General features: G+C 39.0%; 3 protein-coding genes and 1 long non-coding RNA gene across 17 annotated transcripts; 2 read left to right on the top strand and 2 right to left on the bottom strand.

The window, feature by feature from the left end:
* The first annotated feature begins 6,448 nt into the window (after positions 1–6,448).
* Positions 6,449–8,179, top strand: Uros1 (Uroporphyrinogen III synthase 1). Its single transcript, XM_017081238.4, has one exon. It carries the CDS (start codon positions 6,649–6,651, stop codon positions 7,480–7,482), a length of 834 nt encoding a protein of 277 aa, XP_016936727.1. The 5' UTR covers positions 6,449–6,648; the 3' UTR covers positions 7,483–8,179.
* A 337-nt stretch (positions 8,180–8,516) lies between these two features.
* Moe (moesin) lies at positions 8,517–37,082 on the top strand. 14 transcript variants are annotated; one of them, XM_036820843.3, is made up of 10 exons: positions 16,231–16,296; positions 16,416–16,492; positions 28,534–28,643; positions 32,955–33,134; positions 33,269–33,400; positions 33,629–33,655; positions 33,897–34,663; positions 34,959–35,355; positions 35,452–35,664; positions 36,042–37,082. In XM_036820843.3, exons 3-10 carry the CDS (start codon positions 28,629–28,631, stop codon positions 36,204–36,206), a joined length of 1,896 nt encoding a protein of 631 aa, XP_036676738.2. In that variant the 5' UTR covers positions 16,231–16,296; positions 16,416–16,492; positions 28,534–28,628; the 3' UTR covers positions 36,207–37,082. The 14 variants fall into 14 exon arrangements, with proteins under 14 accessions (XP_016937189.2, XP_036676740.2, XP_036676739.2 ...); XM_017081699.4 differs by having other exon boundaries at positions 16,261–16,323; XM_017081700.4 differs by lacking the exons at positions 16,231–16,296; positions 16,416–16,492 and adding an exon at positions 8,517–8,671.
* On the bottom strand, positions 18,427–19,662 carry LOC118878342 (uncharacterized). The gene is made up of 3 exons (XR_005014860.3): positions 19,086–19,662; positions 18,685–18,750; positions 18,427–18,611 (listed from the first exon to the last, which is right to left on the bottom strand). It is a non-coding gene; the product is annotated as an uncharacterized lncRNA (long non-coding RNA).
* Positions 37,083–37,391: 309 nt separating the features above from the next.
* On the bottom strand, positions 37,392–49,438 carry LOC108014975 (fl(2)d-associated complex component). Its single transcript, XM_036820841.3, has 5 exons — positions 49,292–49,438; positions 45,151–45,457; positions 44,340–44,566; positions 40,471–41,219; positions 37,392–40,208 (listed from the first exon to the last, which is right to left on the bottom strand). Exons 2-5 carry the CDS (start codon positions 45,343–45,345, stop codon positions 38,341–38,343), a joined length of 3,039 nt encoding a protein of 1,012 aa, XP_036676736.2. The 5' UTR covers positions 45,346–45,457; positions 49,292–49,438; the 3' UTR covers positions 37,392–38,340.
* Positions 49,439–52,105: the final 2,667 nt, after the last annotated feature.

The following is a 52,105-nucleotide window of genomic DNA, read 5'->3' as shown; positions in this document are numbered from 1 at the left end:
AGTGTAAAAATAGAACGCTACCCTTTCTTGACACATTATACATAAGGAAAATTTCGATCAAGTATATTAATACGTTGCAGTCGCTGGTCCACACAAGGCCTTTTTGGCCAGTTTCGCCAGAGCTGGCTGACCTGCACACTAAAACATATATTTTATATACAGAGAAATTGTTTTGTATGTTCTGCCTTACTCACTCCCACATATTGTAAATTCATTCTACCAGCCTCTCTTGGAATTAGGTCATTGGACATAATCAAGGCCGGAAATTAAGTTACCCGCGATTAATTTAAATATCCAGATGGCAGATTCCCCAAAGGGCGCCACCAAAAGCATCACCCTATCGTTCTAGCCTATCGATAGAACCTCTCCCATTATCGATTTAAACTGCAACAATAGAAAGTTCCATCCTTAACACGTTGGCAACTCACCTAGAGGTGCAGAAACATCGATGTTCGTGTCCATCGATGTTTTCGATGTTTTCAAAAAAACATCGAGTGAAACATCGATGTTTAAAAAAAAAAAAAAATGCAAAAAGAACAGAAACAGCACAAACAGTAACATGAGATTTATTTGAAATCATTTAAAGTGTCTATTTCTATTCAGGAACAAAAGTTGATCAACAACTTCAGGTTTAAGCCTTGTCCTGCGGTCAGATATGGTTTGTCCAGCTTTGCTGAATACTCGTTCAGACTCACAGGACGAGGCTTGTATACAGAAAAATCAACCCAACACCATCAACTAGAAATCCTAAATATTATCAACAATTTTGTTAGTTTTTAGAAAAAACAATAAGAAATTCATTTGTTTACAATTTTTTCTCACTGAGCGCAGAGTTGCTTGTGAAAACATCGATGGTGGTCACGAACCATCGATGGTTCCGATGTTTTGAAAACATCGATGTTATCGATGTTTCACTCGATGTTTCTGCACCTCTAAACTCACCTCTAGAAGAATCTGCCTGTGGGATATACCAATTCACAGTCTTGTTTTAGCTGTCAAGGGATACTATCCGCTCCTAGGTCAACCCAAATAAATACAAATTATATTTTTATTTATTCTCTCTTCCAAATTAATAAGCTAACATCTGATAGGAACAATACATTCCTATAATTTCATCTAAATTCATTTTCACCTTGTAAATATATAAGCGCCAATTATTTTAACTAGTTTTATGTCTGGTTACTTGACATGACCCTCTAAAAAGGACCAACTTTGTTAACATCTTTCTTTGGTCGGATAGCACTTTGGTATGTTTGCAGTATTTTGTCCATCAGAAAATGAGTGCGTAATATTAAATGCGAAACCTCATACTGCTTCTACGGCTATTGTTGTAGCTGCCAGCAGATATTTCGTTTTCGCAAATGTAATTTATACTTTTTTGTTATCTCATTGAAATGCTCAATTATTGAACTGTAACACTCGGAATCGGGCCTTAGAGCATGATCAAGGCCAAAAGGGATGTAAATAGAATGTAATGCCGATTTTAAGGGCGATTGGGATTTAATATTACATGGTTGTCCTCGCAGTACTTCTTGGAATCGGGCCTTAGGACATTATCAAAGCCAAAAGGGGTGAAAAAAGAATGTAATGTCGATTTTAAGGGCGATTGGGATTTATGATAACTAAATTATCATCGCAGTACTTCTTGGAATCGGACCTTAGGACATTATCAACGTCAAAAGGGGTGAAAAAAGAATGTAATGTCGATTTTAAGGGCGATTGGGATTTAATGTTGGCATTTAATATTACCAAGTTGTCCTCGCAGTACTTCTTGGGATTGTAAGGGAGTGTAAATAGGACGTAATACCTTTTTTAAGTCCGCACATTTTGACGACCCTTGTAAAAATTATACAGCTCTGCAGTTATAGATGGAATTTTGCGTAAGGCCCTAGAGGTTTTTAATATGGCTTGCGGGTGACAAAAAGGGAACTGACTAGTCCCAATTTGTCCCAGCGGCTTTTATTAACCTTTGATTTCTGTTGTTGCTTCCCAACAAACTAAAGCGTTGGTTAGTGCGGTTAATGTCATTAACCGGGCACGCACTGGTTTCTATCTGCCAGCCTCTGGAAAAGCCATTGGCTGCGTGTCCTTAAAGATATCCCCAGAGATCCGCACTTCTTTTTTTGTGGGGCCTAGTTGCATAAAAAATGAAGGTATTTTGGATCAAAAAATAATCATAGAATTTATAAATCTTCGGGTAAGCGTTTGTTAATGCGGTAAAGGTCATTTACCGGGCACGCACTGGTTTCTATCTGCCAGCCTCTGGAAAAGCCATTGGCTGCGTGTCCTTGAAGATCTCCCCAGAGATCCGCACTTCTCTTTTTGTGTGGTCTAGTTGCATACAAAATGAAGATATATTGGATCAAGAAATAATCAAAGAATTTATATATCTTCGGATAGCGGACAAGCTTCTGCCTCCATCGTCTCAAGCTTCTTTATTCGACTCTTAGCGTCAGGTTTTTCGGCATCTAAAGATTCTCTAAGAATTCAACTAGTCGTCATCAAACCATAACGTGCTCGTATTGCAGCCAATGCAGGTCCTTCTTTCTCGGGCAAATAATTTTTCAACGAAAAATTCGAAAATCCGAGATACATTTGATTTAATTTATGAAAATATGCACAGCTTGAAAAGCTTTTAAGGGCAGTATTCGTGCTAAAATCATGAAAATAGTTCTTTTGAATTCATTTTTAAAACGGCGCTCTCATGTCAATGGGTCTTCTACCTTATCGGTCTTTTAATTTACTAACAATTATTTATTACATTCAAAATATGAATATGAAATATGTTGGTTCTAGTTCTTTCGCCAACTCACTGTTTCCAATTTGAATTTCATATATTTTTGTCTTCAGGCGCATTCCTCAACCAAAGACGAAAGATATTCTACAGAAAATGCGTTAGTTGAGTGATAGCCAGTCTCTGGAAAAGCCATTGGCTTGGAGTACCCGCATTTCCCTTCCAAAAATAACGAAAATATTTTGAAACATGAAATAATAACAGAATTTATACATGTTCGGATAGCGGACTTGACTTGCTCATATATAAATATATTTTTTCTTTGCTCCAGAAGCTTTTCCTGGATGACGATTTTGCCGGGACCAAAAATAAATCACGGCTTTTTGTGTTGATGAAGTGCAGGTTCTTCTTTCTCGGACAAATAATTTTTCATCGAAAAATTCGTCTTTTAGAAGTCCGAGATACATTTGATTTAATTTATGAAAATATACACAGCTTGAAAAGCTTTTAATAGCAGTGTTCGTGCTAAAATTATGAAAATAATCCTTTTAAATTCATTTTTAAAACGGCGCTCTCATGTCAACGGGTTTCTACCTTATCAGTCTTTTAATTTACTAACAATTATTTATCATATTCAAAATTTGAATAAGAACTAAATTATGTGGTTTAGTTTTTTTGTTGGTTTTGGTTCTTTCGCCAACTCGCTGTTTCCAATTTGAATTTCATATATTTTTGTCTTCGGGCTTTATTTCTTCCCAACAAGGTACAATAATCATTGCCACCAAATTGAGACTAAGAGCATTCCTCAACCAAAGACGAAAGATCTTCTACAGAAAATGCGTTAGTTGAGTGATAGCCAGACTCTTGAAAAGCCATTGGCTTAGAGTACCCGCATTTCCCTTCCAAAAATAACGAAAATATTTTGAGACATGAATAGCGGACTTCACTTGCTCATATATATATATTTTTTTTTCTTTGCTCCAGAAGCTTTTCCTGGATGACGACTTTGCCGGGACCAAAAATAAATCACGGCTTTTTGTGTTAATGAAGTGGAAGTGTCGTACACTGCGATTTTATCTCGCTAATAAATTGTATTTCAAGCATTTCTCTTAAATTTTAAAATTTATGAAGCCTATCCGTCAGTACCGAAGGACGTTTACGAGAAACATGCATAATTTGGAGTCATCTGGTTTACAGAACCATTTCCTCTCCATTATTTCCAGTCCGATGTAGTGTTACAGTATTTTTATTCGGTGTTTTTACACGCTTTTTGGTCTTCTTAAGTAATTTGTAAGTAATTTGAGGAAATTATTGTGGCGTCACTTTTGGCCAAAAACTTCACCTAATGGAACCCTCACCCTGAACCCATTTGCTAATAGCAAATATTTTATAATATAAATATAACCTAATTGAAAATTAACTTATATCTGGCTCTGATAACACTGCGATGTTTGGAAGCATTTTGAACACAAGGCTCACTGACCATACATTTATTTATTTTATTTAATTCACTTATGTCACCGGTTTTATGTTTCGGTTTTTGGCCCTCTGAAAAGTGCTGACCGCGGCATGGTGCTGTTCCTGTTGGCTTGTTTCTAATTCACAGTCTTGCCTTAGCTGTCAAGGGATACTATCCGCTCCTAGGTCAACACAAATAAATACAAATAATATTATTATTTATTGTGCGGATATAAAAAATATAACTTATGAAAGCTAACATCTGATAGGAACAATACATCCCTATAATTTCATCTAAATTCATTTTTACCTTATAAATATGCAAGCGCCAATTATTTTAACTAGTTTTATGTCTGGGTACTTGACTTGACCCTCTTAAAAGGACCAACTTTGTTAACATCTTTCTTTGGTCGGATAGCACTTTGGAATGTTTGCAGTATTTTGTCCATCAAAAAATGAGTGCGTAATATAATAATAAGTGAGAAACCTCATACTGCTTCTACGGCTATTGTTGTAGCAAATGTAATTTATACTTTTTTGTTATCTCATTGAAATGCTCCATTTATAAACAAGATTTTCCGTGCAGTACTTCTCAGCCTCTCTTGGAATCGGGCCTTAGGGCATGATCAAGGCCAAAAGGGATGTAAATAGAATGTAATGCCGATTTTAAGGGCGATTGGGATTTAATATGACCAGGTTGTCTTCGCAGTACTTCTTGGAATCGGGCATTATCAAAGCCAAAAGGGGTGAATTTTAAGGGGGATTGGGATTTAATGTTGGCATTTAATATTACCAAGTCTTCGCAGTACTTCTTGGGAGTGTAAGGGAGTGTAAATAGGACCTAATACCTATTTTAAGTCCGCACATTTTGACGATCCTTGTAAAAATTATACGACTGCAGTTATGGATGGAATTTTGCGTAAGGCCCTAGATGTTTTTAATATGGCTTGCGGGTGACAAAAAGGGAACTGACTAGTCCCAATTTGTCCCAGCGGCTTTTATTAACCTTTGATTTCTGTTGTTGCTTCCCAACAAACTAAAGCGTTGGTTAGTGCGGTTAATGTCATTAACCGGGCACGCACTGGTTTCTATCTGCCAGCCTCTGGAAAAGCCATTGGCTGCGTGTCCTTAAAGATCTCCCCAGAGATCCGCACTTCTCTTTTTGTGGGGCCTAGTTGCATAAAAAATGAAGATGTTTTGGATCAAAAAATAATCATAGAATTTATAAATCTTCATCTTCGGATAGCGGACAAGCTTCTGGCTCCATCCTCTCAAGTTTCACCCATTGCCTCATAGCGTCAGGTTTTTCGGTATCTATCGATTGTCTAAGAATTTAACCAGTCGTCACCAACCCATCAAGTGTTTCTATTGCAGCAAATTCAGGTTCTTCTTTCTCGGGCAAATATTTATTATCAAAAAATTCGTCTTTTAGAAGTCCATGAAATATTTGGTTTATGGCATGAAAAATGCACAGCTTTTAATATCAGTGTGTGACCATGAAAATAATGCTTTTGACTTTATATTGAGTCTTTTTATTTACTAACAATGATTTATTATATTCAAAATATAAATAATTAAATTATACGCTTTTTTTTTTTTGTTGGTTCTGGTTCTCTTGCCAACTTACTATTTCCGATTCGAATTTTATATATTTTTCTCATTCGGGATTTACGTCTTTCATAGTCGCATTCTTCAATTTAAGACGAAAAATCTTCTACAGAAAATGCGTAAGTAAGTGCGTGTGAGGGCCTTTGCCGGGCACGTAATGGATTCTATCTGCCAGCCTCTTGAAAAGCCATTGGCTTCGTGTCCCTGAAGGTCTCCGCGGGGTATCCACACTTCTCTTTTAACGTGGCCTAGTTGCAAAATATATGAAGACGTCGAAATGTCGGCAAACATCGTTTTTCTTTATTCTCATTCATACCGCGGAACCAGTAGATGATGGCACATAAGTTTGTATGGGACTTTTTACTCAGTTATCATGGGGATGTAGAAATGGATTGTGGAAATTTAACGAAGTTCAATTTAAAAAAAGAGGTGCCAACTCCATACGGTCTGCAAGTCCGATTGGCATCCCTTTATACTGCGGCAGACAGTTATCGGAGTTGTGTGAGACCATTTCTCCGATCGAAAGCCGATTAATCGACAGGTTCGTATCTCCGCTAACTTAGTACACCCTACAACCACTCGCATGTGACCGTTCACTCCGCTGTCGGAAATCTGGCAGCACTGACAGAGGAGGTCCGGCAGCTCTGGCGAAACAGCTGCTCGAAAGCAAGTAAATATCAGCTGATATCACTATTTATTTTCGGAAACAGAAACGAAACGAAGCGGTGGCGGCGCCTGTGGTGGGCGGGGCAAGGCAAGTAAGCGAGTTGAAAATAACCAAGTGGTGGCAGAGAATCCCGAACCGATCGCAGCCGGCAGAAGCAGCAGAAGCGACCTGCGAATGCACGATGACGAGTCGCCAGCGGACGGTGATAATCTTCAAATCGGAGTCGGAGAGCAGCGACCTGTACGCGGAGACGCTGGAGCGGCACGACTTCAATCCGGTGTTCGTGCCCACGCTGAGCTTCGGCTTCAAGAACCTGGAGCAGCTGCGCGCCAAGCTGCAGACGCCGGACAAGTATGCCGGCATCATCTTCACCTCGCCGCGCTGCGTGGAGGCGGTGGCCGAGGCGCTGAGCCTGGGCGAGCTGCCCGGCGGTTGGAAAATGTTGCATAACTACGCCGTCGGCGAGGTGACCCACAACCTGGCCCTGAGCACCCTGGACCAGCTGTTCACCCACGGCAAGCAGACGGGCAATGCCCGCGCCCTCGGCGAGTACATCGTGGACACCTTCGATGGCTCCCGGGCGCTGCCGCTGCTCCTGCCGTGCGGCAATCTGGCCACCGACACGCTGCTCTCTAAGCTGGCCGAGAACGGCTTCTCCGTGGACGCCTGCGAGGTCTACGAGACGCGCTGCCATCCCGACTTGGGTGCCAACGTGGAGCGGGCACTGGAGGTCTACGGGGAGTCCATGGAGTTCCTGGCCTTCTTCTCGCCGTCGGGCGTCAATTGCGCCCAGCAGTACTTTGGCAGCAAGCAGATGTCGATGGACAAGTGGAAGCTGGTGGCCATCGGGCCGAGCACCCGGCGAGCCCTCGAATCGCAGGGCCTGAAGGTCTACTGCACTGCGGAGCGGCCCACCGTGGAGCATCTGGTCAAGGTGCTGCTCAACCCGCAGGACAGCCGGGAGAGACTGCTGAAGGAGCGCGAGCGGATCGCCGCCCTCGAGAATAACAATTAAGATGTCTAATCCTAAGGTTCGTTGGCCCGCAGATTGGTTAAAGCACGAGGGTTAAATCCTCTATCATTTCTACCCATCATTTGTTAACCCACATACTGGATTTGTTGCTTCATCGTTGATGGTCGAAGATATTGGAACCCTAAGCTGCTCAGATCTTAGTTTTTATGTGTATAACTCCACAATGGAGATCTCAAGGCCCCAGAATTATAGTTCTCTTGGCATAGTTACGATTGTGTCCCAAGATTTCTACACCTTAAAGATAAATTCATTGCTAAATTCTAATCAAACCGTTAGCTTCACCGTCTTATAATTCATTTTCCCTATCTTAATACTTATAAGATGATCCTAGTGGAACCCACGATTAAAAATTACAGGATAAGTAATACCCACGTCCCCCGAATGAAACGAAAAAAGACTACAACTCTTGGTTTTTTTCGGTTGACCTCCGAGCGAGTACAAAATTAGCGGGCATCAAATGCCGACGTCTTTATTTTCTGTTTACCATTGGATTAAGCTGAATAAATTGTTTCTTTTCTAAATTTAGTTGGTCGTCTTTGTGGGTCATATAGGAGGTGGCGGAAAACTTAAGTAGATTTAAGCGATTATCGAGTTTGTTTTCTCTCGCTTTGAGTACATTTTTTGTTGGTTTTGAACTGCCTCTATTTATGTATATGGCTCAAATATATTATGAAATGTATATCATCATGCTTTTAATTATTTCTATTCTGCCCACTTTGCTAATTATGTTTTCTAAAACATAACAGAGGTTTTCTATGTTGTAAACTGAGTATCAAAAATTGTTTCATCTTTTATTGGTTCTGCATCTTAGAACGAAACCTGTAGTTTCCGAAACCCCATAATATACGTTAGCTATTCAAGAATTTGGCGCCAGTTTTTAAATGATATCTATAAATTCATATATCGATATAATAAGATATCGATACTCGACCCAAGAATGTATCGATATTCAGAGACTTGCAAAAGTCACGGGACAAATATTTATTTTTACGAAAAATATCGATAATTGATACTCTGATACCTTTTTACATCCCTAACTTGAACCTTTTGTTTATCGTTTTGGCTCTTTTTTTTGCGTTTATTTGATTTTTCCTTTCGTTTGCGAAGCAACAAGAAAACAAAGAAGCAGAAAATCAGGAGAAAACACGCGGCAATTGGAAAACAGCGAAATGTAAGTGGAAAGCGAAATAAAAGTACGAGATTCCAAGGCACAAGAAAAAAGCGCAACAAGCGCACACATACACACGACGCAGGTACGCGGCTCTTTCACACACACACACACGCATACTTTCACACACCGGCAAAAGTTGAGCGTTGGACAAAAAAACGGCTTTTATTGTCCGCATATTTTTTTATTCGTGTTTCGTTTAGCCTAACGACGAGCACTCAATTTCTTTCCGTGGGTGTGCAAAATAAATAAAATAACTCATTTCCTTTGCCGGCAAGCAAAAACAAGAAGTGCGCTGCATGTGTGTGTGTAAGTTTTGCGTATTTAACGGTCTTTTATTTTACTTCTTGTACTCTAAATAATAAGAAAGAAATGTGAAACAAACGAAGAAAGAGTGTGAAGCGAAGGCGGAAATACCGGTATGTGTGCGAAAGAGAGGGAGGCAGAGATAGTGTGAGTCATTAACCGGCATTAAAAAAGCTTAAAAAACACTGTAAATTAAATGGCAATACAATAAAGTCAGTCACAAACATTACAAATAAGTAAGGAGAGACCATCTTCCCCCTCGCTCGTATGCACGGCAAAAGCTTCTTAAAAAGTCAGTTAAAAGTAATTCGGCGTTAGAGCGAGATAGCGCCAGAATTTTGAAGTGAATTTTTTAATTTTGGTGGGCAGCTGCTCAAAAATCAGTGTGTGTGTGTGTGTGTGTCTTCAAAGCGTGTGAAAATTGCAGCCGCCACTCCAACCACCGTTTTTCCCAAAGTTTTTCACCTTCTTTGTCTCGGCTTCCCCATCCCTTTCGCACACTTAGCCCATTAGCATGAAGTCGCATTTTCCAGTTAGAATATCCAGATTAACCGGCGATCGGAGATGGCAAAGACAAAAATAGCTAGACACTAGCCAGAATATTTGACAAAAATAAGTTAAAAGTTATCTATTTTAGAAATGATTTTTGTTAACTTGAAGGAAATTTAAAGATAATAATTAAAAGTATAGATTAATTCCGAATTTGTTGAAATGAAAAGTTTGCAATCAACGCCTATCATCTTAGGATATTTAATCCCGTACGCTGTTTAGGAACAAGCTACATTTTAAACTAAATTGTTGTATACTGAAATACTATCGCTATAAAGTAGTTTGGCTCCAATTCTTTACTTACAAAACCGAAAATTGTACATATTTTTCGAAACTAGTTTGGATAATTATAATAATTTTCATTAAAAATTAACCGAAGCATTCCATCATAAAGTGTTAGAAAAGTAGCTATGTTAGGAAAACTACTTAAATATTACTTCCTTGAATATTGTCCAAAAATTAATCCATCACTACTCTGATATCATGGCTAACTTAGGATCCCAACCTCATCACTAACGAAGCTGTTTGGTGGCCCGTTTTTAATACGGGTTCGAAGAGCTGTTAGAATTTCCCGCTCTTCCACTTCCCTCGTATATTATTATTTATTATTATTGAACCGGAGCATTTTCAGGCGGTTTTTCAGCCTGTTGCTGTGTGCTTTCTTTCTTTTGTGATTTGTCATGCATTGCCAGGGTCCCACTGTGAGTCAGACGATCTGCACAGAGAAAAAGGTTGCAGAATCTGCAAGATCTTTAAGCTGCACATTATAATACACTGCAAACTTGAAAAAATATGTTACGTTTTCAAACAAAACACGAAAATATGTTAAATGAAAAGTGTGATCTTTTCAAAACTGTTCCCAAATGATCATTTTTTTCGAGTTCCCCTCTTTATCGGCATCTTCCTCTTTTCTCACATTCCCCGGCCAATTTGTAACGGCTTTGTGTGGCACTGAGAAAGCGACGAAGTTGTCAGCTTCTTCATTTCTCAAATGAATGCTGTTCAATAAGCCGAAACAAGTTGCTGGGGATCGATCGAGTCCAACGAACAGGCATAGAAATTTGCATGCCAAACTTGATAGGACTACCGAGTACCCTGTAAACTCTGCTCTAACAGTTTCAGTTCCACTTTGGTGTCCTTTATATTGTTTATATTTGGAATTTTGAACCAATGTAAAGCGCTTTTAAAATTCAGATTAAAAGGTAAGGCTGAAGTCCTTAGTTGGTAGCGCTCTATTCATAAGTTAGCTCATAGTTTTAAGCTTTAAGTCAGCCTCATATAAAGAAGTAAAATTATCCAAGAAACATTTTCAAGAGCTCCTCGATCATATTTATTTTTGACATATAGGGGTTTTTCTATATACCCCTGATACCCATTTATCGCATCTGGCATAACTAGGCTAACGACTGTCTCACTCGCACCCACACACTGCCGTTGGCAGCGGATGCTGTCCGCCTTTTTTTTTATTTACACTTCTCTCTTTCTGGCACTCGGATTTGTTGCTTGGCCGGCCATTCATTATTTGATTTATAGTTTGGAAAATGGTCAACTCTTTCTCCATTAGCTCAATTAGCACATTTGGATTTGACTGGAAACGTATTTTTTTACGTTTGAATATTTTGCGATGCCTCACAAAATCATATAAATAAAACTAATACAAAAAAATGTGAAATACGAAAATAAAACCGGTTTTTAGCACCAGTGTTGCCATTTTGGTTAGCATCTTCTCCTCCTTTGCCAACCTCCTTTCTTGATCGCTCTGGCAGGTAAAAAAGCACCCAAGCTTTGAATCTAAAGATGATAGCGTGAGGATCTTTAAGATCAACAAATTAATCACAGAATGAATCATGCAGTTAGAAGAGGAATGACAGACTGTTTTAATTGCCTAATGATTTACTTAAACTGATTACTTCAACTGAGCTGTTTAAAATGTTTATATTGGCCATCAGTTTAACAGGGACAATAAATATTGACTTGAAATAACTGATATTTTGTAATAAACTGTTCTTAAATTCTACTCAAAAATTTTATTGGCTTAGAACCGATTCGGGATCGTTTTTTAACCGATTCCGTTATCATTGGCAGCCAACATTTACGTTTTACTGATTCATAACCGATTCAGCTACGAAACTAAGCAGTTCTCAAATTTGCAATTCGAGATCTTCTTGATATAGTCGACTGACTTTTCCATCCCTAAACGCACCCACAATTGTCTGCCTGGGGACGTTTTTTGGGGATTGGGAATGGCTTTTGGCCGTGTTTCGGGCCATGGATTTTGACATTGAATACACAAAATTTGCAACGAACACAAAGGCGAAATGCGCGCGAGACACCGAAAGCGCCTGACGTCATGGTTGCGTCCCAAGCGTTCGTTATATTTGTATTTATTTATTCACAAAAACGGAACAGAATGCTATCGAGGTACAGCGATCGCCAAGTGTTGTAGATAAGGTCGGAAATGTCAGACGAAGGATGATATAGTGGTGGACAACGGAAGATCTACCAAATAAAATCACAGTTAATATGTTAAAATACATAAAAAAGATCCTGATCGGTTACTAGTGATTAAAATAAGTAAGCTAAATAACTAACTTAAATTAACAGGATTTTTATGTGGGAATACAAGATACTTTTAATATTGACAGTGGCATCGCCTCGAAATGTAATATAATAGTTTTGAGGACGTAACATTTGGATTGTATTATTTTTCTTTGCGAGGCATTACTGTATCTAAAGACATTAGCTTATTTTTGCAATTTTCTTGTAATTTTTTTTAGCTGTCTGCGAACTTGAAATTTTGCGATAAAAGGAAAGGAACTCCCCGTCTCTTTTTTTCACTCTCTTTCTATCCCTTTCTTTAATGCTCTCTCTGGAAATTCTCTCTTGTGTTTGCTCAGGCGTCGGCGTTTCATTTTTCGTACTTTATTTACTTTCCTCTCTGATTTTTGTTTTTTGGGTGCAACAAGTGTGCGGAGCTTTGTTGTTGTACCGTTTTTTATGTTAATTAACCAAAACGAGTTGTTGTTTGTGTGTTTGTTATGGTTGACTAGTTAAGCGCGTAGAGAGCAAGAGCGGTGGAGAAAGAGAAAAGGAGAGAGAGGGCAGATCATTACGTAATGGGGAAAACGTTGCTTTCAAATTTTCCAGTGTTGCCACCTGATCAGATTAACACTTGTTACGCTCCGCGATCTTGAATGGCGACCCTCTTTAACCCTCCCCTGGCCAACGAGTTTTCGCTGCTTATTGTGAATTGTGCATTTTAATAATCATTTTTATAAAATTGCCACTTGACTTCAATGTGACATTAATAAAGAGTGTGGCCATTTAAAGGACCTTTAAATTTACAACCGAAGAAAACGTTTTATAACCGATTCACAACCGCTTCATAACCGATGTGACATACCTATCTTAATTTATATTTTAGCCTTTCTTATTTTTGATCGACCTTTTAGCAGTCGTAACTTTTTGGCCAATGATAATTGGCAACACTGGTTGTTAAGCCGCGTGACTTGTTTTTTTTTTTTGACCGCACATAAAATTAAAATTTTTGTTGTTTGTTTACCGATCATCTTTGCATTCTCTCTCGCTCTCTTTTATTTCTCACCGATTGCATTTCGTTTTGCCTCGTTTTATTTGGCTTTGGCCTTACTCATTTTGTTTCGGACTTTTGCTACGTGCACTTCGCAGCAACGCTAAAAAAGAGAGAAAAGAGTGGGAGGGAGAGAAAGAGTGACCGAAAGAGTGTTGAAACAACACAGAGAGAGTCCCAGTCCCAAGAGAACAGACTTCTCTGAAAACCATTATTTTTTTTTAATAAATCATTATTTTCCAAGTGAGTAACTTTAACCCGCCCTTCACCCAATTTTCCAAAAGCAGCGACGCGAGAGAAATTCATCAATGCAATGAGTCAGAAGGGAGTGCTGAGAGATAAATCTAGAGATAAAGATAAAGGGGGAGAATTGAGAAGCAGAGCAGATATTTAGTGGGTCACTTCAAGTAGGAGTTCCAGAACTCGATCTCGGGATCCTTAAGAGGTTTAGGCTTAATTTTTGGGATAGCGGCTTAAGTCGGATAATTTTAAAGATGTCTTTAAAAAAAACTCTGAACCTATGAGAATTTATAAATTTTTATAGCTTTGCAGTCCCATCAAACGAGTACTCGTTTTCCAATTCCAATCTATAAAATCATTCGTTTGCCAGTTTTTTTTTGTAGAAGTTTGCTTTAGCTGCCTTTTTGGCAATAGAGAGTATCTGTTAGTTGAGAAACTCCAGTTTGAGTTCTGGCTAATTGTGCTTTTACTGCCGGCGACCTCCAGACCCCGCCCCATTCTCCTCCACCCCCTCCCCTCGCACTCCATTTAACCATTTTCGTATCTTATCTTTCTCTTTTTCACTTGCACAACACTTTGCGTGGGCTTTTACTTTTCTTCTTCTCGTCGCTGCTGCTTTTTTGTGTGTTGTTTAAGTGCTTTTGAAAGTGAAAGAGCGCTCGAAAAATGGAAATAACAAATTAAAAAACCCTCAAGGAGTTGACTCTTTTGTTAAAACTGGTAGACTGAGAAAAGATTCTGGGATGTTCACAGCCATTTCGCATTGTTGATCAGTTAACGAATTTAGGCGTGTTTTATTCAAATTCTGAGCAGTTTGTTATTTCACTTTTCGGATGAGTTTAAACAGATAAAGATACGGAGTTCTTTAGCCCCTAAATAAGATTTGTCATGCATATGATGTAATTCCTCCTGCAATTTTATTCGTATAAGTTAAAACCATTTATTTTTATTACATTTCTAATATAAATTTTTTAAAAAATATATTTATTGAACATTTTAGCAAATTGAAAATGTTTACTTTATATCACTTATTCTACTTTCAATCAGTATTGATAAGGTTATTCTCGATTACCCCATTTCAAAACCCTGTACTATACGTCTCGATTAAAGTGCATTTAATTTCGCTGAACATTTCTTTTGAATCATTTATGGACGTAGGTTAAGTTTCCTTTTTTTTTTTTTGCTTACGCGCCAACTAGAGTGATAACAGATATTTATGTTTGTACAGTTTTTTTTTTGTTTCTTTTTTTTTTTATCAATTTTAAAGTTGATAAACTATTTTTTTTGTGTCAAGCATGCTTCGCGTTTCGGGGACTACGTAATGTTCTAATTTTGGTTCTGAGAGCATTGCTGATATCCCAAAAATGGAGATGATAGAATGGATAGCTTTTTTAGTAAAGGTTGCTGGTAATTAGGGTGGTCTGCGTGAACAAATGTTGGTTGGTGATTATCGTCAATAGTAAATAAATTGGTTGTTTTTAATATTGGTATCTGGGTTATGTACATATTAAAAAAACTGTTCTTTTATAAATTTATAATATGATCGTTGGAAATAATTTCCAGCTTCTTTTTGTACTAAAAAAAAAATTGCCTTCCTTTATATCATTTCGTTACCAATATGGTGCTTATAAATAATACTTACCGCCCATCGTCAGGGTTCACTGTACTTGGCTAAGCCCTCGAGTTCGTTATTGGCGATATGCTCATATCACACTATTCTGTACGTTCGTACGTACATATGTTGTGGCATGTCGGTTTGCGAGTACCGGAATGTTGGACCCAAGGTCTTGACTGTCTGATATCGGTTACACCATGGTTCTCGGGAACACGATCCACTGGCTCTGACTTGATGTTTGCCAACTTCTTAGCACTGTTTATAGTTCTATTTTCATTTCTATTGCGTGGGATCGGCTTACTGTATCTTGGAAGCAGTGTTTATCAGGCGGGTCACAGTCGTAGATTGCAACAATAAATAGCTATTCCGCAAAACAATGCAACCATTATTCTTTTAACAACAACCTACCTGTAGCTAACTGACCTGAATTGATCATACGAGTTGAAAGTACTCCCAGAGGCGCTTTATTGGACTTATTGGTGTTTTTTTTGTGCTTTTATTGATATTTGGTCTACGGAGATAAGTATTGCTTTCTATCCTAACAATTCAGTCAGTATTAATAATATTTTTTTTGATTGCGTAGTTTATAATTGTTTTGAAATGTTTCCAAGTTTATAATGTTCTGCAGAATATTGCTTTTAGATAAAATATTTTCGATTTATTCTCTCATATATATATAGATATATTCGTTTTTCAGGAAGTTCCTGTTCGTCCTTTAGGGTGTTACTTCTTTTGTAGGGTATCCAACAGTCGGCCAAAGCGGTCTCCTCTTCGTTGTTGCTGGGCTATTATAAAATTTTGCTCAACTTGCTTACGCAGGCAGAGGCGGAAAAAGAGCGAGAGCGAGTAAGCTCCAAACTTGCTCCAAGGCACTGTGGGGCCAACATCCATTTTGTTGGTCAAAACCCATTTTAAGTTCTGCTATTGACCGATTTGTAGGGGCTCTAAGGACAAATTTGGCTATATCATATGCGCAAATTGTGACCCCTGTCGTTACAAAAGGATATATATTTACGCATATAATTTATCGTATCGACATTGAATAATGTTAAACAGATATTGAAAAATGCAAATGCACTTCATCTGAAATCGATAAAAGTCAAAGAATAATTTATCAGTGAATGTGATGTACTGGTTCACAAAACTGAGTGACTTATTTATTTTAACCAACAAGTGTGGTCGTTGGCCCCATTGTGCAGGGCAGCGACGCCGGCGTCGGCAGCGACGCAGCAGCTAAGCGCGGCTGCAAAAAAATTGAGACAGTCGCGACGGCGCGCTCGTTTCAAGCAGACGTTTTTCCCTCTCTCAGCAGTTATAGTCTACCGTTGTGTGCGTTGTGCCGCTGTTGTTAATGTTGTTGGTTATGTTCTTGTTGTTGTTGTTGTGATACGATACACTCTCCTTGTCGCTCCCGCAATTTTTGACGTTTTTTTTCGTGTGTTCTTTAGTGTTGGTCCAACGAGAAGAAGAAGAAGAAGAAGCAGAAGAAGAATCGTATAGCAAGAAGAAGCAAAAACAAACTGCGGTTGGTATTCAACATTCAAACACATTTTCATAAGTCTAAAACTAAAGTTAAGCGCACCTGTATTGAGTGAGTGTGTCTGTGTTTGGCCAGTGTGTGTTACCTACCTGTGTGAGTGTCGGTGTGCGTGTGTGTGCCAGTGTGAGTGACCAGAGGTGGACAGTCAACGGCTTTTCTAAATTGACATACTTTCTAAAAGGCAGCAACAAAAGCGCAGAGGAGCAGCAAAATCTCTGACCAGCAGAAAAAGCGTCAGCAAGTACAGTGATCCCTCGAAAATGTCGAAGCAGAGACCCTGGAATAAACGCACAGACAAATAAATTATATAAGAAGTGGAGCGAATTCTTCGGCATTATTGTTTTATCCTTAGAAACTGGTTTAACCATATCGAAGTCCATATCTATGGAACGATTTAATTTTGATGATTTAAATATATATTTTATATAATTAAAGATACATTACATGAGCGAGTGATGTTTACTCCATTGATTTTATAAACTCGAGCTAGCAGGGTTGCCAAAAGGAGAGGGCTCACTGTAATGCCACACACTCTGCAGCAGGTTAACACCTCCTCATTCCCCCTGCCCCTTTTGCACCCTGCTCATAAACAAGTTGAAAGACCGGTGGACAGTGTAAATGACCAAAACCCAGACCAAAACCGAAACTAACTGCTATTTGCGATGGCGATGGCGAAAAGTCGGAAAAGTCGACAGGAAAAAGATCCAACCGCCTTTATATGGACTGTCGCGAAATGCAATCGATGTCAAATTAGTGGAAAAATGGAAGTCGATCGGGGAACAACTTCCTCTTGCATAAGGTTTTACCAAGAAATCGATGGGGATGCCAAAATAATTGGCGATTATTCGAATCGATTATGATGGTTTCGGAATAACAAACAAATGCTTTCGTTGCCTCAACGAAATAGTTTAAAAGGCATTCAACTTGGGAGGGATTAAGATCTTTGAAATCAATACAAACAAAATGATAGTTATGTTTTATCATATTTACAAATTTATATCTATGGTCTCTCATTTCTTAAAGATATCATTTAAATAGCCAAGAGTTCTTGGTTTAATATAATGCCTTTGAAACAGAAAATTATGTTGTATCATATGTGTAAATTAATATCACTAGTTTCTCATTCCTTAAAGATACAATATAAAATAGTTTCGAGCTCTTGGTTTAATATAAAGATATCCAAGTAAAACAAATGCAGGTTAAACTGTTGATTTAAGCCCATCCAAATCGTAATTATTATGGGTCGGGTTTCTGTGGCGCCGGAAGGGGGGCGGATAAGGGGGGACGGACGCCCATGGCATGCGATCGCTGAGCTGCGCCGCTGCCAACTTGCGCGCGTGTCTCAATGCATTTAAATTCGCTTTTTAATTTCTCAAATGATAGAGTAGTGCATATTAACGTACATTTTCAGCATTTTATTAAGCCATTTTTTGTGGAGTTTGCTTTTGCTTTTCTCTGCAATGTCTGTGTGTGTTTGTGTATATAAATTAAATGTTTTATCAGGTGCATAAGCTTACTTTTATCTACACCTGACGCTGACCGCGTGCTTAAAAAGTGAGATACAGTCATCGCTGGGTTGTTGAAATTTTCAAATAATTTTTAATGGCATTTTAGAGGCCAATTTGTATGAATTTTAATTTTAAAAATTAATTGTATCAGTTCTAATAAAGAAAATCATGTTTATGAAAGGAAAACCATAGTAGAATGAACCCATTAGACAATTTCTAAGGGAAGCAGGTATCTTTAGTGCCTAATTACATTGTGAATAGTTGACTCCAAAGTCAAAACTCGTTTAGTAAATCCACCTGAAATCCAAAGGCCACCTGTTGAGTGATCACGGTATATTTGAGTTCGAGTTGGAGGAAAAGCTGTTTGTTGTCTAGCTGGCTTTTATGTGGGGGGGGGGGGGGGGGGGGGGGGTGAGGCGGTGGAGGAGGAGGTGCGGAGATCATTGGCCATCCATCGTTGGCCGCATTGCTAAAATTCCGCAGCTTTCTTTTGTTGTGTCTCTCAGCCTCCAAAAGTTGTTAATTTTGTGGCCGCACCCAAGTAAAAACTAACTGAATGGCAGAATTCTCTACGCTCAACTGTGAAGGTCAGTTAACTGAGTAGTAGAAGTTGAGAGAAGAGTTCTAAAAACAATTTGATGACGCTTCATTGATTTTCAATAACTTTACCTCATTTGCATTATTCGCCCGAAAAAACAATTCCTGTTTGTATTTGTCATTAGCACGAATTCCATGCTGAAAATGTCAAAAAGTTGGGGGGAACGAAATTAGCCATAAATAAAAGAACAGGTTGATCACGCTTTACAAGGGGTGTCGGAAGTAGATTTACTGTATACCTTACAATATTTTCAGAATTTTAAATAAATAGGTTTTGTGGATACTTTTAAAAAATATCTAACAAAAAAAGAAGTGGAAGATCTCTAGGCAATTTATTAAAATTCAAATGCAGACATTTTATGCAATGTAGTCAATGTCTATCCTTAAGATACTTTTCTTATGAAATGGATTTCAGCACACGGGGTAATCTCAGCTTCCTAACCCTTTTCTGCCTTTATCTGGAAAGTACTTACGCACATCCTTCAGATACTCTTTTAAAATAAGATAGTTTTTGCTCATAGGGTAATCTCGGCTTCTTAACCCTTTACCGCCTTGTTTTCATGATGTTATTTTCGCTGTTCACAAAATGCACACTACACATCCGAGAAACTGAAAGACAAGCTTAGGCAGCATCTGCTTCTTTTGCTTTTCATGCCTCGTCGTCTTTTGTTTTTTATTATGTCTTTTTTTCTGTTTTTCGAATACTTCAATTACATGTGCCCCTGTGTGCGAGGGTTTTTGTCTGGTTGTTGAGTTGTATGTATGAGCACGTTTCCACGTACGACGAAGGTTTGGAGGCGTGGCAGGGGGGCGGGGGAGGGGATATATACAGGGGTATACCTGAAAGATCGCCAGACATATTGCACTCGAGCTTCAAAGCTTCAAGTTAAATGACGACGTCGGCTGAGGCAGCGACGCTTTCGTGTTGCGTCAAAGTTCAAGGTGTAAAATATTTTTCTTTTTTTAATACGATAAATTTCTCATGGTGTGCACTGAGAAAATCGCAATCTTATACAACACTACCAGTATTTGGTATGTAACTTTGGCAAATATATTTCAAGTGTTAGACTTACTTAATGATATTATACTTTGGCTTTCTTTTAAATAAAAACCACCTATTGATGGTGTTTTATTATTAACCCTTTTACGCATTTATTAAATTTCTCAAATATCTGTTATTTTTTATATATAATATTACCACCATATGATTTTTGCTTGATAAATCTGGAGTCATTTGTAATATCAGCCCTTCAGACATTCGTTAAACTCCTTGAATATCTGGTATTTTCTCTCTGTGCACGTGCTTGAGTTAGCGACGATAATAACTTGATGTGCTGCCGCCTGCCTTTTTGAAATTGTTAAAACCTGAGCTCACCACCAAAAGCTCATATAGTAGTGAACCTCGTAATCGTCATCCTCATCGGCATTATCATTGACTGGCGCACAGTTAAAAATAGTGAATTGTTAATTGAAGAAATGACTAATTGTGCAATTGATTGTTTGCTTTGCTCTCTGATTTGTTGTTGTTATTGCCACCACACTCGTTTTCAATCTACCAAGGCAAAAGTGCGGTTGTGGGACTGCGTCAAATTAAATTTAACGCCGATTGAAATTTCTATGACTCAGGTATCAGGTGGTGTCAAGATTTTACCAAGAAACGCAGCCTATTAAGGGAAAATTAAAAGGTGAAACGAGGTGTGGGTAAAAAATAAAATGCAAATAAGTGAGAAGTAAAAATAAATGAATCTCGTATGGCAAATGTATATATTTTTTGGGCACTGAAAATAATTGAGAATAAAGAAATGAATGTGAAATATATAAAACAAGATTTTGACCTCTTTGCGGAAACGTGAATGGAGACGAGTCCGAGAGATGCTAAATAAAAATGCTTGGATTTGTTTTTAATTTGCGAGGCATTGATAATTTAATTGTTGTTAATGTGGCACTTTTTGTGCCTTTCCATAATTCTAATGTTAGACACATTAAAAACGGCTAGTTGAATTTCTCCAATGAATGCGAAAAGTAAAACATTTTAAAAAATATATAATTTTTTTAATTTCATATTACGAGATATAAATGAAAATTAAAACATATTGTCTGCTCTTAGATGGTGGTCAAAGATGAGGAATAACAAATATCAAAATGTACTATTTTGTAGTATAGGATGATTATCCAACAACGGATGTGCGGCAATTAATCAACACTTCCGCAGCTTAGCTCTTTACAACACTGCTGCACACCTGCATTGTCACCTGAGTTTTTTCTTAGAGAGTGTGTGTGTGTGTTTACCTTGTCATTGAGCTATCTTCCGTCTCTTTCGCACTCCCCTCGGTGTATTGTTTTTGTTTTTTTTATCGAAATGTAATCATCTCCAGCGGCGACTTGGAAAACAAAAAGTAGAAAAATTTAGTTGCCATGGCTGTTTGTTTTACTTTTTAATGTTGTTTTAATGGCAGCTGTGTGTGTGATGCTGAGTGCGACTGTTTGCCTGTGTGCACATTTTCATTAACGCTTATTTGTTAATGGCCTGTGAGTTGTTGGTTTTTTTCTCCTCCGTGCTTTGCTGACTGCATATAAATCAATCGGGAAAAATATTGGTCAATGGGGAATTTGGGGACTATAAATTATAACCACTTTTATATATTTCTGGCAGTTCAGAGATTGATGTAAAGTTGGAATTTGTTAGGAGAACAGAAAACAGAAATGTAGTGTTGAAAAACACTCAAAAACGCCGTATTATTGAAATAAGTCGCTAAAAAACACATTTGCTGCCAATGTGAGTCATTTGAAAATCAAAATAAAAAACAATCTTTGCTTAGGACTTACTGTTTTATGAACTTGATTCACTAATCCAGTCTATATTAATTTGGCTGACTAAGAGTTTAGAAATTCCTATGCATTTATCAACAGTTTTTTCTTAGATATTTTGTTTTTTTTATCTCATTGTCGGCAAACTAATAAAGTCAAGACAACAATTGAAGTTGGGGCTGCACATTAACGTATGCATAACCTCAAAACCCAATGTCACGCATATTATTTACTCCTCAGCCTTTAGTGGCTGTCTCCATCTCTACAGCTCTATAGCTCTATAGCTCTGTGCCTGTATACCGCTATCGCTATTGTTAGCAATATTTGCACGAGTGTGTTTGAGAGTCGAAATAAACAGAAATAAACTGAAATGAAATGGAATGAAATTAGCTAACAAGCCAAGCCGAGGCTGTCGTTGTCTAACCTAACCGTCCGTCAGTCATAAATAAGTTGCAAATAATATGCGGACGACGGACATAAAAATAACTAATGGCAGATGGAGCCATCCACCTGTCTGTCCCCCTCTATCAGTAGGTTGCATCATAAAGCATGCCTCGTCGCACAGTGCATGCAAATTGTCAGCGTTTCATAACACACTATCTATATGGCGAAAAAAAAATAAAACCGAACAAAATTTAACGAGAAAAGAAACCCCTCTGTCCATTTATTTGACAATTGCCGAACGTTTTGTCTTTCAAATAATTGTGGAACTGCAAACGAAAGCATTAGCCATGGCAAACAGCCGTAAATAACCCAGGGCAAGAAGTGGGCGCAGTTTTGGCCTAATAAAAAAGTACGAGTGACGGGGCGGATGAGTAACGTGTTTACATACTCCAGCGGTGACTGTACCTGATTTCAGATACATGTTCATACATGCTCAAGTACGTGTGTACCCCCATCGAAGAATCTCTAAAAATAGTTGCCTGGTAACTAGTTTTTATTTTTTCTAACATTATCTGGGGTTTGTTTATTTTCTGACTGCTAGTTTGGGAATTTAGCGATGAATAATACCCCATTTAAAACTTGCGGAATGTCAAGTGCTCAGTGTTATTGGTTTTGTTACCCGATAATTGTGGTATTCTCAAATTTGTTCTGGCTAATTCACATTTGCTACTGTTGGGTAATTTGTTTATTTTTAGAAACTATTTTGGTTTTACGTCCCACATTAAATGTTCTTATAAGGTTAAATAATATGCCCGTATAAATACTAATTTAACACATTCTTTATTGCTCCAATAAATCTAACACGTCTTTTAAAGTGTTACCATTCATTCATAGTGAAACACTGTTATTGGAGAGACATAGTGTTGGTAAACGTTTCTATAATACTAGAGTTGTAAAGATCTGTCTAAACTAAAACAGTTATATTTTGCAAATTTAAAACATTTGTGATTTGTAAAAATGCAGTGTTGGGAAACGGTGATAAAAGGCTTTCGACCTAGTATTCAAGGATCCACGAATACTTAATGTGAGCTCATTTATGGTATCTCTGCAAACACCCGAAAAATAATTCAGTATTGGGAAATCCTTTCGATTGTGGGCATGTGCCAAACAATCTATTATTTATCAATTTCGATTCGATGGGGTTGATATATTGCTGATGATGTCTTGTCAACATGCGACCCAATTGCCTGTGTCTGACGCCCTGAATGTTGGCATTCAATTTTCTATTTGCTGATTTTTCAGGGTGATCATTTTGTTGCTATTTTTTGTGTGCTAATGACAAGATATCCCCCAACTTTTATCATGAGTTGGTTCCGTTTTTGGTCTCCATTTGCCAATTTCTAATTGCTCTTCCCCCCTTAATTTACCCCCATTGTTTTTGTCTACCTATTTTCCTGTTCGGTGAGGCAAATAAAATATTTTTGGGCCAATTGCCCTGCGACTGTGTGTGTTTTGTGTGTGAATGTGAAGTTAGATAAGATATGCACATGATTTTATTGTAAACGTTGTTGGGTCACCATGTGTCGTTGTTGTTACCTCGGGCGGAAGTGACTGCAACAACATTAACTTGATTTTATTACCATTTTTACCAATTTATTCTACGTGTTGTAAAACACACGACAAAGAGCACAAATCGTGCACTTCGATTTGATTGCCTTGGCAGAAGCCGAAAGTCATTAACCAATTTCTTTCGATCCGACACAACTCACGTACTTTGTATCTGTGCACTAAAGGAAGGTAATAAAACCAAACAGTTGCGATCAGAGATTTAGGAATGCATATTGGTTTAAAACGATATTGTGATTTTTTTTTTAATGCTTGAAATATGAAATCAATGGCTAAAAATAGGAAGTAGAAATAATAGTTTGTAAACCCAATTATATTTTTTAACAAATTCTATTTTGTTTAAACAATGAAATTTTCCAACACCAGAACGTGCTTAATGTCCACTCGCAATATAATTGGTAAAGATTGTCGGCCAGTGCTGATAAGCTAGCTCCCAATGTCCCTTACGTAATTTGACCCAATTAAGATTACCGATTCAAATAACATGAAAATTTCAGGGTAACCCCGCTCACACCAGCACATTTCGATATATTATTGTGCTGTATGTGAAATTACTTCTCACAAAAACTTTCCATTGATTGACTGCCTCATCTGCCTGCTTCCCTAATTCCCCCACAAAAATCGGGGGCCAAATTTGTCAGCTAGATAAACCAACAAATGGCCAACAATGTATCTGTTTGCGTGTGTTTTGCATGCGGTACGTTGACAATTGACAAAAACAATTAACGGCAATCTATCGATTGTGGGCGGGGGTTGTATGGTTGCATAACGGAGCTTCGCCCCAAGGAGTAGCAAAAACACATCATCCAGTAGATGATAGTCATTGAGCCGTATCATTGCCTCGAACTTCTCGAGTTGTTAACTTTATAAATCGACTTATGTCTTTCAAAACTCGAGTTTTGCAGTAAAAAGAGTTAAACTTTGAAAATATTCAAAGTACGTAAAAATGTCAGTGTTGGTAAACCGATTTTGAAGCACTCTGGTCACTCTTTCATTTATAATCCCCAATAAAAAACTATAGCAAATAAATCCCCGACACAAAAGAACTAATTGTGCTTGTGAGTTGGCAGTTTCAAAAAACAATAAAAAAACTAAAAAGCAGACATGACGGAAAGGCATGGACAGTGGGCCTCGTGGGCACGGACAGTGGGACAAATCCGGGGGAAACGTGTGTGAGAGAATCACTAATGTATTTGCGTGCCGAGTTAATTGTGGCATCGCTGATGTTTTCATTTCCCCTTCGTGAGGTGTCTCATTTTCCGCCCCCCCTCCCCATCATTTCCCCCCTGCGGACTTCCATGTGTGCCTTTATTGTTGTTCCGCCGCTGTCATATATTTTCTTTACGTGCGCGATTTTGTTTGCTCTTTGCTATCTAGAACATTTAAGCCTAATTTGCTTCATTAAATCGTCACATTTGTTAGTATGTCTTCTGTCTTTTTTTGTTGTTATTTAATTTTTCAAATTTTTGTTTTGTTTTTCCCTGGAAGCAAAATGAACGTTCTAGTTTTGGTCAGAAGGGTATATTAGTTTTTAGAGAGTCCCATAAACTGTGATTGCTAATCAGAAATTGTTTGGGGAGATTTTAGGGTATTGGCTAACCAACTTAGATTAATACAATAAAAATAAAGTACGAAAGGTTGTAAGTAATTTCATATCTTGTCAAATGTAAAGTATTGTAAAAATATATTTCTTTTATTTTATTTAATTGCGAGGTATCTGCTATTCCACACGTTAAAATGTTTTTCTTTTGTTTTTTAAAAAAAAGAAAAACTGCCGCCAACTTGATTAATATCTTTGTTCTCTGGTCTATTTGTTCGCTGTAGCTGTTTTAGCCCTTAATGAACAGCTGTGAGGACCTGGATAAATGCTACAAAAAACAAAAAGCCAAGCTAAATTCTAATGATATTAAGATTGCCTGCTGCTTTCGGTTTGTTTTTACTCGCTTTGTTTTGCCGCCCGGTTCCATTCATAAAATACATCCCATATAGTTTACTTGGTCAGTTTGCTTTGGCCGATCGCTTGATTGCCTTCGGTTGCGCATTTTAATTATTGGGGAGGAAAAATCAACTCGCCATGAAAACAAAAGAGAAAAAACCCTAAAAATGAAGACAAATAATTGTTGAAATTAAAAGTGGACGGGCCAGACATAATTTTATTTAAAGCTCATTATTATGAGGGTTTTAGGAGGAACGTGAAGAAAAGTAAAAGCGATGAGTTGCGGGCGGAGTGGGGTTTAACTTCTCATTTTTCCTCTTTTGACTCCATTTAATTTGATGGATTTTAAAATGCGTTGCGCATGCGCAATAACAGTTTTTCCCCCTCATTAAGTGTGTTTTCGTGTGTTTTTCGTGCGGTGTTCCGCTGGTCAAACAATAAACGTGATTTTTGCCGTCTCTACTTTGACTCATTAATGTAGTTAATGGATATTAAACATAAACAAGACAAAGCTCTCCAGGGGGAATCTCTGGCTCGATCTCGCGGCTGGTGTCTCCAAAAAGCGAAACTGAAGTTATGTAAACGCGAACGTTTGTTTTTCAACTGAATGAATTGAATGATTGTGGGAATAGGGGAAGAATAGTGACAGCAAGTCCATTAATTAGCAAAATTATAATAATTACAAAACGCAGGAGCTGTGGAATAGAAAAATATAAATTCATTTTTAAATATTTAATAAATTTAATTTGTATCCTTTATAAAGTCAAACCATTGTACTGCTATAAGGAACATAGAGAATGCTTCATTAAAACTTCAATTAATACTACCCCAGGTCAAAAGTGGCCACATAAAAGCATACATATGGCAACTAATTGAGGCGTTTGATAGTTTTCCTCTCTGTGTGTGGCTGTTACACCGGCATTCGGATTAAAGTTTTAAATGTTTTTCTGTATAAATTACAGATAAATTTGCCAAATCATTTCCGCCACAGCGGCAAACGATCAAAGGTAGTATGTAGTTTGTAGTTTGTGTATCTATGCTGATGTGAACAAGCAAGAGTGCTGAAAAAAATCTAAATTAAATAAAATAAAATCACAATCAGAGGAAGTGACGCTTTCATTCATGAAAGCAAAAAAAAGAATGTCTGAAAGCCCTGAAAAGAAAAGAAGCAGGATGCACTTAATTACCGATTTCGGTTCACTTGGCGACACGATTGCGCTGAATTCGGATATCAGGCCAAAGGAATTCGAGGCCGTTGATTAGCAGAGAACTAAAAAAAGAAGAAAAAACCGACCCATTGACAAAAAACCAAACAGAACCATGAGCTCATTCCACTTTTTTCGAGGAGCCCTCTTCAAGTTCACGCAGTGGCGATAATAAATGTGGCATGATGTCATAACTTGTGCAAACCGAACCACATCAACTCGAATATTATTTTGAAAACCAAAGGGGAAAGCGGGATCCCCAGGGATCGACCCTATGATACCCTAGGAAACTACTAACGACCATCTGGGGATCTGAATTCGAGGGCAGAACAATGGAGCAACTGTGCCAAAATAAGAACTGGCAGAATGAAATTCGGGTTTCCTTTTTAATCGTATTAAATCGTACTAACGATCAGATATTATACGATTATAAAAATTGCATAGTATTTTCAAATAAGTATAGATTAACTTTGTAGCCTAACTTTGAAAATTACATTTATCGAAGGTCTAATGTTTAATTTTTTTTTTAGGGGTTTCCCTTATTGAAACCACTTTGGATACCGAAATGTACAGCAAACCCAAACAATCCCCATATAGAGTGTGGAATAACAAATACATTTTGCAGCCAATGATTATTTATTTGCATTTCCCTAGAAATATCGAGCGTCAGAGCAAAGATACGCGGAAAAGGCAAAGTCAAAGTCGAAAAGCGAACCCAAAGGCAAAACTATTTCGATTCCATTGACGTCATGGCTTGTCACGTGAACTGCTGAACTGCTGAACCCGCTGCCCCCTGACCCCTCCTCGGGTGCCACGGTACCAGTTCAAAAGTCAATTGTGTCAAATTTAATTGGATATTCATATTTGGGGTGGCCGACAGCCTTCCATGCTCTTAAAATAGAATTTTTGCCGTTTGTTAATGTTAATATCAAGTGCACACCAAATAGGGGAAGCAAACACTTTTAAAAACCAAATTATGGCTCACAAATTTGTGAAGAGCAAACTTTAAAACTTGGACGGACCTTAAGTGTTTAGTGTTGCACAACGAAGATAGAGTAAATTATTAAATGTAAACACACACTTATTTTTAAAGGCAAAGATCGTTTAGCCGATACTTGTGACTCCTTATTTCATAACAAGGTTTTGTAGTTCAGTTTCCGTTAATTACACCTGTTATTTAGTAAGATCTGTTGTAGAAAACACCGTAATCGGTGTACCTTATATGAAAAATGATATCCACACTAGTTTATTGGCTGGAAAACAATAATACATTACCTGTTGCCTTTTTATTCTGGTGATTCAGCCTTGCTCATCCATAAACACAACCATTACCGTTTGGCCATTAGGAAGTTGTCCAGCTGGGATACATTATATCTATTAATTGGGTAACTAACGCTGCATAAATATGGAAATGTCTTTGATTTAACGACTTTGATGTGTATCTGTATCTTTTTGTTTGCGGTTTTAGTAGTCTGCTGCAGTTTGCTGTCAGAGTGCCAGGTGAAATCATAAATACTTATAAATCTATACCAGATATAACCACATGGTCAAGCTGTGATATATTTTCTATTTTGTTTCTATTATATATGTTCGGGATTTATACTGAGAGTGCCAATTTTGCAAGAAATTGTATTCAGTCACGTCGTGATCTTTCGATTTGCTACTAAAACAACGCATGCATAACTTATTTTAAAGTTTATAAAGTGTACAATAGGACATGACACTTTCATACTTTTCTGATTCGTCAGAGGGCCAAGTTTTTATCTTAAATTGTTATGCCATTGTTCATCGACTTATCACCCATTTATCTTTAAGAACTGAGTAATATGTTTTATATAAAAACCCTATTTTTATTTGGTCGAGCTTTAGTTCGTTTTGGAATTTCCATAATAGAACTAACTATTTTCGTTTATGAATTTATTAAATACATTTATTAATAAAATAATTGTACTTATTTTTCAGATTGCAGCACAAAAACAACGAAGAGTTTTGACGAAAAATTCCCAAGGAAGAAAACATTTCGTTTCGATCGATAAGAAAAGACAGGAAGCTTCAAAATGTCTCCAAAAGCGGTGAGTAAAGCTCTTTAATGATTTGGGAATTATAGTAAAAGAGTTATTAGTTTATTGTTTTCCCTAACACATGGTGTTCTTAACATGACAAGTCAGCATTTTAACCAACCCAAAATATTCCATTAAAATGGTAACCATATATTGTTGGGTTCTCAGAAAGAAACTGATAAAGCTCAGACGGCAAGGGAAATACTATAGTCTCTCCACTAGAATATGACAAGAGAGACGATAGTAAATCATCAAAGTTTAGTTATTAAATCATAGTCACTACTACGAACACGTCGTAAGCTATCAGTTATCAGAAATTGTATCCTTATCGACAGCACTTGAACCACAATTGTCGTCAATCGCAGAGAGGGATCCCATCTTCTGATAGAATATTTTCCGGGGGGATGGCCAGCCGAAAGACGAAGACGTCATATTTGCTCAATTGTTGACGTTGGTTATTCTATTATTTCCTTGGACATTTGCCAAACATTTTCATCGTATACATAGAGCAGAGCCAGGGAAATTAGATTAAAAGTCGACGTCATTGATATGGCAGAAAGTTGACCGTGCCATTTCTGTTTCCCCCCGCATTTTGGCAATTTCTTTTGCCATGTTGTGATTTCTTTTTGGCAGCTCGAAAAGTTCTTATCACAAAAAGTTCTTATACCGGTGGCTTTATTGTTAATGGATGGATGGTTAGGTTTTCAACATTACAATCACGTGTGTGAGTGATTCTATAATGAATGTTGCATGATTGGCGTGTGATTTTTTGTACTCCTAGTTGCAATGTGTGAAACCGAACTTTAAGAAGTCGTTTCCCTTTGGTATTAATTTCTCTCTCAGTCGGTGCAAATCGTGCTTGAATGGTTTCTCCATAACTTTCCCTTTTCGCTATAGTTTTCCCCCAATAGGCATAGGTATGGATGTTTGCTGGTGTGTTTGCATAGCTTGATATCTGGGGGGGAGGGGTTAATTGCTCTTGGAGGCCCGGAGCGGCTCCAATAAAATAGAACTGACAGGCAACGCGCCGTATGATTGACGCTGATTTGTTTGCCCACCTTGGGGTTTGGCCACAGCGCTGGTCAGAACGATTGAACCACTGTCAAATAAAATGTTGGATTTAAAAATCGTATGTCTAAGCTATTCACCAAGCTAAAAATAATGTAACTGCAATTTATTACAATTATAAATTAAATTTTAACAAGGTTAAAAACTTTTAGGATTTTTTAAAGTAACTTTTATACCTTTTTCGATTTATATAAATGATAAATATATAAATCTCAGCACTTCCTAACTCTTATTATTATAAAGATCAAATATCTTTGTGGTATATTTATAATATATCTATAACAATGCATAAAGGAAAAGATATTTTGAATGATAATTAATCTATTGAATAATATTAAAATTTAAATAGATAAAACTTAGCACTTCTTAATTCCTTTTATCATATAGAGAATGTCTATATCTTTGTAATATATTGATCTATCCTAATCTATATAAGTATAGAGAATATTATAGATATAATATATATTTTTGGTCCACTAGGAAGTGCATTTTTGGTGTATGGCCTATTATCTTGACCTCCATTGCATTTGCATACTCCCCTACCGTCGTTCCACAGACCCAGTTGACCTCTATGGTCAGTAGTCTGCCTGTCAAGAGTGTCGGCTTTTTGGTATGGTCGCTGCTGTCCAATTTTAGATGCATAATTAACATGCAATTTATATTAACTTGACAACGAATGACTCGGACAAATGTGTGAATCCCCCTTCCCCGTTTTCGGAGGGCAGAAATTAAGTTCACGTTTGTTGTGGTGTACGTATTCCCTCCGCTTTTCTTTTGCGTTCTGCCGACGCTTTTCTTTTCCCAGTGTTTTTCTAGCATTCATTTTCCTTCTGCTTTCCTCTTTTGGGGGCTTAAAAACGTGCCGTGACTTTTCCATTTTCCTCAGTTGCCGCTGGACAACAGAATCGCATTGAACGCGTCGTGCTTGGCTCGCTGAATTTCCGCTTTGTCGCCGTGTCTTCAGTGCTTTCCCGTGGAGTTTTCTTGGGCGAAAGACTTTTCCCAGCCGGAGATTAGCATAGAAAAGCGTAATAATTCAAAGGCTACTGCGCAACCCCTTTTCGGTGCCCAAAATGGTCGTCGTCTCCGACAGCCGCGTCCGTTTGCCGCGCTACGGCGGAGTCAGCGTGAAGCGGAAAACGGTACGGAAAACTCGAAACACCTTTAGTAATTTCCCGCTTTTCCCCCCTGGAAATCCCTCATTTTTTGTAGGTGCTGCTGTGTGCACTTTTGTGGTTTCAAGTCGAAATCATTTTTGAAAAAACTGGTTATGCCTCAACTTCCGTTACTGTGTTTGTGTAAAGTTAGGTGGAAGTATCTTTCTTGTTTTGGCGGCCAGGGGAAACAGAAACCGCGGTTGCATTAACCCAAAAACGTTAATTGGATTGAAATGAAAAACGTTTTCAATTTCCTAGCATTGTGTCACGTTTGACTTGCATTCAGCAGCAGCAGAAAGCGAAAACAAAACAATGAGCTCAAACTGAAAACTGAAAGCCAAAACCAAATAAAGTGATGAAATTTGCGTGTCAGGGAACTTCAAATTTAAGTTTGCTGCATAGTTTTTTCCCATGACCTGGAGAATGGCACAAAAAACATAATACAACCGGATTTTCACCAGCCAAAACAAAGATAAATATATAACATTTCAAAGTTACCATCTTATAAATAAACTCCATAGAATAATGTGAATACTCGCATTAGTTTTCTGAACTTCTTAAGAAATCCTTAAAGGTTTTTTGAATAAAATAAATTTTTAAAATGTTTTTTCCTACCTTTTTTTGAAAGGTTTATTCAAATGATTAAAACTGTTAGTGATCTAAACTATAAACAAAGTACAATAAATACAATGTTAATTATACGAAAAACTAAAAAATGTGTATTGTATTCGATCTTTCTGGTTTTTCAAATAATTAAAATTTTGCTAAGAATGCTTTTTACGACTTCACATTTTTTTTGTTAATGTTTGAATATTTTTTTAATAAAATCAATAAATTTTACTTCAAGTGCCTGGTTACATTTGCTGATAATTTTAATTTTGTGCCCTATGGATCGTTTTTTTTACAGCATATTTGGGTTGCATTGTCTGGGGTGCATATTAACCCCTACTTTGATCTGTGATCGCATTTACTTTGACCCCAATTCGGCGATTGCGTAACGAGCGACTGCAGTCAGTACAGTTGACATCTCACGCGCCCTCCTCATGTGCGAAGTGGGTGGAATTTCCCTCGATTTTCCACCTCTTTGTGGCAGAGGCAGCTGGAAATTGGTCAAGTGACAGGCGCACTGGGCTAGATAGCACCTAAGCTCTCTCTTGTATAACAACTACAGCACTGACCACTGGCCATCCGGTCTATAAGACCGGAGGGGCTCCCCCCTTCTCCACCTTTTCCCCCATTTATTTCCACTATCTATATGGTCATTTCCAGCTTGTTGCTATTGTCATGCCTGATTGATTTTTGCTGTTGCCGTTGCTGTTTCCCGAGCGTGATTTTTCACTATGGTCCGCTTTCATTTTCTGTCTTTCTCCTTTGCTCTCCATTTTCCTCCGCTTTTCCACCGTTTTCCCCCTGTTTCGGCCATTTCACCCATTTGAAACGTGTGTTGTGTGTGCTTTTAAGTCGAAAGCCCGACTTATGCAAGCCAAGTCGTGGCAATCGCATCGAATCGAATCCAATCCTCCAGAGCGAAATGAGAGCTCTTGGCACGTGTCCTCCTCGCATGTCGGTGTCTCAAATCCCGTTAATCCATCGACCCCTAAAAAGGGGGTCTTCTCTACCCCCTCACACTGCGCACGCGACATCTATCGAAAAATGTCACTTATTTATTTATTTTTGCATACGAACCTTGTTTGTTTGCCCAGCTTGAGTATTCCACTCCACGATCATGAATGGCATTTTAAATTTTCTTCATGGGCCGCCTGTCAATTCAGCCAAAGAAATGTTGGTCGAATTAGCCAACTGGTTGGTTATAATATTATATTGTATTAAATATTTACACTAGCAAAGCAGTCTCATCAGTTAAGATTAAGGAGAAGATAGGATATATAAATTATACCTATGTATATCTATTAGGTATTACAAGAAATATGTACAAAGAAACAATTATACTAATAGCAAATACACATATTATTGCATAGGAAAAGGTTAAAGGATAGATAACAATCAGAAAAATTCTCCACCATACGAATTTAATTGAAAATCCTCAAGGAACTCTTGGCTCTGCTGTTATTATAACCTTTATCTCGGCTTTTTCCAGCTAAATGTGCGCGTCACGACAATGGACGCGGAACTGGAGTTCGCCATCCAGTCGACGACGACGGGCAAACAATTGTTTGACCAGGTGGTGAAGACGATCGGCCTGCGGGAGGTTTGGTTCTTTGGACTCCAGTACACCGACTCAAAGGGCGACTCCACATGGATCAAGCTGTACAAAAAGGTAAGCCATCGAGTTGGATTTTAGCACTTACTCTAAACAAATGTATGAGGTGATTTCTAATTACCCACACTGTATGAACTATTTAATAAGATGCATGTATATAATTATAATATAATGTATGAAATACTATGTAGCCTGAATCGCCGGCCATAAAGACCATAAAATATTTAAAGCGTGTGAAGAAGTATGTGGACAAAAAGACAGCCGACAGCAGTGGAGTGAATCAGGCGGAGACGAGCGAAGAGGACGACGACGCCGATGATATGGTGGGGACAGAAGAGGAGCCTATAAGCCAAAAGCCCTGCAGAACTCCCAAAAAAAGTCCCTGCTAGATCAAGAACCCATAATGGCCCATAATACTTTCCTGTAAATTAGCCAACGTTATGATTTCCCCGCCTCTTAATGCTTAGCCTAAGTTATTTAGTGAGTTAAGGACTTATCCACTAATAAATGCAATCTCTCTGTATAATTTAATGCTGCACCACAACAAAAAGACTGGATCAATGCCGTTTTCGACATGGGTAACATTCAGACAAATGCACTTTCTATATAATTATGAATATTATTATTTTTATTAGACCAGGAAAAATTGTATTTTTAAATTGATTGTACAAAATTAGTTTAATATAAAATCTGATACATTGTGAATTGAATTTCTGTTGATAAAGTTGGATTGTATTTTTTGTTTTATGAGAAATCCATTATATTTTATTAGTTTCTTGCGAAATAAATTCTAACAGAGGCATGTTTTCCCTCCGACAGGTGATGAACCAGGACGTGAAGAAGGAGAACCCCTTGCAGTTCAGATTCCGTGCCAAATTCTACCCCGAGGACGTGGCCGAGGAGCTGATCCAGGACATCACCCTGCGCCTGTTCTACCTGCAGGTGAAGAATGCCATACTGACCGACGAGATCTATTGTCCGCCGGAGACGTCCGTGCTGCTCGCCTCGTACGCCGTGCAGGCGCGTCACGGTGACCACAACAAGACCACCCACACAGCCGGCTTCCTGGCCAACGATAGGCTGCTGCCGCAGCGCGTCATCGACCAGCACAAGATGTCCAAGGACGAGTGGGAGCAGTCGATCATGACCTGGTGGCAGGAGCACCGCAGCATGCTGCGTGAGGACGCCATGATGGAGTATCTGAAGATCGCCCAGGACCTGGAGATGTATGGCGTCAATTACTTTGAGATCCGCAACAAGAAGGGCACGGATCTCTGGCTGGGCGTGGACGCCCTGGGCCTGAACATTTACGAGCAGGACGACAGGCTGACGCCGAAGATTGGCTTCCCGTGGTCCGAGATCCGCAACATCTCCTTCTCGGAGAAGAAGTTCATCATCAAGCCGATCGACAAGAAGGCGCCGGACTTTATGTTCTTCGCGCCACGCGTCCGCATCAACAAGCGCATCCTGGCCCTCTGCATGGGCAACCACGAGCTGTACATGCGTCGCCGCAAGCCGGACACCATCGATGTGCAGCAGATGAAGGCGCAGGCGCGCGAGGAGAAGAATGCCAAACAGCAGGAGCGGTACGTCTCGATAGATAAGTGATGGAGCCCAGCATGAAACCAAATTTTTGGGATTATTCTGAAAATAAGAATCGCATGACTCAATGTTTCAATGATCCGAAACAGTATAATTTACAAGTTATAATGATCCCAGTGTCAGAATGTTGCATATCCGCTTTGACTGATATCTGATATCGGTTACATACTAACTCTGATTCATGCAGGGATCTTATCTGTAAACATTCCAGCAGCTCATCGTCTCAAAAATGACCCTTTTCTTATTTTCGGTTATCTTCTGCTTCCCTTTTTTCCTTAGTGAGAAGCTGCAGCTGGCGCTGGCCGCACGCGAACGCGCTGAAAAGAAGCAGCAGGAGTACGAGGATCGGCTGAAGCAGATGCAGGAGGACATGGAACGTTCGCAGCGCGACCTCCTGGAGGCCCAGGACATGATCCGCCGTCTGGAGGAGCAGCTCAAGCAGCTGCAGGCCGCCAAGGACGAGCTGGAGCTGCGCCAGAAGGAGCTGCAGGCGATGCTGCAGCGCCTGGAGGAGGCCAAGAACATGGAGGCCGTCGAGAAGCTCAAGCTCGAGGAGGAGATCATGGCCAAGCAGATGGAGGTGCAGCGCATCCAGGACGAGGTCAACGCCAAGGACGAGGAGACCAAGCGCCTGCAGGACGAGGTGGAGGACGCCCGACGCAAGCAGGTCATTGCGGTATAATTTTGAACATTAGTTAGCTTACAAGAGCTAACTAACGTAGCCTTGCTTATTGTGGAGTTGAACTTTGTAATCAATGTTGCCATTTTGCAGGCCGAAGCCGCCGCCGCTCTGCTGGCCGCGTCGACAACGCCGCAGCACCACCACGTGGCCGAGGATGAGAATGAGAACGAGGAGGAGCTGACGAACGGCGACGCCGGTGGCGATGTGTCGCGCGACCTGGACACCGACGAGCATATCAAGGACCCCATCGAGGACAGACGCACGCTGGCCGAGCGCAACGAGCGCTTGCACGATCAGCTTAAGGTGGGTTTGAAACGATCTGTGGATTGTCCCCTAAACTTAAATTACCAAAGAGAAATTATTATTAGAAATGAAACAATTTGCTATCGTAAAAATACAAATGTAAAACCTTCATATTTATAAAGCCAATCAAATGCTCTGTAAACGCTTTTCGCAATTATACAATATAAAGTTTCTATAAAAGGGTATATATTCAGTATATTCTTAGTATAATATATAGTTCCTGTAGAAGAGATTCATATTCAGTATATTACATGACACTTTATTGAATAAACTTCATAAGTAAGTTATAGTTAGGATGATTTTTTTTGGTTATGCTGTTTATGACAAAATTCTCTGAAAAATAAATATAGTATTAATAATATTTTGTTTATTTCCAGGCTCTGAAACAGGATCTGGCGCAGTCTCGCGACGAGACGAAAGAGACGGCAAACGACAAGATCCATCGCGAGAACGTTCGCCAGGGACGTGACAAGTACAAGACGCTCCGCGAGATCCGCAAGGGTAACACAAAGCGTCGTGTCGATCAGTTCGAGAACATGTAAAGCTATAGTCTTCAGACTAAAGAAAGATCGATATAGCGAGCGAGAGCTAGAGCGAGAGGGAGGGAGCCGAGTCTCCAGAAAGAAAAAGAGAAAGATATAACTACAACAAGAGAAGATAATAATAATGATGATGATGAGATGAGATGATGAAGAAGCAACAAATATAATTCCGGTCGCTGGCAAAGCCTATCCCCCCAGCGACGTCCCTTTTCTACCCACAAGAACTTCCTGCCTCCTAAGTGAATTGAAGAGATCCACAAGTTTAATATATATATATATATCGTTTGACCGCCGTTTTGTCTCTGAGCTTGTATAGAGGAATCAAGAAAACCAAGAAATCGAAGTAAAATTCAGCCAGACACACACTGAAAGCGACAAATACGGCCAGGACCAGATCTGTAAGGACAATCAGCAAATGAAAGGATCTAGCTATCGGAAAAATGTCAAGATCCCCCAACAGAAACAATAGATAAAGTACATTTCTCCTTTTCCCAATGGATTCATAGAGAAAACGGAACGAATAGTAATAGATATTGAAAAACACCAACAACAGCAAAACAGCTACTACAACAAAACAACAAACTATTTGCATTTTCCCCCGTTATAATTATTATTTTTATTATTATATAATTACTATTTTTTTTTAAATTTGTATAATTAAATAAGAACTTGATTAATTGTTTCTTAAATTAACTTGAGAGAGAGCAACAAACAAAAAGAGAAAAAATATATTATATAAAATATTTTTCTTTAATCTATTTTTGTTTTGAAAGAAAAGATTCTTAAAAAATGAGAAAACAAAAAACAAAAACTATTGTGAAAAAACCAAACAAAAAGTTTTTAAATTAAACAATAAAAATGTAAAACACAACAAAAGCGCTGTCTTTGCGAATCAAAAAGGTTTCGGTAATACGTTTTGACATTTGTCATCTTTATCTTTAGTGAAAGCTTTCGACATGTAAGAAAAATGTAGATTTTGTTGAGGTTCGTGTATGAATTGAGGCATTTTTGATCTTATTAATGGTGGTAACCCTGGACATTGGAAAACCATTTTGTGAACTATACATTTGCAATGCTGCACTGTATATTAAAATTGAAACGCACTTTTAAAAATAAGAAACCATATCATTTCCAGTAATACTTACCTTTTATAAATGTATCTTTCCAAAGTAGAACAACATAGTATATTTTTTACTAGCGCTTTATTAATGCAAATATCAAGTTGATAACAATAGATACATCAGCTATGTATATGTTTATGTAGTATATATTTATCTATATTATATGCTTACAGATATCAAATATCATGACATATGTGAACTGCATAGCAAAAAAAGGTGAAACACCAACCAACCGCGCAACTTAAGATAGCAAAAAAACAAAAAAAAAAGGTAAATCCAATCCGATTCTTGTTTCGTTGGCTTTTAGATAACATTAGATTCATATACATATAATCGTAGGCTAAATCAGTATTATGCATATAATAAAAACACGAATTCTCTCTCTGAAGGCACATAATTACAGGGGCTGGCGCCTTTTTTTTCGGTCCGATCTCGGAACCCCAACGTCCCCCATATAAGGCGCGTTTTAAGTCGGGGGCGGAATGAATGGATATTTGTATCTAAATATCTCTCGCGTGAGAGGGCAAACTTTGCTATAGCAATTGAGTATATTGATTATACGGGATCGTTAGCAAAGGGCTTACAATGACCTGGCTGGTCGGAAATCTTTCGAGAGTTCGTCGTAAGCAGTTGCCACTGTTGTTATTTCTTAACCTAAATGTTTTATCTTTTATATCTTTCAACACCGAGTGCCACAGAAATCTCTAAAGACTTATAACGAATATCAAAACAAAATTAGAAAATACCAACTCTTTCACAATTTCTTCTACATAATTTAGCGAATAGCGAAAGGGAATGTAAAAAACTGATTTTAAATGTAATATTATGTTTTTGAATAGTTCTAGATTTATATATTGATTTTATATTAATTTTGAAACGAGTTTTTAAGATCCCTGGAGACTTATGCGACACCCTATATAAATTCCTCCCATTCGATTAGTTTGGATTTCGTTGCACGGTTTTAACTTTTGGTCAGGGTGCTCCTGGTCAGCCCTACTCTATAAGAATCCTCCTCAATAGGGATTTACTGCTGCCAGACCCACCCGTCCTCCGTTTCTGGCGAAGACGGGCTCTGCATAGCTGTGCCTGTAGCCCTTGGGCATTTGGGCCAGTGGTTTGCCGGAGTTTCCGCCGGAAGAGCCGCCTCCGCCGCCGCCGCCCACATCGCCGGATCTGCTGGGCGTGGCCGCGGGCGAGGGATAGCGCTCCAAGTGGCCGCGACCCGAACCCGTCGTCGATGGATTCTTCGTCTCCACACTCTGCAGGTACTCCCGGGAGTGGGCTCGTCCGCCCGGTCGCTCCCTCTCCCTCTCATGGCGATAGGGATCCCGAGACTGCTCCCGATTGTAATCCCGATCCCTGTCCCTCTCCCGCTCCCTATCGCGTACACTCCTCTCCAGATGTCTGGGCGCCGGGTGTGCTGGCTCCGGTTCCCATTCGCCGCGGGATCGAGCTCGGGATCGGTTTAGGTCACGCTGTTGGGACGGCTTTTCGTTGACCACCACCACCGGTGGTGGCGACTCCTCCTCCTCGCTCCACTGCTCATAGGTGCTGGGTGGCTCCACGGAGCCGCGACGCCTGCGGGATGACGACCGATACGGATCTCGGTGGTCCCTGTGCGGCGTGTCGCGCTCATCTATGTCCGGATAGCGTTGGACCGCCGGACGCTGCTCCATCGCCCGAAACTTGTCCTTGGCATCGTGGAAGCGATCCCGCTGTGAGTTCTGAGCGGGAGGTGGCTCCCTGAAGTCGCGCTCCCTTTCCCTCTCCCTCTCCCTGTCCCTGGTCTTGGGATTAGCTTCGCCATAGCGCATGCCCGTGGACTTCATCATCTTCTCCATGCTCTGGATGTAAGGCAGGCTCTCGGCCTCTCTGTAGGGATTGCGTTCCCTGGAGTGATCCCGTTCGCGTTGCTCGTGATCCCTTCGCCGCTCGACCCTCTCGATCCGGTCACCCGAATCCCTGTCATGTCGGCGCTCCGTGGTCCTCTGACCCAAATCCGTGCCCCTGTGCACGGCGGCGTATTTGTTGTGACCGGCGGCGGAGGAGCCACCAGATGGAGGGGGCACGCCCTCGAAGGGCAGGTGATCCGTGGGCTCCACATAGCGCTGTTGTTGGCGATACCTCGCCTGATCCTCGCCGGCGCCGTAGTTCTTGAGCAGCTGCTGCTTCTTGGTGGTGTACTCCATGAACTTTTGCTTGTCGGTGAGGTTCTCCTTGCGGTGATGATGGTGCAGCGGTGGTGCCGGCCCCTGTGGAATGGATTGCAGTGGGATGTGGGACTCGCTGCCCTGGTCGGAGTCCTCGAAGTCATCGGGATTCTCCTCGAGCCGGGAACGCGGCTTTCGTTCCCGTTCGTGGGACAACTTCTTGTTCAGCAGCCGGTTGATTTCGTTGTACTTGTCCGTGTCCCGCAGCTTGGCCGGCTGGTGATGATTACCGGCGGACTGGCCGGAGTGCTGCTGCTGCTGCTCCTGCTGCATCACCCGGTTGAACTTGGCATCGTAGTCGGCCGGACGCATTATGATGGGCTTGATCTCATCCTCGCGGCTCCAGGATTTGTTTGAAATGGAAGCTGGCGTCTTGGTGCGCTCGCGATCTCGTTCCCGGTCACGTTCTCGATCCCGTTCCCGTTCCCGCTCCCGCTCCCTCTCACGTTCCCTGTCCCGCTCCCTCTCCCGCTCCCTTTCCCTTTCCCGCTCCAGTTCCCTCTCGCTGGGACGCGGCTGATATGGTTTGGCGGGCAGGTCCCGGAGGTAGCTATCCTCCGGCGGTTGGACGGCGCTCTTCCGCTTCAGCTGCCCATGGTGGGGCAGGGCGATTTGTGACGGCTTCAGGGCAATGACCGAGTTGTCCGCCTCGTTGGACCAGTGCTCGTCATCTAGAATGGGTAAAAATAATAGTTTGAAAATTTGAAAATTTTAAGAAAAGAATGAGGTTTGGTATAATAATTATATTATAAGTTTATTACTCATACGCACTGTTGCCTGCGACCGAATATAATATTTTCATTTATGAGAATTTTTTAAACTTCATAGGTAGATTACCAATGCATCCATTATCAGAAACTAATAGGATTTCCCATATTTATAGGGTTTTTTAATAAAAGGTTTCCTACATAATATTATATTAATAATACTAACCGCTGGAGCTGTTGAGCTCCTGTCGCTCGGGACTGGGGGCCAGGTCGGATCCGATGCCCGAGGAGCCGCGCGAGGAGACCTGCTTGCCGTTGGCGGTGGCCGCTCCCGCTGCGCCCGCAGCGCTGGCCACCCCCTGACCCTGGCCCTTCGGCGATCCGCCCACAATGAGGGCGTTCCGGCAGCGCCTCAGCTCGATGGCCGTCAGGTTGCCCTTGGACCGGTGCACCGTGTCGTAGTCCCGCGGCGGGAGCAGCAGGGGCGGACCATTCCCGTTCAGCTTGGCCCTCAGCTCGGCGGCCAGGGAGTCGAAGAGGTCGCTGTTCTGCTGTGGGGTCAGCGGCGGATGGTGCAGCGGATGTGGCGGATGTGGGTGGCCATGGCCATGTCCGTGGGCGTGGGAATGGGCATGGGAATGGGACTGCTGCTGCTGCTGCTTGCCATGCGGCGGGGAGCGGGAAACGGGCGAGGATCCGCCGGCCAGGCCGTGCTCCTCGCTGCACTCCGACTCGCGGGTGCTGTTGCCCGTGTCGCTGCCCAGGGAGCTGCTGAACCGCTTGGGCGACGAGGTCTCGTGCCGGCGACCCTGGTATCCTCCCGACTGTTGTGACTGCAGCTGGTGGTGGTGCGATCCAGGTCCTCCTCCTACACCTACACCTCCACCGCCTCCCGAGGACGAGGACTTGCCATTCGACTCGTGACGGTGCTTCTCCGTGCTGCCGTTCATCGGGATGGGTGGCAGGATTCCCAGTCTGCAAATGCATTTAGAGTGAGTATTAGTATATTATACATTAAATATTTTTAGTAAGTCCTAATCGCGACTTTATGTCCCAAACAAAAAGGATTTGTAGACAGCCTCTATCATCAGCTTTAGATCTTAAATTAAAATATTAACCTTTCCTATAATTTTAATCATTTAATCCGAAGATATATTGGTATATTTTCAAAGGAATTTCAAATTAAATATTAAAAGAAAGCCAATTTGAAATTTGAATACATTTTTAAGCTAATAGTTTTTAATAATTGGTATTGCATCAGAAAATCTACTAAAATTTGATTAATCACAGGTCAAGTTCAAGTACTGGACCGTTAGCTACTAGAATTCTGAAAATGTTTCCACTTCGCCTGGCAGCTTTTCCACTTTTATCGATGGTGACAGCTTGGCTGGGCGGCAACTTTGAAACAGAATTTCCGCGAAGCCATCCAGCGAGCTTGAAGAGGCATTTAAGATATTTAAAGTCATGGACTTGGAAGTGGATGTGGCTGTGGCTTTGGACTTGGATGTATATGTGGAGGTGGGTGCAGCGTGGGCGATGCAGAATCGCTGGGCTGTCTTCGTGGGAATGCGGCAGGCAGTGGAGATTGGCATTGCAATTACCGGGGCACTGGGACCTCGCTGGGAGTCCAAGAGCCCCATTATCATCATCATCACCCCCCAACCCGAACCCATCCCAGCCACTGCGATTATCACGATCGGTCGTCATGTGTTTGGGTTTGGGTGAGTGTGTCTAATGGAGTGACTAAGTGGCCCGGCTGCCACTGCCACTGTTTCTGCTTCCTGCTCGCTCCCGAAGTTGGCGGCACAATTAATTAAACGTTGCATAACAAAATAGCAAAATCCCCAGCTCTCGCAAAAAGCCACAGCTGAAAATGCCCAATTAACATTATAATGTGCAACTGTGCTTAAAGTGGTCGTCGTAATATTTTCTGTCTTTGAAAAAAATCATCTTAGAAATGTATATATTATGAATATTTTAAAAATTAGGATCTAATACTAGTAGTATTCAAAAAGTTACATTTCGGGCTATTTAAACATTGCCTTGGCTACAAAACAATTTGATAAAAATATAACTATACTGCTATTACTTTGAACATAGTCTTATATTTTTAGTTATTTTTCGCCCCAAAATCCGTAGGTATTTTGGCAATCATTTTGCGAAACAAGGTCAGAATAAGGAATGCCGTACCTCGCTGATCTCGTAATTAAATTCCCTATCAATTGACATTAAAACCCTGAAACTTTGTTCTTTGGCCCTTTTTCGCAAAAAAAGATGATGTTGATGATGATGACCCCTTGTAAAAAAAGTGAAAATTTGCGAAAAAATTTTAGCTTTTAGAATCAGCTAGAAAATGACTGCGATCAATTATATAGCTTATTAGCTGCTCAAAACAGTGCTTCTTTTAGATTTCAGACCATTTTTAACCAAGTTACAGCCAAAGTCTAAGAAAAATATCGGTTTTTCGCCAAAAAACGAAGATCCTTTTTTTCCACCCAAAAAAAAGCTGTATTTTGGCCGAAACAAAAAAAGTAATAGACCAAAAATAGAATGTCATACCTTGTTGAACTTGTAATAAAATTTGCCACAAATTCGCATTCACACCTAAAAAATTTTATTTTTGACCAATTTTCACAAAAATAGATGATACTGCCCCTTGTAAAAAAAGTGAAAATTTGAGAAAATTTAAAGTTATCGAAATCAGTCAGAAGATTATTGCGATCAATTATCTTGCTTGTTAGCTGTTCAAAACAGTGCGTCTTTTAGATTTTGGACCATTTTTGACAAAGTTACAGCAAAAAAGGTCCAAGAAAAATATCGGTTTTTCTCCAAAAAACTAAGATCATTTTTTCAACCCAAAAAAAAACGGTTTTTTGGGGCGAAACAAAAAAAGTAATTGTCCAAAAATGGAATGTCATACCTTGTTGAACTCGTAATTATTCATTCATACCTAAAAAATTTTATTTTTGACCAATTTTCGCAAAAACAGATGGTGCTACCCCTTGTAAAAAAAATGAAAAGTTGCGAAAATTTTAAGTTATCGATATCAGTCAGAAAAATATTGCGATCAAATATCTAGCTTGTTAGCTGTTCAAAACAGTGCGTCTTTTAGATTTCGGACTATTTTTGACTAAGTTACAGCAAAAAAGGTTCAAGAAATATATCAGGTTTTTGCCAAAAAACTAAGATCCTTTTTTTCCACCTAAAAAAAATCAGTATTTTGGGCGAAACAACAAAAGTAATTGCCCAAAAATGGAATGTCATACCTTCTTGAACTCGTGATTAAATTTCCAATCGATTGGCATTCATACCTAAAAAATTTTATTTTTGACCAATTTTCGCAAAAATAGATGGTGCTACCCCTTGTAAAAAAAGTGAAAATTTGAGAAAATTTAAAGTTATCGATATCAGTCAGAAAATTATTGCGATCGATTATCTAGCTTGTTAGCTGTTCAAAACAGTTCGTCTTTTAGATTTCGAAACATTTTGGACCAAGTTACGGCAAAAAAGGTCCAAGAAAAATATCGGTTTTTTTCCAAAAAACTAAGATCATTTTTTCCACCCAAAAAAAACCGGTTTTTTGGGGCGAAACAAAAAAAGTAATTGTCCAAAAATGGAATGTCATACCTTGTTGAACTCGTAATTAAATTTCCAATCAATTGGCATTCATACCTAAAAAATTTTATTTTTGACCAATTTTCGCAAAAACAGATGGTGCTACCCCTTGTAAAAAAAGTGAAAATTTGAGAAAATTTAAAGTTATCGAAATCAGTCAGAAAATTATTGCGATCAATTATCTAGCTTGTTAGCTGTCCAAAACAGTGCGTCTTTTAGATTTCGGATCATTTTTGACCATGTTACAGCAAAAAAGGTCTAAGAAAAATATCGGTTTTCGCCAAAAAACTAAGATCCTTTTTTTCCACCCAAAAAAAATCAGTATTTTCGATGATACTACCCTTGTAAAAAAAGTGAAAATTTGCGAAAATTATATTTGCTTGTAGCGCTGGGATAAAATATGAAATAAATATTAATGACAGAGGTTTTCTTAGTTCGAGTATCAAAACCCCCTCAAAGGTAGTCGAATCAAGTGCCCACCTGGTCTCCAGCTCCTCGAAGCGCTTCTGGTTGTCGGGCCGGTTGATGAGGATCTGCAGCTGGAGGTGCAGTGCCTCCGCCGTCGTCTCCGAGTCGCAGCGGTAGGCGTGGACGTGGAGCGGGCACTTGGTGGCCGGGTTGTAGAGCAGCAGCACGCAGGCGACGATGTCGTCCGTCTGCACGGAGCTGGTTATGGCACTGTGTGGAATCAGATGCTTCGAGGCCCCCTGCGGATGATCGAGAACGAGAACGAGAACGGGGATTAATGGGTGCGCTACTCAGCGGGATCGAATCCCAAATGCCAGATGCCAGAACCCCACATCCCAGCCGGGGTGAGTCAAATGAAACAGATGCCAAATAAATAAGAAGGACCCAAGTCAATAAACCACATCCTAAAGCAAGCAGGCATAAATATGTGTCTTAACTTCAAATGGTCAAAAGAATTAATTAATATTTTATTTTCAAAAACTAAAAAAAAATTCATCGAAAATAACTAGTCAAAAAAGCAATGTCAATGATTTGTTAAAAACTAAAAATAAATGAAAATAGTTAAAATGGTTATTTTAAAATATTTTAATTTAAAATATAAATATTAATTATAAGTAAAAGAATTTTTTGGAGTTTTATAAAATTGTGTTCGACTATAATTTATTTAAAATGCAATGTAAGGCACAATTAAAACTATTTTTGTTCAAAATTAATTATAACTTTAGTGACATTTATTTATTTTTAAACAACAATATTTTACATTAAATTTAAGAATTGTTTATGGTATTATGTGATTTATGATAAAGTGAAATATAACTCATACCTGGACGATCTTGATGCCCTTGTGGGAGACCTGCAGCGTGACCTTGAGCGGCTCCTGGCCGCGGGACCTGTCCACCAAATAGGGGAGGACCGAGTTGATAACGCGGGCGCCCCGCAGCCCCTTCGCCTCCTCGGCGCCCAGGAACCACACATAGTAGGAGGCCTTCTGCACGTCGCGACGCAGGCGCAGCGCCATCTTCAGGACGGAATGTGCGACTCAGGCACACTCAAAGAAAATGAGGCAACTATGCAAGAATTGGTTTATTGTCGATGGTTTTGGTGTAAATGCAATTGGGCATTTAGATCATCTGAAAAAATAACGTGGACTGTTAATGGGATATTCGGAAAATGTGGCAAACCCTCTTTCAGGCCAATTTAATATAGTTTGGTGTTTCTTTAATTAATTTAAAATTTCGGAATATATATAATTGTAGTCTTAATAAATCGATAATCGTAGAACGCTCAATTTTATAACACTCATATCTCATGCGTTATAAACAATCAAATTTGAGAAGCAAATAACGCAATAACATGTTTTCTGTATAATTTGAAATGAAGTCAAGGCAAAAAAACATTAATTACGAATCACTTAAGTCACGCTATTTACATAAGCTTGAAAATCTGATTAAGACGGTTTTAGTAAATAACAGACTAATGCCAATTAAAATCTGTAATTTAAAAAACATGTTTGGCTGCCAATTTCAAAGGAATTCCTAATGGAGGATTGCATAAAGCGTTGAAAGGCCTAGGAGTTAAGTAACTTATGGTCATTTACTTTAAATACTATAATAAACAAATGTTTAAATGGTATTTTTAGGTTACACTATGATAAAAATACCAATTTTTAAGATGGTTATTTGATTCAGAAATTATAACGTATACAAAACAATGAATTGAATATGAACAGCCCAAAGATATTTATAAATGTTAATAAAAACAAATAAGGCAATGCGTAGGTATTCAAATAAAATAAAAGAATATAAAAGAACCAGCGAAAACGGGTTTACATAAAAACAGAGAAAAAAACGTGTAATTTCTCGAGATTTCTAACAGAACCAACCGTTAACTTCCTTTTAAGTACCAAGCCAAATCGGAACACTTAAGTCTTCGCGGAAGATTCCCCAAAAACATAGTCCCACTAGATTTTTTTTGGCGAAGTGCCCGTTGCCCACGTATGAAAATAAATAGGCAATCGAGTATGATTGATGACGCCACAAATCAGATCTTAATGTCAAAGAGGAAACGCTTCGACCGGGCGATTTTAATTTGATCGAAAACAGACTGAACAAAAACAGGAATGCAAATCGATTGCGCCGGCGCAACTGTTTCTTTTTTCGATAGGCACTTTAAGTGGTGGCTAACGGCAAACCAGATGGATTCAAATGCAATCTCGTCATGTGTCATAATTCTGTGAGAAAACGAGAAAACCAGAAAACAATCCGAGGAGGAACATCAAAACTGGGGCCAAAAAAAATAACCGACCAAAATCGAACCGGCCAAACCAGCAAACGGTATTAACCCGTCACACAGGTGTTGGATGCCATTTATATGCACACAGAAAATAATATCTCGGTTTTGAGGTTCCAAGATTGATTTCATTATAAGTAATTCCCTGCCTTTTTTTTATTAAAAAATGTAGAAAACAACCGATCCTAAGTACCAACAAATTTAATTTTTTTTTTAAGCGATCTTGTGTTTTTTCAAATCAGTCAATGATCAACGATAAAGAAAAAATTGAATATTGCTAGCAGATTTTCTCAGTTTTTACATATTAGCACTTACTTCTCTCAGTGCATTATACTGTATATGAGATTCTCCCCTAATAACTTTTATAATCGATGATTTTGTGCGACTTGTTGTTCGCCACCGCGTAGGCCAAAAGAATCTTGTTTTTTCAGTTATGCATTCAGCTCAACAACAAGGCAAATAAAAACCGCAGAGGAGGAGATTTTTTACTGTGTGCTTAAAAAATTTACATAAGACACAAAAGTCGCTGGGAAACCACATATACTCTTATATATATTAAAAAATGACTGCCCACAAACGATATTATTAACCTCGAAACGGATATAAATATATTAAACATTCGAGAATGATAATAAAGAACCTGACAGAATGTAAAAAACACAGCTGGCTCTTGAGAATGCAAAGCTCTATTAAGAAATTTGGCAGTACGTGATTTTTAGCAGCTTTGCATTAACTGAAATCGTAAACAATTGAGAAAAAGCTGAAATGTAAGACTTTATGAATAAAGTCTTTTGTGTTCAACATTTTGCTAATTAAAAATTAGCTTTGAAGAAATAATAATTGTGGAAGAAAACAATTTTAAATTCGTTTCGTTTGGAAATGTATTCGAATACATTTCAGGAAGTATGGGTATTGAGTCATAGTAAACTTGTGGTTTTTTGCAATTATCTACGCATTTCTTGTGGTCGAAACTTGTTTTAAAAGTATTTCCTATATTCGAATTTTGATTGATAATCCACTAAATAGAAGTCACCTTGGTTTATTTGTAATACTACATCAAATAACAAAGTAATTTGTAAGTAACTAAATTTGAAGCTATTTAAAATCAAAATAAGAAAAAAACATAGCCATTTTTTAGTCATAATTAAACAATATATAAAAGTTTTATAAACGTTTTAGTTCTAAATTTAGTTAAATATTCAGTAAACCAGTTCGCAGTTTGGAACTCCCTGGAGCCGCAAGAAAAAACCCAAATAGATTTCCATTTTATGCGAATGTGATGAAAGAGCCATGTTCGTACAACAGCTGAAGATATTAGCATAAACAATCCGTTTGCTGATCAGCCAAGCAGCAAATAAACAATTTGCAAAGAGATCTTTTGTTATGCCGGATTGTGTCTGTCTGAGGGCCTCTGTATATGAGGTATATCTGAGCAATCTGTAGAATCATCTGTCCATAATAACACAAGTTTCATGTCTCGGCTTCGTTTTCTGTAGCTGTTGCTAGTTTAACTACGATTCATAATTCCGAACACGGAATTCTCTTACAAAAAAACTAATATGAATAAAAAAAAAATATATTTTAGTATGCAAACTGTTGAGGAATGAAAAATATTGGTCTGAGTAACCTATCAAAAATGATAGTACGTTTTATTTCTACATATGCAAGTAATCAACACATTTTAATAAATGTTTTAGACCATTTATATTCGTTCCAATACTATTAGTTTGTATTGACTGTGATAACAGTACCAAGAACACTCCAATTTCTAGAAAATATTAGAATAACTTATTAGTAATTATATATATTATATATAATGTTCCCTATAATCGTTTTTTTTTCAAAAAACCCAAATCAATATTGGTTTCCATATAAGCAGAACCTTTGCTTTTAATAATACTAAGTATAAATATGCCAATAAAGAGTTCGTGGGGTCTTATTTATAGATCAGTTCCCTTTTTAACACAGAAAGTTTGTAGATATTTTTACAGATTGTTAATATTTTGAGATATTTTTGGTTTAACAAGTAATATGTAAGAAATAACATTAAAAAGCTTGAGTTTTCGTGCTTATTTACGAAATTATTGTTAGTCTATGGTGTTTGATTTTGTCTTTTAACAGTTCTTCTGAGAGTTTTCTTTCTGTGCATGCAAATCAAGAGTTCTTTGGGCGTTAGAAGAGAGCTCTTTTCTTTATAGCCAGCAATTGTCTTTTGTTGCTGGCCTTTTTTGGCCATTTATTGGATTTGTATTGCCATTTTTGTTGTTCGGCGTGGTTTGGTTTATTTTTTAGCCCGCTTATAAATGGGTTAAGCGCATTTTCTGCCGCCACTTCGATGCGAATTGGTAACACAGTCATACAATACACACACTCGCACATCCAATACACTTTGGCACTTGCACTATTTGTTGGCTCGTTTGTTTTGTTATGTTTTGTTTGTTGTTTTTGTTTTCCATTTGGTACTTGGTATTTATTCTTTCTACGCTTTTGCTCCATTTCCGAGCTGAACTCGATCAATGAACCGTTTAAAGCTCTCTCACAGATACGCACGCACACATTCTCGCCGAAGTGGAGCGTTTAAATTTCTAAAAAACTTATTTGATTAACGGTAATGGCCAAGAGAGTCTTCTTTCTCTCAGCTCGCACATACTGCGCACACACACACCAGTACACACCTCAGTATCTATGAGTGGTTGGAAGTGAAAAAAAAGTTAACAAAAAGAGTTCGCTTCACTCGCGCTCAAGTTGTGTTTTCAACCGCGAACAGACGTCTCAACGCTTCGACCGCCAGCAATCGACTGACTTGGCTGACTGCCTCCGAAACCGCTCGGAGCCCACAGCTCTCGACCGAGCCGTAACCCCCGCCCAGCCGATCCCGCCACATCGGACCCCAGACCCCACACTGCAACAGAACTCGGCCCAAAATCACAAAAAATATTCGTAGTCCTTGTTGTATTTTATGAAAATATAGCACTATGAAGATTTTTACTTAAACATTTTTTTTGACACCGAGTTCGAGTCCCCCTGCTGCCCCCTGCATTCCACTTAGTTATTAAATTTTGTTCATCTAAAACCTTATTCTTAAATATTTTATTTAATATTGAAATTTCTAAAAACACGGATTCAAAAGTCAGGTTCAATTACTATCCTTAGCCCAGAATTTTTTTTAATTACTTTATCATAATTTTTTTTATTTTTATATTAAGCCTAAAATATTTGATTATATCAAATCATAGGGATGGAGGTTAATAGCTAAAACCACTTATATCTTTCCCTTAAGTCTTATAATTTTTTTTTCTCTCTGTGTAGCTTGCTACAACTTGGCCCGAACGAAGCCGAGCCCGAACTTGTTTTTTGGCTTAGGCCGCAAAGAAAGTCAAGTCGCGCGTACGTACGTAGTACCCACTGCTGTATATCGCACCTTGGGCCAGGTGATCGCAAAGATAGCTGATCTGAGGTGAAAACTCAGAGGGAATTTTAAAGATAATATAAGCAATATCTGCAAACTATTTCAGTACACACAGTTTGAAACATTAAAATCGATTTTAAATATGGTACCACAGTATTCTGTACTTTATAAAAGAAATCTTGAAAAAGTCATGAGATATTTTTTTAATTATACCTAAGGAAACCTAAGATATCGTTCTTAAATTTAATAGCTACACAAAAGATCTCCCAATAAACTATGAAAATCTCATATTTTGTTCAAACTAAAAGATCCTAAGAAGTTCTTAAGCATATATTACTTCATTAGGGTTCATATACCCCCTTATCTTATCGATCAAATCCGATGCGATCGCTGATCGGGGGTGATTGGGCCCACTGTGCGGTTGTCTTGACTGTGGAGTCTTGTGCTGGAATGTGTTGAAATTAAAAGTTGTTGGGTTTTTGGGCGCAGCAGCGTCAACTTCGCGGCCCTGGCCAACGTGTTGTTGTCTCTCCGCCGCCGTTAACTTCTTTTTGTTTTTGGCTTAGACAGGTGTACAGACGCTATTGTTGTTGCCACTGGTCGGCGGTGGTTGTGGTGCTATTGATATAGCATTGAGCACTTTTCGAAAAGCCGTCGTGCATTCTACAAGTTTTCCAGCCACCACCACTACTTGGCCAACATTGATTGTGGTTGCAAAAAAAAAATGAAAAAAAAATGAAAAAGAGGGGGAAAATAAGAAGAAATAAAGTGGGAAAAAACTCGACGAAAAAATGAAAAACTTGGCATTTAACTTGGGCTTTTGGCCCGGCCAGTGAAATCCGCATTTTCAAAACGGAAATGCTCAGATTTAGCCAAGGTGTCGATTCGGCATTTGGCCCAGTTCTCGATCTTGTTTTCGAATATTTCCTATGCCCGAGATACTGAGTTTGATGGATGGATGAAGTGACGATGTGAAGTCAACTTGTTTTTGTGGTCCGGCGGCTCGGTTTGATTCATGTTCTAATCTGATGGAGTGCGATAAATCGGGCCAATTTATGGCACAATCATCTCGGGCTAATCTGGTATCTATTTCGAGAATGTAAGAGTATTTTGTGCAAATAGCTCTTTATGATTATTTAAAAGATAATATCTCTATTTAAGGAAAAGGCAGAATTTCAAAGAAAATTATATATATAAAAAACAATAAAAATAAGCAATAGTCAAGTACTTAATTATAAACTCTTGCAATAAAAATATTTTGTAGACACGATACATCTTTTGTAATGAAACAGTTTGCCAGCAGGAAATCCCAATCTTATCCGAGTAATAACTTCATTTGCGGCTAAAGCCTTCTGTAATTATTTCCCATTTCCAAATGAACCCCCATATCTTCTAATCTTCATCTGTAGGTTTTCCATTACCACATCAAATGAACCTATAACAAGGTGTGGTGCGTTTTATTTCCTTCTAAACCACCGAAAATCATCAGTATTTCCTCAATTATCTGAAGAAATTGCTCCATAAAAATGGTTGTAATGCACTTGGTCGAACAATGCCTGGGCCACATTTACAGAATGATGGGGCATAATTTTTAGGGTGCTCAGAAACGACCTTTTTCGAATCGCTGGCTCTTTAGTGATATTTCCAAAGCTATTTCACAGATGGATCTTCGGCCATTTGACATTGCGGGGTGGGATAAAAATAAAGTAAATGCCAATTGGTCATTCGTGACAAAATTCAAGACTTTACAAGCCAGGTCTTAACGCATTGTAAAAACACCAAAAGCCGTGATGATAACAATTTAATGACCTTGCGCGCTGCGGCATATTTGAGGGGTCCATAAATGCAGTTTCGGCACGTTTTCCGCCAGAGATTTCTCCAGCCATTTAGATACTTTTTTCTTTCCTTTTTGACAAATCCCTGCTAACCCGCTGACATGAAATGGGAGAAAGAGCGAGAGAGGCATCCAAAAAACAATTGCCAAATGGAATTTCACTTTTCTTCGGCGATGGAAAACTTCAAAATAATAAAAAAAAAACGGCAACAGAAAAATTACACATGATACGAGACATGATAATTT

This window comes from Drosophila suzukii, chromosome X (assembly GCF_043229965.1).
Source record: "Drosophila suzukii chromosome X, CBGP_Dsuzu_IsoJpt1.0, whole genome shotgun sequence".
Lineage (NCBI taxonomy): Eukaryota > Metazoa > Arthropoda > Insecta > Diptera > Drosophilidae > Drosophila > Drosophila suzukii.
The sequence above is the reverse complement of the archived record's forward strand: the minus strand, read 5'-3'. Positions and strand labels throughout refer to the sequence as shown.

Excerpts from the sequence above, each read along its gene's own strand:
- Uros1 (XM_017081238.4), top strand. The coding sequence starts at position 6,649 with ATGACGAGTCGCCAGCGGACGGTGATAATCTTCAAATCGGAGTCGGAG.
- Moe (XM_017081697.4), top strand. The coding sequence starts at position 30,773 with ATGGTCGTCGTCTCCGACAGCCGCGTCCGTTTGCCGCGCTACGGCGGA. Across the intron at positions 30,842-32,954 it reads TCAGCGTGAAGCGGAAAACG|CTAAATGTGCGCGTCACGAC; the intron begins GTACGGAAAACT and ends GGCTTTTTCCAG. Across the intron at positions 33,401-33,628 it reads ACGACGACGCCGATGATATG|ACTGGATCAATGCCGTTTTC; the intron begins GTGGGGACAGAA and ends CACAACAAAAAG.
- LOC108014975 (XM_036820841.3), bottom strand. The coding sequence starts at position 45,345 with ATGGCGCTGCGCCTGCGTCGCGACGTGCAGAAGGCCTCCTACTATGTG. Across the intron at positions 44,567-45,150 it reads AGGGCATCAAGATCGTCCAG|GGGGCCTCGAAGCATCTGAT; the intron begins GTATGAGTTATA and ends GATCATCCGCAG. Across the intron at positions 41,220-44,339 it reads TTCGAGGAGCTGGAGACCAG|ACTGGGAATCCTGCCACCCA; the intron begins GTGGGCACTTGA and ends ATGCATTTGCAG.